Source organism: Alosa alosa, chromosome 12 (genome assembly GCF_017589495.1).
Source record: "Alosa alosa isolate M-15738 ecotype Scorff River chromosome 12, AALO_Geno_1.1, whole genome shotgun sequence".
Lineage (NCBI taxonomy): Eukaryota > Metazoa > Chordata > Actinopteri > Clupeiformes > Clupeidae > Alosa > Alosa alosa.
Genome location: NC_063200.1, coordinates 6,023,032 through 6,088,391, shown reverse-complemented (window position 1 = coordinate 6,088,391; position 65,360 = coordinate 6,023,032). Strand labels below are relative to the sequence as shown.

Genomic DNA, 65,360 nt, shown 5'->3' with positions numbered 1-65,360 from the left:
GAAGGAGGTAACTGATATGCAACAAGCTTATAATGCAATGTATACTTCATAATTTATAGAAATTATAGGTATGACCACCATTCTGTTGTCATCTGAGGCAACAGTAGCTAGGTAGTTCCAGTTTTGAAATGTTGGTCGTTCAATAACTCGAATACACTTGGAGCAACACTACTAAGAAAGAACTACAACAACGTACATTTTAAGCATTCAATTAAATAACTATAATATACAAACAATACAACTGTTGAATGACTGTATACAAACAATGAAATCCTCCGCTTCTTGGTGCCCGCAGTACTGGCCGTCTGGAGCTGGGTATTTCTGGCGGATAGCCAGCACGACACAAGCAGGTAACACGACATGACGACCTCTGCCCAATCTTTCTCCTTGTAGGACCCACTCAAGAAAGTGCTGGTAGGCTGTTAGAAGAAATTGTCTGGACAAAACATTGAGTATAAAGTGAGCGATGGTCTTATAGCCTGGCGTGCCACAGTAGCTAGCATAACTGCAAGCTATTTGTGCAATGAACATGCCCGATTAGCGTGTTAGCAAGTTAGACAAGTAACGCTGAAAATAAACTTCTTTACAGAACGACAGACTTTGTTCTGTGTCCATTGACCTTAGGTATTTAGAGTCTCCAGGCACCACTATCCATATGGGGTGCCCCAGCTCAAGCCATTCCGGTCTCCTCGATTCCAGCGGCAGGCAGAAGAAATTGGCGGCTGTTGTGGCAGCAGCTTCAGACGCCTTGTCCTGTTCCTCCATAGCCCTCAGCTGCAATTCCAGCTATATTGTGGCCCATAAAGATAGCAGCAGCTTCGAACATCCTTTCCTACCATATATATTCAAAATCCTAACATCCCTCCATATTTCATCCCCCTCATATTGCATCCGTCTATTGGTACCAGCCGGCCATGTTGTCTGCAGGTCTCTGCAGCTCTCTGCCAGTGAATTCAAAAGCACTGGCACTGATCTGTGATAGGTCTGTTAGCGATTAGGGTCCAACCCCTATGGGCGGGTTGAAAGGGTGGGAACTAGCTTGTAGTCTCAACAGAAATCCCCCCCTCTTACACTTCCTCCGACAATGACGCAAAATTACGATTTTTGCATCATTGTGGGAGGAAGTGTAAAGAGGTGAATACGGATTTCTCCCGTCTCAGGGGAAATGAGAGAGTGTTGCATGACCATTCAAAAGTGTGACTGGGTTTCTAACAATGCAAAGCCTAATGCAAATGGCTGGAGTGTTCCTTTAACAGGGCTCTCAAGTTTTGAGGACAGCAAGAGTGACATTCCCCGACGACCCCCCATCCCACCCGCCGCCACGCCAACACACACTGGCATGGGAGTCGAAGGCTCTAACCACTGAGCTAAAGCACAGGCTTCCAACTCAGCGGTTAGAAGCGTTTTTAAGGTTAGGGGTGTGAGGATTTTACAGCGCCAACTAGCATCACCAGCTAGCATACACCAGCCCCAGGTCAGTTACCAGTTGATCCAATATTAGTTGTGCAGAAATATAGCCTGTCTTATACACACCAATTGCATTGAAATAGAACTTGTAAAGATTTGTATTTTTTGTAATTATTCCATATTTAGTGTAGTCATATCAGAACCTGAAGTAGCCTACAATCCAAATGCAAGCATGAAACTTCAGAGTATTACCTTTCATTTGAGGCCAAGATTATGCTTATGTGGGGTTCATATGCAGTAAGCATTTGATTGCCAGTATGCATTTTGGATAACCCAAAGTCCTATGGGGAGTTTTCATAGGGCATTTTACCAATGCATGAGCATACCTTGGCAAATAATGGTCTAAAGTACTCATGTTGTCATTCTATATTGATCTACTTTTGCACACAGCATGACAAGACCTAATGCTAGGACTCAAGTCATATCAAGTCAAGACCTAGAGGGCTGAAATGTGGTCAGTTCAAAGATGCTTGTTATCCGGTAGAAAAATAAAAGAATAATCTAGCCTTTGTAACTTTGTGACAGTACATCACACAGTTATTCTAATTGTTTTCCAACAGTGTCTCAGCTTTCCAAAAGAGAGCAGACGTTTGATTATTGGCTAAAGTATGTGAGCAATGCCCTCCTAAGTCAAAATGGGGCAAAAGTATAATTTATAATTGCTCAGATTTGCAAAAGAAATTATTTGACACATGGCACTGACAATTCAATAATGGGCCTTTTCACCACCTCTGAGCATCCACTAACCTGGACCTTTTAGGGGGCTTTCCTTTCAGGGTGAATGAGAGGATGCTTAATTGCTTTTTACCCGACATTTTTGAATACAGATGCAATGATTAATGCATCCATGGCCAGGATATAATTACATAATATGAACTGATTTTAAAAGTGACCTATAACAATAGGCTATGTGTGGCGCACCCAAATAGGTGACCACAAGTGTTTATTAACTGCATTTGTATTTTTATATGATTCATCTAGAACGGCACTATGCCTAGTAGGACTTTTATTTGTCAATATTAGATTATTACTGTATTTTTATATTATTACTCTAGACGGCCTAGTGCCTAGTAGGAACATAAGCGTGACACAGGAGGTGCAGTTGCGTCTGGGTTGCTATGGGAGCGACCACCGCTCTGCCCACAGATGCACTTTGGATGAAAAACTGACAAGAAGCAGCCTGTGTCATCTCCTTGTTTTTCCACCTGTTTCACAGGATCTACTTATCTTTGTTACGTCAGTCCCACACTTGGGACCTGTAACAAATTTTGGGGGCTCGAGCCGGGATCGTCTTCCGTCACCACCATATGGGGAAGTTGATCCAGTGATAACAGAACCACGAGGCCACAGCAAAGGCGACGTGGCGTTACTACAGCCGAGACGACAGCTGGTGGGTATCCACAGAGGGCGTTTGTGTCTTCATTCTGCCAGAGGGAACCGCACTGCTGCCTCATCAGAGTGCGTCATGAGTACCACGCATAAAGAACTTCGTCTGGAGCATCAAAAGAACTTGTACAAACTCTCAGGTACTGAAGCCTACCATCATAAAAGACATCGCGAACGGCCAGTCAAGGTACCAACACACTGGAGCCTTCTGATGAAGAGGGATGTGTAGATTATATTCTTAGTTATATGAAGTCTGATAGCTTGTCAAGTTCTGAAGATGAGGGTATGAGTCAACTGCTAATGTTAAATGACCTTGTATGTTTTGCTATTGAAAATCATTATTCCAGCTGTCATCACAAAGGGTGTAGAAAGGTTAAAGACATACCCACTGCCCCATCACCAGCAGTAGGCTACACACACACTACACCTGACCTGCCATCTCCCAGCAGCACACACACACACACTACACAACTCTTCCATCGGCTACCACCACAGTGCATACTACACAACAGCACATTGGTCTCAACACAGACACTAACATTACGAGTCAGCATGTCAGTCAGCCTCATGTTAGTGTACGGACAGGACACAACACTTCAAATATGACTAGCACTGACTGTGGTATACTTTATAATACAGGGGGCACCAACACTACTCCCACCACCACATCATACTCAGGCACAGACTGCGTTAGGGGGCACAGTTTCTTTAAGGGACCTGTCTTATCTCCAGCGAGAATTTAAGGTACATGGGGACAGATTGGGGACCACAGCTCTGACATCACATTCAATAGTATTTGTAAACAGATTGATGAGGGAGTCAGGGGTTCACGGAGACAGAGGTGGTCAGAGGGGTGCTGAAGATAGTCAAGCCAGGTGTTTTCAAGGACATGCTCATCAACAAGGATGAGATCACCACCAATGAAATCAAGGGCTTCCTCAGGTCTCATCTGTGTGAGAAGGCTAGCACAGAACTGTTCCAGGAGTTAATGTGTGCAAAGCAGAACGACCAAGAGTCCCCTCAGCAGTTTCTTTACCGCATGATTGGGCTCAAACAGAAAATCCTCTTTCAGTCAAGGCAGGCAAGTGCGGACATTCGTTATGATCCCAAAACCATTCAGGAAGTTTTCCTTCACACCATCTATCAGGGCCTAGGATCAAACACACAGATATCAGGCAGCGACTCAGAGTATTCCTTTCAACTGGCCATGTCACTGATGAGGAAATTCTTAGCCAGGTTATGAAGATAATCAGTGATGAGAATGAACACCAGCGCAGACTCGGTCAGGTTCCGAGCCAGAAGACAGCTCATACACACAGTGTCCAGATGGATGGAGAACACCAGTCTATGGACAAAAGAGACAGTGAGTCCATACAACAGCTGAATGCAAAAAGTGGAGGCTCTAACTAACATGGTGGCAGCCTTGATGGATCAACAGATAGCTGTCATGCATGCCCCCACTCAAGGACTGTCACTGGTCAAACTCAGTTAGCCATCAGACACACCATGCCTCACGACACACCTCCCACTCAATTACCCCTTCTTCAACAAACCAGTCCGCCACAAATAGAGGTAGAACATCCAGCTGCACCCGACTGTACACAACAAGGTTTACAGAACTGTAATCACTGTTTTGTGTGCGGGGGATCAGGGGCATCGGGCCATCGGCTGTTTGAAGAGAAGCCAGCAGCAGGGAAATGGGAATCGGTCTCTGTTGAGGGACAATCAGAGGCCATTTCACAGTTCCAGTCCCAGCCACTAACATCAACGCGCCAGCAAAGAGAGTCCAAGGGGCGTGAAGGTGATCAAAGAGCTACACACGTTCACTCTCTGAGGACACAGACAGTTCCCAAATGTACAGTTCACACAGTGCCATTGATTGGTAGAAAGAGCCTGCTAAACTGCTTCATCAGTGGTTATGCTGTAACAGTTCTATTTGACTCTGGGTCACAAGTAAGCATCATTGACAGATCCTGGAAAGAGACATTCATTCCCAATCATCCAGTAAGACACTTACAAGAGCTCCTTGACCCAGGGGAAAGCTTGAATTTATGTGCTGCAAAGCGGACAGGCCATTCCCTATGACGGATGGGTGGAGCTAACAGTCAACCTCCCAGGAAATGACAACCCCAGCCTCACCATGCAGGTTCCTTTTCTGGTCAGCCAACTTCCCCTCCCCCAGCCCCTACTTGGAGCTAATGTTCTGCAGGAGATGGTCAACAGTCAGGCATGTATCGCAGATGCACAAGCCATTGTCATCAGCCTTCTGCGTAAAGCTCTTGGCGTGGGAGAAGAACAAGCCAGCGCCATGGTGAACTTCATACAAGCCAAAGAACGACCGAGCTGCAGTACTGCCACCATAAGAGTGTGTAGAGACAATGTTACCATCCCACCTGGGAGGACAACACATGTGCAATGCAGAGTTCCACCTACCTTTGACATGACTAACTGCCTTGTTCTGTATGAGCCAGCAGAGGAGAGTGCCATCCTAGAACAGCTCAGTGTTGGTGAGAGTCTGCTAGAGATCAGTCAGGGCAGATGGCCGTCTGTTAGTGTGCCCGTCGCAAACTACACTAAGCATGAGATCGTATTACCCAAGAGAACTCTGTTAGGCTCCATCCAACAGGTTGCAAAAGTCCTTGAAATAGGCAAGCAAGAGACACTGTCAGCTGAACCAACACCTACTAGAACAGTAAGGGCTGAAGTTAATAATGTCACCGCATTCCAACACTACTCCTTCCACTTTGTGGCACCCACCCTGTTGACCTCAGCCACCTCAGTCCAGAACAGCAAGGAGTGCTTGGGAAAATGTTGTATGAGGAGTCTGCTGCATTCGGCTCAAGACAACACTGACATTGGGTGTATCCCTCGCTCCAGATGTCCATCAGACTCAGAGATGATATCCCTGTTCAAAGGGCTTATGCATCAGTCCCAAAGCCGTTGTACCGGGAAGTCAAAGAGTATGTCCAAGACCTATTGGTGAAAGGATGGATTGTAAAGTCTCAGTCACCCTATGCCGCACCTATCGTGTGTGTGAGAAAAAAAGATGGATCACTACGGCTGTGTATCGACTACCGGCTCCTCAACAAAAAGACTGTGCCAGACCGACACCCACTCCCACGCATACAGGACCTGCTTGACTCGCTTGGAGGTTATAGTTGGTTTTCCATCTTAGACCAAGGCAAAGCCTACCACCAAGGTTTCATTGCTGAGGGATCCAGGCATCTGACTGCTTTCACAACTCCATGGGGGTTTTATGAGTGGGTCAGGATACCTTTTGGATTGTCAAATGCACCAGCAGCCTTCCAACGGAGCATGGAGAATATGCTTGACACCCTTAGAGATGACTGTTGCATACCTTACCTGGACGATGTCCTCTGTTTCTCCAAGTCTTTTGAAGAGCATGTTGAAGTGCTGCGCCATGTACTCCAAGCCCTGCAGCGCCACGGGGTTAAACTGAGGCCAGAAAAATGTGAGTTGTTTCGCAAAGAGGTCAGGTACGTGGGTCGGTTGGTGTCTGCAAACGGTGTGAGGGTGGATCCAAAAGACCTTGAAGCGGTGCGAGTGTTGAAGGAGAAAACACCACAAACAGTTGGGGATGTCCGGAGGTTACTTGGCTTTCTGAGCTACTACCGGGCATATGTACAGGACTTTTCTCGAATAGCAAGGCCGCTGTATGAGTTGCTCCAGGTGAAGCACGGGGTACAACCACCCGAGCCCACAAAAGGGAAGACAAAGGGGCCCCAACTTCCTTCCCGTATGCCTGTTGAGTGGAAGGGTGAGCACCAGCAGATCCTTGAACGCCTAATAGAGATTCTGACACACCCTCCAGTGCTGGCTTACCCAAACTTTGACCATCCCTTCATACTCCACACTGATGCTTCACAAGAGGGCCTGGGAGCGGTTCTTTACCAAAAGCAAGAAGGAAAAATGAGAGTGATTGGCTATGGGTCACGTACGCTAACATCAGCAGAACGGAATTATCACCTCCACAGTGGAAAACTTGAGTTTCTGGCCTTGAAGTGGGCAGTGTGTGACAAATTTCGGGACTACCTGTACTATGCCCCTCATTTCACTATCTACACTGATAACAACCCCCTGACCTATGTTATGAGTACTGCTAAACTGAATGCAGTGGGTTACCGTTGGGTAGGGGAGCTGTCAGACTTCCACTTTGAGATCAGATACCGGCCAGGCAAGTTAAATATTGATGCAGACACTCTTTCTCGTTGTCCCCTTGACATTGATGCTTTCATTAACCAGTGCTCAGAAAGACTGACAGAAGAGGCAGTGTGTGCTACCTGGGATGGGAGCAGAATGGCCAAACAGGGTGATGTAGCATGGGTGGCAGCCCTCAGTATAACATCAGAACAGCAGACTCAATCAGTGCCCTTTCCAGTGATCAGCCCCATTGAGCTGGCAAGTGAGCAGCGTAAAGATCCTGTCATTGGAAAAATCCTTGATTTAAAAGAAAGAACAGCAGAATTGACTGAGACAATACGCAGGACGCTCGACAGGCCCACCAGAAAACTGTCACGGGAATGGAGCAGGCTGCATGTGAAGGATGGCCTCCTCTACAGAACAGCACTGGGCCGCCAACAGTTGGTTCTGCCTGCCATCTATAGACAGACAGTTCTCACACACCTGCACGACAACATGGGACATGTGGGTGTAGAAAGAGTTCTGAGCCTTGCCAGAGAACGTTTCTATTGGCCTTTCATGAAAAGGGAGATTGAAGAGTACATCACCAGGAAGTGTCGCTGCATCAAACAGAAGAAACCCACTACAAATGACCGAGCACCCATGGGTTGTGTAACATCAAGCTCACCCCTTGAACTCGTCTGTATTGACTTCCTCCACCTTGAGTCAAGTCGTGGGGGTAAAGTACATCCTGGTGGTAGTCGCACCATTTCACCAGGTTTGCACAAGCCTATGCCAAAAAACAAGACTGGCAAGACAGCTGCTGACAAGATCTTCAATGATTTCATCCCTCGGTTTGGATATCCAAGTAAGCTGCACCATGACCAAGGGCGGGAGTTTGAAAATGAACTGTTCAGGACCCTCAGACAGCTGTCTGGTGTGAGCCATTCCAGAACTTCCCCCTACCATCCACAAGGCAATCCCGCAGAGAGGTTCAATCGGACCCTTCTACAAATGCTCCGAACACTTGGAGAGAAGGAGAAAGAAAGCTGGAAAGATCATCTGTCCCATGTCATCCATGCATACAACTGCACCAAGCATGAGGCGACTGGCTACTCTCCATATTACCTGTTATATGGCCACCATCCACGCCTTCCTGTCGACCTTCTCTTTGGGTTGGTAGCCGAGGAAGAAACAAACACGCCGAGAGGATATGCAGAGAAATGGAAAGAGAAAATGATTGAAGCATACAGAATAGCTGGCGACAACAGCCAACAGTCAAGTGCAAAAGGCAAACACTATTATGACAAGCGAAACAAAGGTGTGACCCTTCAACCTGGAGACAGAGTCCTTGTCCGTAACCTTGGTGTAAGAGGAGGACCCTGTAAACTGAAATCCTATTGGGAACAGACGGTCTACGTCGTCAAAGAGCAGCTTGGAGATAACCCAGTCTACAAAGTTAGCCCTGAGACTGGAGGTCGTCCCATCCGCACCCTTCATCGAAACTTGCTGTTCCAAGTAAACGACTTACCTGTTGAGCTTCCAGTCACGACTACACCTACTGAGTCACTAAAGGGAAAGAGAAAGTCGACACAACCACTAAGAACTGTTGCACAGCCACAGAGTGACACGAGTGATTCAGAGGCAGATGGAGAAGCGCCTTGTTACTGGCTGCGGATACCAAGGGAAGTGCAGCGAGTTGAGACTGTCACACCCCACCAGAGTGCTACCTGTGATACACAGATCAGCCATGAGCAGAGTGGAGCTCACCAGGGGCCTTTCGAGCATGACAGGCCTGAACCTGAAAGAGGATGTGGAGCGGAAGACGTGCAAGAAGGACCAGATGAGGTTGCACTACCATGGGAAGAACCCCTGTCTTGCGAGGAGCAGGAGCGACCTCAGGCTAGAGACTCAGGTGAAGGTGTGCAGGCGCCTCAGTCTGACGTCCAGCCAAAACTGAGGAGGTCTACCAGAGATAGGCACCCCCCCCAGATGCTGACCTACACCTCTCTTGGGCAACCTACATATCAGCCACACACTAGTGTCAGTGCTATAGATGCTCAGACAACATTTTACACACACCCACACTCACAGTCTGCTGTCTACTCTGCTCAACCTACACTTTGCTCTCTCCAGCCTACACCTCACTCTCTTCAGGCTACATTCCACCCTATCCCACCTATACCTCACTCTCTCCAGCGTCCACCTCACCTTATACCACCTACACCTCACTCTCTCCAGGCCACACCTTACTCTGTCCAGCCTACACCTTATGCTATGCAACCCACGCTTATGCTGTTCAGCCCACTTCTTATGCTGTTCAGCCCACACCTTATTCAGCCCATCCCCACACACAATTCCCTTTATTTTACCTGCCACCCCTTACCTCATCCACTGCTATTGAACACTACATCTCTTTACACTGATCTTGAGGTTTCATGTTTAAGAGCAAGTGTCGGGAGCCACTTTTGTAGTTAGAGAGCGGTGGCTAACCCAAATAGGTGACCACAAGTGTTTATTAACTGCATTTGTATTTTTATATGATTCATCTAGAACGGTACTATGCCTAGTAGGACTTTTTATTTGTCAATATTAGATTATTACTGTATTTTTTATATTATTACTCTAGAACGGCCTAGTGCCTAGTAGGAACATAAGCGCATTGACACAGGAGGTGCAGTTGCGCCTGGGTTGCTATGGGAGCGGACCACCGCTTCTGCCCACAGATGCACTTTTGATGAAAAACTGACAAGAAGCAGCCTGTGTCATCTCCTTGTTTTTCCACCTGTTTCACAGGATCTACTTATCTTTGTTACGTCAGTCCCACACTTGGGACCTGTAACATATGCAATACACTTTAATTTGTTTAGTGCTAATAAAATGATTAAGCCTATTTGGAGAGAGAGAGATGATTAGAATGTGACAATATGTCAGTCATCGTGTGAACGAAAGGCTACTTGTTCTGAGCAAGTGTTGTCAATGAACAGGCTGTGAAACTGTTGGCTAAGTTACAGACAGTCATGAACAACTGATGCTATTTATCTGGGAAACATTCTCTATAGCAGCAGTCACGTTGTCATTAGTCCTTTTCACACAGAGATCCCGCTAAATTTGCGGGAAGAGGGGACGTCTTTTTGTGTCTGAAAGCGAGGTGAAAATTTGCCGGCCTGCTGATCTGTTCACATGATGCGGCATTTTGAGGAGCAGGATCAGGAGGCAGGATCAGCTATAGTAAATTAAATTGTGTGAGCCTTTGCAACAGCAGGGGCGATTTCAAAAACATGATAGTCGACTGCAGGTCCTTATGCTGATGCTGTTACATTAAATTCTTGCAATAGATGTCTTCAGACAATAAAACGTAATTTGGAAGGGAAATTGAAGATAAGAGTTGCCCTTATGTTGGCATTACAATGTACTGTGCGTACAATTTATTCATGAAATAATTCAATATTACAACAATTAAAATAGCTTGTGTACTGTCTTAATTGAAACATGCTTCGCGCACAAATGATAGTCTAGGGCAAAGAGAATGGACATCTCAACATAAGGATGATTAGTGTAAACTTTGTCACATGACGTAATAGTTCTTTAAAAACGCAACGTTCCATTCAGTCATAAATCATTCAGGCGTAGGCCAGGCCTAGTGCTCGTCATGAAAAGAAAACAGCTGCTTAATTTTCCAGGTGTTTAACAGTAGGCCTAGGCGCACTGTTAGCAGTTATGCCGAAGGCAGTGAGATTATGAGGCATTGCATCCTGTCATTCAACATCGCAGTTCGGGTTGATAAGATTCAGTTAATGCGAGTATGGATCGTCTCAAAGTTTGGGACAACCAAACAGCAGTGTAGGCAAAGCAAATCCTAATTGTTAGATTACCATAGCTGTCTTTTCTCTAGGCCTGGGCCTATCGGAAATCGCGACATAAGCACATTGGTTTCTGTTTTATTTTCTTTCTTGTTCGCGTGTTGGGTAGTGAAGCGATAATGCATTTAAAGCAGTAGGCTACATCTTGTGAGCCAGAGCCGATATGGCCAGAACTGCTGCTCTGTAAAGGTATTTGTCCCACCCAAATTTGCTGAACTAAGTAGCCTATTCATCACAGACATCTCATGTATAACACGAAAGAGCTTTTTCTCAGCCTTTAACGATGGTAGTGGTTAGTTGTTGTGGTAAACGGTTCGCGAGAAAAGTAACTTTAATTGAATCATTTTTTGCGCCCGTCTCCCTACCCATTCATCTTGGTGGAATACTTCGCGAACTTTCCCTCAACACGACAAACCATATATCAGAATAAACAGCAGACCTTACCGAACATAAAGGTGTAGCCTAAAGCATTCCCCTGCACAGTTAGCCATTCCAGAGTAATCCGGTTTTAAATTTGCAGCAATGTCTTTATGCATATCTCCAACTTTGCGGTTCCTAATGTGTTTAAATTGTTCAATAAGTCTACATGATTTTATAACAGGCCAAATACAAAATAAATGTTACAAATATCGCCTAGATATCTGTAAGCATTACAATCAGAGGATATACATATAGGGCAGACAGACGCTCACGAGTTCATGCAATTGTTTTATCGCTGGATTTTAGATAGCCTATTATGGATTGCATTCCAAGCTACAGTCAACTCTAGCAGGCATTGAATGACTGGAGACTTTGTGAATTTATAGATTGACATAATGTGCTGTCTCTGCTATTGCTGCTTTTGATCAATTAGATTTATTAGCAATCTCCTGTGGTGGGCTGGACATAGCATTGAAATGCCCGCCCAGATTCCCCTTTCCGCCTTGACCCATTCACACTGGTGGCGGAACTAAAAAAACTCAGCAAAATGTCTAGGGGGGGCTTGGTAGTAAATTTGGCGAGACACTTTGTCCCGCCGTTCCGCCTCGGTCTATGTGAAAGGGACAGTCGTTCCACGATTCTGGTACATAAACTCGCGGCAATTTTGCCAGTGTGAAATGGCCTATTGTGTCAAACAAGTTGTGGATTTGTTGTAACATTAAAAGATGACTTACTCTGTGCTAAAACCATGAACTGATGCTCAAAGCTCCAAGGTGAACGAAACTTGGAAGTAGGTAACAGGTTCACGTTCAATAATTCACGTTCAACAATTCCAGGATACGCGTTTTTCATTGGTTGTTGCGTTAAATCTAACCCAGATACAATACAGTTATTTTCTGATTGGCTATTCTGTAGCCCTCTCGTTATTTTTGATTGGTTGATAAGTGGCAGGGTCAACTCCAGGGGAGACGCGCTTGATTCCTGCTGGTTCCATAGTGAGGCGGCGTGCCAGAGACATTTTGCGCTGCCAGCATATTAAATATATCAATAGTTTTTCTGCGTGAGAAATACAATGTGTGGCGGGAGAGCGTGACAAAAGACTGAAATGAGTGACTCACGCTCAATGCATGACACTTGAGAGCCCTGCTTTAAGCAACGTCACTCGCGTCAAGAACATGGAAATAACACTTAACACAAAGACTATTTATTATGCGTAACATTTATTTCGTACAGGTTGGTGCACAAACTTCTGTGTAAATGTTTGCATGTTATGTTACCAGCTGTGGTGGCATCCTCTGTTGTTTTCTGACTGTCCGGCAGCAAAGGGGTGCCGTCGGGAAACGATGGACTTTTAATTGGGTTCCGGAGGGAACTGGCCATGTTCAAGTGGGAAGCGCCAAGGGGGGGAGCAGGGCAATCCTGATCAAGTTGCTCTGTATTTTCGTCCCTATATGTACCACTTTGAATGTGTTTATTTTGTGAAGTTTATTTGAGTATGTTATTAGTTTATAGAGGAATATTATCATTTTGTCTCAGAGTCTGTCTTGTGAATGATGTGTTAATTGTTTGTTGTGTGTTCACCTGTAATTAAGAATGGTGCTGGCCACCTGTATATATGTTCACCTCTGTCAGTCTTAGTCTGTGCTAGTCTAGTCCTGTCCTGTGTGTTTGACGTGTAGGCCTAGTGACGCTGAGATAGTTAAACAGAACTATTTATGTCATATTTACTTTTTCTTGCCTAGCCATTTAGAACTATTTTCATTTTTGCTTAGTATATTCCCCTTAATCACCTGTACTTGCTTGCTTTGATTTGGTAAGCCTTAAAATTAAACTAACGTTTTTCACTACATCGCTGCTGTTCCTCTGACTCTGTGGCCGACACTCAAAAACAGTTCCGTCACAGTGCCCTACGCGCAGTGCGTGTGCGGAGCACCGGCACTGGGTGATGCTCAGGCCTATAGCTCATCCAGGGCTAACCTGAAAAGGGGCATCAAAAAGGCCAAGCACAACCACAAGTTAAGGATCGAGGATCACTTCAAGAACAACTCTGACCCCTGGAGCATGTGGCAATGCATCCAGGCCACTACAAAACTACTAACCCCCCCCCCCTACCACCAACACTGCCTTGCCTGATGAGTTGAACCACTTCTATGGTCGCTTTGACAGGGACAAGGAGGTGACCATCAAGGCTGTGTTGTCTGCAGAACACCAGCCCCTCACACTCCCCCCACTGATGTGATAGATAGATAGATATACTTTAATTATCCCACAGGGAAATTCAGTTGTTTCAGCAGCCTTAAGAACATACAGCAAGCACACATATAGTCCACATGCATAAACAAAAAATTACTTTCACCCACAAGACATAGCATGTGGTAGCTGTCAAGGTACCATACACATCCAAGTACCAAAGTGTAACTGCCTAATAAGACATAAATCAGACAATTGCCTCCATGTTAGATATAAAAGATTAAAAGGTAAGTCGTCTCTCTGTGGGTGATGTGTGTGTGTGTGTGGCACTGAGCAGGACTAATGCACATCCTGACGCTGGTCCCGATGGCATCCCCGGACACGTCCTCAGGGTGCTGTGCAGCTGACTGAGGTTTGAGCCCTCTCCTTTACTCCGTCTTCACCTATGACTGCACACCTGTACATGGCTCTAACACCACTGTCAAATTTGCAGACAACACTATGGTGATTGGTCTCATCAACAACAATGAGGTCCAGCACCTTACATTGTAGTGCACCGACTACAACCTGGCTCTCAACACCAAGAAGACCAAAGAGCTCATTGTGGACTTCAGGGAGTCAAAAGCCAGCTCACACACCCCCCATCCTCATCAACGTGACTACGGTGAAGTGTGTCACCAGCTTCAAGTTTCTGGGTGCCTAGTCTGCCCACATCTCTGAGGACCTCTCTTGGACCCTCAACACCTCTACCCTGATCAAGAAGTCTCACCAGCGTCTCTTCTTCCTGAGGAGACTAAAGAAAGTCCATCCAGACCAAATGATGCTCACAGTATGGCAACTACTCTGCCTTCAACTGGAAAGCACTGCATCAATCAAACTGTTCGAGGCCATCACCCCAAACCCAGACTGTTCCCCCCACTCCTCTCCGGGAGGCGTTACAGATCTCTCCACACCCGAACCAGCAGGTTCAGAGGAAGCTTACCAAACTCTCGCTCTGCGCTCCTGTGACAACCAACCAACCAAGACCCCCACCCACCCACCCATGCTCGTTGCCTGTGCCTGTTGAGGTGTCCATGACCATGGCAACCTTGTCAGGAACAGCAAGGAGGCCATAGTATTTTATATACCTGTATAAGAGAGCCTGGTAACACTTTACTTGACAGTATTGACATAAGAGTGACATGACACTGTCGTGAACACATGACACCTCTAACCCTAATCCTAAACCTAACCCTAACCCTAATCCTAACCTTAACTTGTTATGACAAAAAATGAATGTCACTTAATAACATAAGCGTTATGTCATAAACGTTTATGACTTTATGGCATTTTGTTGACTCTGTACTCTGTACTGCAGAAATGCAGTATTTGGGACATAAAAATACGATTGTACTGCACTATCCTACTGTAGTAACTGCACCGTATTTTGAAAAAACTGCAGTAGCCTATAACTGCAGATATATTGTCATCAACACATTTACCATAATGTTAGCCTTTTAAAATGTTCTTTCATCATCAAAAGTGACAAAAATGATGATGAGAATTGATTGAACAGTTGGTAAATACTGATGGTAGGATTAAATATTGTGTTGATGTCGTTAATTTCTTTACTTTACACATTTTGTCATTTCAGAGTAGGGGAGGTGCAACATTTTGCACTCTGCAACCAAAGGCAAAATAGAAGAATCACTGAGTGTAGAAATAACAAACTGTGTTGAATTAAAGTGATAATTGTGCATGTCCAGTGTTGGCATAATATATTTTATGCACTTGCAGTTCTGTAGTAGGCTATATCATGGTACATACACACTATGACAGATTTACTAACAGTTCTGGGAACGTGTTGCCAACTCATAAACCACTCTAGCCTATGCTGACCCAATAGTGGGGCTGTTAAGCTCTTAAAATAGAGACGATCTTGCTTTTTATTAAAGAAGCATGACACTTTCAGGGTTTGTCCTTGATGACCTAAGCTTTAATTTAAGACCTGGAGGCATTCTCAGTTTGACCTCTGAGGTCAGATAGAGGTCACTGACCTCTGTAATATGTTGTGACACTACAGGTGAATGGGGTAAAAAAATTAAATAATAGATATCAACATGAAACTTAGTTGATTACTCATGGTAAGCTAAGGAAAACATTTATTGAAAGTTTTTTTTTATATGTTAATGTTTAAATATGCAAATTAGGCCATATCTTATAAAAAATGTGCTAATTTGCATACATTTTAAAAAACAAAATCAGATTGTCTGATAAAGCAGGCTCAAAGTATTTTTTTCATTTTGTTGTCATATGAGATGGGAAAAGAATTACTGAGGTTTATGGACATCTACTTCTATAAGGGGACAATTTCCCCTTCCTTCGTTTGTGAAAATAATTCTGTTCACAACAATGATAAAAACAGCAGGGGAAGGGTGACATGAACACTTCGAGCAAACAGGTGGCCAATCAGAGATTCGAAACAAACGAGAGACCAACATGTCACAATGCAAAAACGCCGGTTTCCCTATTATATTTACATGCAACTGCGAAACGAGTTTTCCAAATCGTTTTTGTGTTTTTTTGTGTAAATGAGGCCAAACCACGCTGAAATATCTGCGTTTTCCCTTCGTGTAAACGGGGTCTTATTTTCCCACAGTTCTGGGGTACAGGGTGGGGCAATGGGTGTGGCCTGGGTGTGGTTTCAGAAGTTCCGGCACTTGGGAACCTAAAAGGGTGTGTGCTGCTCTCTCTCTCACTTTCTCCTTTGACTGTCCAACAGTACAGAGTGATAAACAGCAGACTCAGTTCTTCAATTGCCATTGAATCTTTTCTTGAAGTCCATTTAAAAATAATTTGCTAACCTCAGCTAAAATTCATTTGCTAACCTTTCTTTCTTGGAGTGCTAGCTGTGTGTTAGGTGTGTGTGTGTGTGTGTGTGTGTATGTTAATTGTGTGTTAGGTGTGTGTGTTAGGTGGAGGGTAGAGGTCAATGAGGCAAGGAAACAACTTTTTTTATCCAGAAGTCAAGATCCCTGGAAAACATCCCCCCTACACAAGCTGCTTTGAGGCAACACATCAAAAGAGCAATACACCAGGCTAACATATGGAACCTTGCCTTGGTTCCTAGCCCACAGTTACCAAGTCCTTCAGACTGGGGATGGATTGATACAGATGCAGGCTGGCAGCCATGTTGGACAACACTCCCTGAGGCATCACAGGCATGCTATGAGCTTGTGCACTGTGGTTGTAAAAAGGGTTGTACTGGGCACTGCAAATGCAAAAGGGCAGCATTAATGTGCACAGCACTCTGCACATGTGCTGGTGACTGCAATGACTAAAGCTGTTTTGTAGGCCTTTTTCTTACCCCCAAAAGCTAAGGCCTCGACAACAACTTTCACTGTAGGCCTACTATTTTATAACGCTGATATGTTACCTGTTCAATGTTACTTTGGGGATTTGTGATAGGAGTTCAAGTTGTGAGTTTTTTTTATAGGAGCTCAAGTTCAAGTACTGTAGGGCTACATACAAGGATACAAGGATACAAGGAAGTTTATTGTCACATGCATATAGTTACTGGAAGTAAGAAATGCAGTGAAATTATGTCTGGTGTCAGCCTATTTGTGCAAAGTGGGGTAAAAAGTGCAGTAGAAGAGGGGTTTAGTAGATTAAGTGGCAAGGCCTGCATAAGAAAGGTGAGGGAGGATAGGAATTGGGGAGGAAGGGGGCACCAACAAGGAGCACCCAAGAGCAACAGGGGCAAGGAAAAACTCCCTTACCAAGGAAGAAACCTTTGGGCAGATCCATCGGCTCAAAGGGGCTAACCCAACTGCCAGGGGGTCTTGGTGTGTGTGTGTGTTGGGGGGATGACAGGAGATGTGATAGTGTGCTGTGTATGTGGGGAGAGGGCAGTGTGCAATATGTGTGTTGGAGAAGCCTCATGAGACAATGTGCTGTGTATTGGGGGCAACAGTGTGCTGTAACATGTTGGGGATGTGTGTTGGAGAAGCTTCCTGATGAAATAATGTGCTGTGTATGGGGGGGGGGGGCAAGTATGGTGGGGGACTTACTATTGCAAGCAGAGTACTGTATGTATGATTGAGTGATGAAGATGTGTGTGTGTTGGGGGCAACAGTGTGATAAAAGTATGTTGGGGATGTGTGTTGGAGAAGCCCCTGATGAAAAAATGTGGTGTATGTAGGGGGGGGGGCAATGTACTGCAAGTATGATGAAGGGACTTACTATTGCAAGCAGAGTACTGTATGTATGATGATGAGTGATGAAGATGTGTGTGTGGGCGGGAGGGGAGTGAAGTGGACTGTGTGTGTGTGTGTGTGTGTGGGTGGCAGGGTAGGTGGGGGTGCTGTAGAGGATGTGTGTTGGAGAAGATCCCTGAAGACAATGTGCTGTGTCATGTAGGGAGGGGGGGCAGTGTGCAGCAAGTAGAGGAGGCTTACTGTGCAAGCACCAGTGTGCTGTATGTATGTGAGGTGATGACAGTGATGAATAATTTTTTTTGTGGGGGTGTTGGGGATGGGGGGTGGGGTGGGGGTGGGCAGAAAGGCTAGGCAATCAAGGACATGGGTAGATGGAGGAGAAATCAAATGTCCTTGATTAGTTTACAGCCTATCACATTTAGATCCCCCCCATCCCCACAAATTTTCCTATCACAAAATTGAATCACAGGATAATAGCCTAGCCTAAACCCCTCAGTAATTCATTGGCTCTCTGATTGGCCACCTGTTTGCTCGAAGTGTTCATGTCACCCTTCCCCTGCTGTTTTTATCATTGTATCAATATCAGAATTATTTTCACAAACGAAGGAAGGGGAAATCGGAAAATTAAAGCTTAGGTCATCAAGAACAAACCCTGAAAGTTTCATGCTTCTTTCATAAAAAGCAAGATCAGCCCCACTACAAAAGTTCAAGGAGAAACAACGTCCCCCCGTGGCCTAATGCTAAGGCATTTTGCACCAATACACCAGATGGCAGTATCGTACTTTGTCTTCAGCTGTTAAGAGCAAAATTGGAGAGGACGGAAAGAGAGTCAGTAAAAATGTAGACGCTAAAATAGCTCTGACCATATGGCTCTGACAGATCCACGTGCATACCCGTGGAGTCGTGCGATTTAATACGGTATGAATTAGCTACCAGTGGTCTATTTGACTTTCAGCTTTTTAGTTCAGTCTTGGAATATCGTAGGAAACCTAGCGGGATCCTCGCATTTCTTCGCAGTGACAACAACATAAGTTGTATTGGTTTCTTGCTATTTGGGACATTTCTGAATGAGGAATGCCTGTCAGTCCATGCTCATGCTCATTATCTATCCAGACCATATAGTCTTTATGTTTCCCTTTACTTCATGTAATTGTTTGTAAATAAAAAACGAAATTCGAGAGGGAGGCGTGGTATGATATTTGGAACGTAACGGCGTCCCTAAAAGGAATACTCTCCTAATTTGGCTGCAGCTTCCTGCGCTGTCACTTTCACCATGGTACGCTTCTCCCGCGTGTTTAGACCGTATTCTTTATTCACCGCCTTACAACTTCAGCGAAACTGGCTGAACTTCATTCAAGGATCTTTTAGGCACTCCAGCACGAAAGCTGCTCCTCGTTTTACAAGAATGGAGTATCAGGTAAGATAATCTAATTGTCATCTCAGTTGCGTTAACATGAATAGCTATTTTTAAAATACTCTTCGACAACAAAGTTTGAAAATACTCATCCCGCTGTTGGAATAACAGGGAGATGGCTAGTTAGCTGGTTAACCTAACGTCTGGTGTTCGGGAGCCATTTCGTTCTTGATAGCTTAATATTGGATGGGGTTGCATCAGCCAACTGTTTGGATTTGTGCTGCAGCAATGTAGTAATGTTAGCTAACGTAAATAAAGTTGATTTCTTTGGTTAACTTGCAGGCGCTCACGGTAACATTGGTTCTCTTGTTAGCAATCGTAACTTGGATGTTTTTTCTGGTGCTCCAAAAGTCGACATTTAATTCTGATTAACGTTACTGTATTTTGGTCGACAGAAAGTTAGACAATATTCAAGTTATCATGGGGTGTGTAAAATGGCATAGAAGATGATTGGTTGCGCTGCGGCCAACGTTAGCTCATGAGGGATCACCACATATGAGTGAGCCATGTGGGGAAACATGATCTGCGTGTTCTGACATAATTCGTATACGTCGTGGTAGTATAAAAACATGCCTGGTCCTCTCTCTTAAATGGCAAATGTTTATGGTTTCACTGACATCACTACGGAGTAGCAGCTAAGGTTTCATGCAGCTGCTCTGACGAGAGTGGTCCACTCCTATCGAACTATCTTGTCCATGTCCAAAGCTTATTAAACATTAACTAAATATTATGAAAGGACAGAGACGTTATTGAGTCTTGCAGAAACTAGTTTAGTTCTGTTGTAGGCATGCAAATAGACACGGTCAGCGATTAGAGATTTTGTGTTTGATTTAATTATACTGCTACTTGCTGAGACTGTTTGCACTGGTGAATCACAACATTAACTGTTTGACGTCCTTGTGGCATAATGAGTTGAACGTTGTTCCATAGAGACAATGCTCTATGGGTCTGTTATTGTCCGGGCCCTGAACTCTAGGGCATACAAGTGGTTTGTCAGACGGGTTCAGTGGAATGACAGTGCGACTGTGGATCTACTCTTCCAGGATGCGGTATGCACACTCAACACCCTGCAGACCAACGCCAGTGTTCTGGAGCAGGTGCGCCGGGAGCGAGGACCCCCACAGCACCAGCTCCACGCCATGAAGGGCTTTCTGCAGCGAGCAGGCCTCACGGTCAGTCCACCACTTCTGTGTCCCCTCTGTCCTTTCTGACTCAACCCCGCAGGTGCATGTTAGTATTGTTTCTGTGGTGGGATGGAACTCAATTGTATTTCACTGACGCTCACTGAATTTACCCTGGTTAATTAATTGTTAATTAATTGTTAATTTAAACTTCAGCCCAGTGCCTCACACATAATCCCTGTCCTGTGAGTTTGTTACGTTAATTGCACAACACATGTAAACACCTGCACGCACACTGATGATCACATGTACAGCCCAATCAAGTGTATTGTGTTTTGCACAGTAGTTGCTAAGAAGTGCTTTATCATTTGTTTTGTATGCAATTCAGGTTGAAGAATTGGACGATTTAAATATTATTCACGTCACTGGAACAAAGGGCAAAGTGAGTTGTGTTTGCTGATCCACACTTCTCTCTGTGAGGTCTGTGTAAGGCTATTGTCTATTGAAGCAGTCCTATTCAAACTGTGTTTCTCCTTAACAGGGATCAACATGTGCTTTCACCGAGCAGATTCTTAGAAGTTACGGGTTTCGTACTGGATTTTACAGGTATTATTTGTTTGTATTTTTTGACCTTCTTTGGAGTAAACATGGCTTGTAGGTGTGTGCTCTATGTTAATCACTGTTCTGAGCTAAGTACGGTACTCAACTTCTACAGGCTCGTATAGGGGGTGGGGGGTGTGCAGATGTGGGATTGTTTGTGGTCAGAGTATGGAAAATGTTTAGTCAGGGTTGCGTAATCACGTGTTTGAGTGAGACTGTCGGAGGCGCTTCACTGGACCTTGCTCCTGCATTCCTGCACTTGGCTAATGGCCAACTCTTGAACAGTTCTCTGGAAATAAATAAAGCTAGGTTCAAAAGATAATATCAAAAGGCATCAAAAGATACCAGCAATATACTAATTTCCAGTATTTAAGATCAGCTCATTGTCATGTTACCTCTATATTTCCTTGAAAGGGGGATTGGTGATTGAAAAGGATAGAGGGATTTACTGTTTGCTAAGGTTGCAATTTTTGTTGGTTGTATATCAGGAAGGACTTTACAAACTCTTCAGGTTGTACACATTTTTCATTTCCTTGTGGATTTCAGTTCACCTCATTTGGTACAAGTCAGGGAGAGAATCCGGATAAACGGCCAACCTATCAGCAAGGAGCTCTTCACAAAATACTTCTGGCAGGTCTATGGCCGACTGGACGAAACAAAGGTGGGTGAACTCTGCTTCTTCAGCTACAGCTGTCGTCGCCGCAATCTGTCTTCAACTGATATGAAACAAAGTAAAAAAAAAAAAAAAAAAGACACCCACACAGTTTAGGAGAGTGCCTCAGACAAGTAGCTGGGAAAGTATAGATCACTGAGAATGGCTTTGTTTGAAGGGGAGACAAAAGTAGCAAAACACGCACCAAAAAAAAAAAAACAAGTAGCAAAACAAGTGAAGCAAAGCAATGGTCTGCTTGCACACCCTCCCCAGAGGCCTTGGAGTAGAGCCCCAGTCGTGGGGGCACTCTGAGGCTAACACAGGGACTCTTCTCCCACTGCTCTTCATGCCACCAAACTCATGGCTGTAACTAATCAGGTTTTGCGGCTAAATGTGAGACGGTGCGTTTAGGGTGCGTTTAGTAATAACGAGTATGCGCTTTCTCATGTGACATCTGCACACTTTCTTCATTAAGTTCAGTGGCCTCAATGGCCCCTTTCCTCACTTGCACACAAAGTATCATTTTGATGTCAGTGGAATGTTGGAGAGACGTGTCCTCACAGTGACCTTTCTTTGTGACTTCCGCTGATCCCAACAGGACTGCCATGGGGGAACGATGCCGGCTTACTTCCGTTTTCTAACAATCTTGGCCTTCCACATCTTTCTTCAAGAGAAGGTAGGTTATTCAGCTCACTTGTCCACATGTTTTTTTTACAATGAGCAGACAAAGATCATATGGCAGGTGAGAAGAATGTAGAGCAATTCTAGTTTTCCCCTCTGTGGTAGTGTTTGATTTTGATATGTGATTTTGACAGGTGGATTTGGCAGTTATTGAAGTTGGGATAGGTGGAGCGTATGACTGCACAAACGTCATTAGGTGAGAGAGGAGTTAATAATGGAGCAGCATTAAACAGTAATGTCTTACTGCCCAAAACTTGTTTTGCTAGATTTCTCCCCCCCCTCTCTCTTTCTCTCTCTCTCTCTCTCTCTCTCCTTATCGATTGGTTACATTCTTTCTCTTCCATTCCTCCTATGTGTAAGTCTCTGCCTGTCATATGCGGTCCTGCCTGATCCCTCCCCTCCCCCTCAGTGGGTCCTTTGGCTCTGCCCCAGAACACTCATCCCAGCGTGCCTAATGCTGGCTTTGTGTGCACTCACGCTCTCTTGAGCAAACGGCCATTTTGGCCTATAGCATGGCTCTCTACCCTCAACAACTGTACACATGCATCACCTTGTTAGAAGCCATTTCAGGAGAGAGGCCAAGGTGGCCTTAAAGAGACCAAAAGATCTTTTGCCCATGTAGTAGTGAACACTTAAACAAACACAGATGCTCTAGAGCCACATGTACTTGACATGTACCTGTCGGCATATGAAATCAGACTACAGAGGAACTGTATTGAATTAGTAGTAGTAGTGAACACTACAAGGTACATGTTTTATCTTGTGAAGTATAAGCAGTGATGGCAATATAATCTGTATTTTATAATTACATGTATTTGTCATTTTGTCAGACAACCATGGGTGTGTGGAATATCTTCCCTCGGAATAGACCACACAAGTATCCTCGGAGACACTATAGAGAAGATAGCCTGGCAGAAAGGAGGCATTTTTAAGGTGTCTTTTTTTCTGATTTTAACCTTTGACCTCAATGTGGTATTGTCTGAAATCTAATGTGTGTTTGTTTGTGACCCCCAGCCAGGAGTTCCAGCGTTCACAGTGAAGCAACAGGAGGGGCCCCTGACTGTTCTCCAGCAGCGAGCAGAAGAAATAGGCGTGAGCAGCACTTTTGTGTACTTAACACGAGTAACTCCAGACCAACACTGTTGTGTTGGCCATAGTCCAAGGCATTATTATTGTAACAGGCTGTGAGGTTACTAAATGTTTGTTTGACCTTTGAAGTCACATGGGCTAAGGTTAGGGGTTTGGGTTAAAGTTAGGGATTAGGGTGAAAGTTAGGGGTTAGGGTTAGAGTTCTTAAACTTCTGTTCCCTCTCTCTCCTATCTCCTTTCATATGATTCATAATCATACAACCAAAAAACATCACCTTGCCATCAGAAGTGATAATGTGATGTATTCTCTCTCTCTCTCTCTCTCTCTCTCTTCAATTCAAGGTTGCTTTATTAGCATGACTGTAGTTACAGTGTTGCCAAAGCACAATTAAAACAGCATAACAATTAGAACATTGACAGCTTTAAGGGAAACAGTAACATGTAACATGGAAAAATTCTCTCTCTCTCTCTCTCTCTCTCTCTATAGTGTTCTCTATAGTGTTCTCTGTCTGTTTGTCCTGACCTGACTGAGTATCCTGTAGATGAGGGCGTCCTGCATCTTGGTTTGGCCGGACAGCACCAGCTCATCAACGCCAGCCTGGCCCTGCAGCTCAGCCACAGCTGGCTACAACATCGTTGCCTATCTGGTGTGTGCACACACACACACATACTGGAGAAAATGCATGCATTTATTTCACATTCTTTTTTTGTGTTTTTTTTTTTTCTAAATATATGAAACTGTTTTTGTGAATCATTCATGAACTAAGTGAAGTGAACTCTTGTCAGCAATATGATAGTGTTCAAATTGCTGCATTATTGGTGAAAATGGCATCAATATTCATTGTACTCCGTATAGAGTGGAAAGCAACCAGACGTTATCAGGTCAGCTTTGAGTAATGGTAGTCTATCTTCCAGATAAGCACCTCCCGTTTGCGTCCGTGTTCGGTGGTGTGACCCAGGCCAAAGGGTTCAAGCCCAGCCCAGTCATGCTGAAAGGTGCGTTTCGCTTTTGTAACACTCATCAAGGCTATCATCCACTTTGATGACATGATGTAGTAATTGTTAATTGTAATAACATTTATTATCTTGTATTATGTGGGAGATTATGAACTGTTCTCTTCATAGTTAAGCATAGAGTGTGTGCTGATGTTTTAACTAGGTCTGGCAGACACAGAATGGCCTGGCCGAACGCAGACCCTGAGGCATGGGCCCATCACCTACTTCCTGGACGGAGCACACACCACGGGTAGCATGCTGGCCTGTGCCCGCTGGTTCAACGAGGCTGCTGCCCAGCGCGAAGCGGATGGCTGGGTGAGTTCTTATACCTCCTCTGTTCTTCTCTACTGTCCTTCACCTTTCATATGCCATCATAGATTTCTCATTGTTTGCAGCAGCCGTGGCCTACTGGTTAGCGCTTCGAACTTGTAACCAGAGGGTTGCCGGTTCGAACCCCGCCAGTAGGCACGGCTGAAGTGCCCTGCAAGGCACCCAACCCCTCACTGCTCCCCGAGCGTCGCTGTTGTAGCAGGCAGCTCACTGCGCTGGGATTAGTATGTGCTTCACATCACTGTGTGTTCACTGTGTGTTTCACTAATTCACGGATTGGGATAAATGCAGAGACCAAATTTCCCTCACGGGATTAAAGCAACACCAAAGCACTTTTCCTGTCGCAAAGCACACACGCTATTTGTTTATCCTGGCTTTGGAAATAACGAGGTCTACAGACAAGGTAGAGTAGGTTGCATGATTTTATGAAAGTATGATGTATTGCGACATCAGAAGCAAGTCAAATTTGTAGTTTCTTGTCTCATTCCATCGAACTACAGATCCGCTACCTGATCTGGCAAACTTGCATAGTGCAGTTATAGCCGATAGAGGGTCGCGAAGAGAATGCCGAAGTGCCGTTCACCCTGTTACGAGTTGATGAACCACTGAAATGATTTTGGAAACAATATTTTAAGGTACAAAAAACTCTTTGGTGTTGCTTTAAAAGGCTCGATGCTGTTTTATGTCCCCCAACGTCGTCTTCCAGGCAGGAGCTGCCACCGTCGAAGGCACCTTATCCTAAACCTAACCCTAACCTTAACCCATGCCTAACCATAGCGCCTTCCAGGCACCGCTGCCTTGAAGACAACGTTGGGGGCATAAAACACCAAAAAACGATCAAAAGAGTATACTTATACTTATACTTATACTTATACTTAGAGATAAAAGCCACAGGTGCCCAAACTTTCTTGTGGAGATCTATGCGTGTGTTTGAATGCACACCGGTGTCCCAGTTATGAGGCTTATCCCGATTTCTATGTTATTCGGGATATGGTGTTTACATAAACACAGAGAAACCTAGTTAATAGCATGACAAATGCTAGTAGTATCAAAGTTCAGAGTTCTATTACAGTGTCCTCGCTAAAGACTCTTGAGAGTGGTGTTCCATTATCGTTGGTTCTAATCAGCAATCAATCAGGCAGGGATCACATTGGAAATGACAAAGCAGCAGTGGCAAAGCGTAACACAGTGCTCAGCCCATAGTAATTCAAAAGAAGTTCTAAGTTCCACGAATGGTCTACGTTCTGTTGCCTAAACTGACAATTGATGAGTCTTGCGTTACACACACGTAAAGTTGAGGCAAGTTCAACACTCTAATTGTTTGACATTAACGCAACGCTGCTGCTCCAGCGGTTCCGCTGCAGAACCATAGCTAACAGTAGGAAATCCCAGAGGCTGTGGTCCCAGCCTCATGCAAGTAGCGCTCTGCAATCTTTGTTGGCAACTGTCAGATTTCTGGGATCAAATTTAAACATGTGTCTTTTGGAGTCCTCAGGATATGCTATTGCAGAAAAACAAAATTGGAAAACTGCGTCATGAGTGCTTAGAGTTCTCAGGCACTGTGTAATGCTCCATCTTAAACTTCAGCTCACCTTTAGCCAAACAACTGAATTGGACCTGGTGTATCAGGTTAAAATAGCTGGTAAAATAACGATCAGCAAGATTTGACACCTCTTTGTGTCCTTGAAGAGAGAATCTTGCAGTCTACCCAGCTCTAAGCCATAGGGGTGTTTATTGTGTTTGTGTCCCTCTGTCCAGAGGTCCAGTGGTGAGAGTGCTGCTGTTTAACGCCACAGGAGAGAGGGACTCTGCTGCCATGCTCAAGCTGCTTGTGGTGAGTTTCCAAAGAACAAAGGCAAAACCTCTATTGAGGAAATGGCAATAATGGTTACATGTGTGGCAAACTAAATAACATGTGCTTCTGTTTCTTGATTTGTTTTGTAGCCATACCACTTTGACTTTGCTGTGTTCTGCCCCAATATCACAGAGACCATTGCTACGTGTAATGCAGGTAAAGAACTTGGACTGGTGTTGACTACTATTTGCTATGTTACTCCTTCTTGTTTTCACTTGGGGGTAGCCTGATCTGTATGTGGTTTGTTTTTCTCTCTTGGCACAGACCAACAAAACTTCAACGTCTCCGTGGAGAACATGCTGACCCGTTGCCTGGACAACCAGCAGAGCTGGAGGCTGCTGACCGGCCAGCGGCAGAAGCAGCCGGGGGATGAGCTCCTGATCTCGGCGTGCAGCCTCCCCCTGGTCGCGGAGCGCCAGAGCGACTCGCTGGTTTTCCCCTGCATCCTCAGCGCCCTCCAGTGGATCACACAGGGCAGAGACTCCATACTGGCTGATCCGGGCAAGCGGGTCATCCCAGTCAAGCCAAGTATCGCCGCAAAGGCCTCATCGCTCCGCGATGCCACCGAGATCCACGTCCTCATCGCCGGAAGCCTGCATTTAGTCGGCGGAGCCCTCAAACACTTGGACCCTGTGTCTGCCTCTTAAAAAAGGAGCCACAGTATCAGTGGGCCTATTGTTTTTTTGTTTGTGTAAGCAGTGCACTGGGTGTGTTGAAGCACCATCAGACTCTGTCTATTGATAGAGAGATGAGTTACCCTGTCGAAACACCCGTTGGAAAGTAAGAAATGTATAGCACTTAGCATTAACGGAAATGTCTTTCCTATTCCGGTACCCCCTTTATTTCAAGCAAAGCCAAATGGTTTAGTTGGTGCCTTACAGTGCCAACATAATATATCAAAACCTAACTTTTTCATACTTGAAGCCAGCTGTTTACAGGGACTTTTTTGGGGAAAAGGTTTTGTACTCTTAAGTTAAGTTAAGTTTGTGCTTTACTGGACCTCAGTAGTTGTATGTGAAGGTGTGACCCTCCTTGTGGAGGTCCTTTTCTCTAAAAAAAAAAAAAAAAAAAATCTCATCATCGGTCTAAGGACAAACTGGTTCATTGCAATTTTGTGTCTGTGCCAAAAGGCAATGAGTTGTATGAATGTGGATTTTTGTAATTGTATTTTGTTCAGTACAGCCTTCATGGGTGATTTGTATTGTGGAAACCCACTGTCCTTGAAAAACCGCTAAAAGTATTGTTGCAGTGATATTCCTAGCTGTTTGTACTGAATGACAATTTTAATATAATTGTCAAGGTGGATCATATTGTATATGTTATTGGTATATAGAGAGACTAGTCTGACTGACTAGTGATGTCTTATGCTCCCTTTAGTGTACTACGCAGGTAGTACGGTATCTGCTGAGTACACTTTCTGTTGTACAATTAGTTTACACACATTTTGCCCTACCACCAAATTGTGCTTGTTACCCACATAGAAATCAACTTAGCTTTTAAACAAACCTCAAACAGGTTGTTTTGGGAAATATATTTGTTCGGAGGGCTGTCCAGATTTTGTTCCGACATTGTTGAGAATGAACCTGCTCTGAGATGTACTTGACCACACTTCCACACTGGTGTCATGTACACGTGTTCCCTAAGTAAGCCACCAGTCAAACATAGTAACATTGCGCACAACAACGTTTTAATTGTCTTGAATTTGGGATCTAGAGTAGGTCAACTCTACACTTGTATTAGACGAGCCCAGTGAGTGTGAGGTAATATGGGAATACTTTGAGGATGGGATATGTTGTAACTCACTATGCTACTGAGCATTGTCTGAAAGGTCCTCACTTAACTTTTTAAAAAGATGTATTTAATGGTATAAATATATGGGTGTAGCTCTCATTAAATATTTAAACACTAACTATTTTGGTCTCTTTCTATGTCCATGTTTGAATATCACGAGTTGTAATAACCTAAATAGGTAAAATATAAACTATTATAATGAAACTTGCAATAATTTATGATTGTGTAAAACATGCTGAAAAATACATGTCCTTATATTTGCTTAACTTTACGAAAATCGTCAGATCCATGGCACGGTCGATTTACAGATATACCTCCTTTCCAGAGGATGCGAGCCTTGTCTGAACTGGCGTGTTTGCAAATAACGACCAGTAGGGGTCGGCAATTTGTTTTAGTGTCGACATATCGGAAGTGAACAGTGCTGGACGAAGAAACCAACAAGGATGCAGCGAGAGAAAACCGGAAACTCCGGCGCCGGCGATAAGTATGAAAAAACTACATATTTAAAACGTTTTAACGTGTGTTGCCGTTATGTGTAGAAATTATATCCTTCCATGTACAAAACAATGTAGGAAAAATGAAAATCTGTCAGTTAATAATGACACAATGCGTTGTTTTGCCCAACTCCACTGTCCTACAGGCCCGAGCGGGATGTCGCCATCATGTCCAAATACTACGATGGGGTCGAATTTCCCTTCTGTGACGAGTTTTCAAAATATGAAAAGCTCGCAAAGATCGGTCAGGGCACGTTTGGGTACGTCTAAACGCATGTTTGTTTGTTCGTCATGAACACAACATTTGGCTTTTCCTTAAGTTCCTTCGTTTAGTGGTTCTGATCTGGCCTGCGCAGTAGTACAAAGCCTTGACGTAGTCTGTACGCTAACGTTAGCATGTCACTGAAGCCAGTCAGTGATAAAAGGATTAACGTTAGGATTAGCCTGTCCGATCCAGTATGATGCATTAAACCAAATGCTTGATGTCCCTATTCCATTAACTCCGCTTAGAATGGAGTAATCAAGTAATGTTATGTTGTCAACAGTCCATAAAGCACTACCAGGTTACAATGTAACGTGACATGAGAAGTGGCATGCGAAATTAAAGAGGCTGTAGCTAACGACAGAAATATTTGATAAAGTCGATTTAAGCCATTTATCACAGCAACGCAACTGTTTTTCTCATGTTAGACATTGAAAAGCTAACCATGTCTAATGACACCTCGCTGTTTGACTGTTTCCATATTGCGATCTAGGGAGGTGTTCAAAGCCAAACACAGACAGACTGGAAAAAAGGTGGCCTTGAAAAAAGTGCTCATGGAGAATGAAAAAGAAGGGGTAAGACTATGCTGAACAGTAATGCACATTGAGGTTCACACACACACACACAAACAGGAGTAGCATCAGTCAGTCTGAATGTGACCTTGACAACAAAGTCATGAGGTGAAGTCATGCCTTATTCTGCTTTTTCCGCAGTTCCCCATCACTGCTCTTCGAGAAATCAAGATCCTACAGCTTCTTAAACACGAGAATGTGGTGAACTTGATTGAAATCTGCCGAACAAAAGGTGAAAGACTTAACATGTTCACCAGCTCTCAGTTTTTGAGGGTGTAGTCATCATTTCCAATAATATGAAAATATTGCTCACTGAGGAGGTTTTTGACTGCTCTCCCTTACCATAGCCACTCAGTTCAACCGATACAAGGGCAGCATCTACTTGGTGTTTGACTTCTGTGAGCATGACCTGGCCGGCTTGCTCAGCAACGCTAACGTGAAGTTTACCCTCGCTGAGATCAAGAAAGTCATGCAGATGTTGCTGAATGGACTTTACTACATCCACAGAAACAAGGTAAGATATCCTTTGGCATTGCTGCTATTAATTTGTGTTCAGAACACAAATTGCTCAACCTTGTGTCAGTTTACAGAGCTGTGCAGGAAGATGTTTTTTTATGGTGTTCTCATGGAATGGAGATATTTGTTGAATGTGACAAAAAGTGTTACAGCTTAGACATAACTTAGACTTGTTGATGGTACCTGAGAATTGCGTCAACATGACCTAGATCCGAAAAAGCCACTTCATTTTCACCCTAGTTGGTATCATAATTTCCAGTGCATGCAAACCATCTAATGGGATATGTTCCCTCTACTGATTAGAGAACTTGATTAAAGCAATGGAAGGTATTAACATGAGAGAGTGTTCTGGAAGATGGCCATGAAGCTGCCGGTCGGATGGGCTTTGATTGAGGCTGTATGTGGCTTAATTTGATTGGCCTCTTTCTTAGATCCTGCACCGGGACATGAAGGCGGCCAATGTGCTCATCACACGAGACGGTGTCCTTAAGCTGGCAGATTTTGGCCTGGCCAGAGCCTTCAGCTTAGCCAAGAACAGTCAGGGCAACCGCTATACCAACCGAGTGGTCACCCTGTGGTACCGGCCGCCTGAGCTACTTTTGGGTAAGCAGGATTTCAGCTGTCTGCTCATTAAAGATGGGTTGACAGAGACTTGGTGCTGAGTTGTCTGAGTTGTTTTGGTCCAGTATAGATCTAAATGGCTTCTATTTAGCCATTCATTATTTGTATTAGTTGAAGAGCAGAAGTTAATTGCTGCTGCTTCTATTATCCCGTATGTAATTGAATTTCCATACCCCAATGTGCTTTCAACAAGTTTACACTCAATAAGGATACACACAAGAATGTGTCCCTCAACAATCATTTTTAAATGTTATGTTTGGTGTGTGTACTCTTGCTGAAAGCCATGTGTAATGTGTGCAGGGGAGCGAGACTACGGCCCCCCCATTGACCTGTGGGGTGCTGGGTGCATCATGGCGGAGATGTGGACCAGGAGCCCCATAATGCAGGGCAACACGGAGCAGCACCAGCTCACGCTCATAAGCCAGCTGTGCGGATCCATCACGCCAGAGGTACCACCACTTTCACTTTTCACGCTGCTTCATCTCTGTGGGCTATTGAATTGATTTAGAGCTTTCAAATTGATTTAGAGCTTTCAAATTGATTTTAGAGCTTTCAAATGGATTTTTCCTTCCCGTATTTGGACCACACACTCCATGATTGTCCGTAGTTGGAATATACCTCTAGCACTGCACGTCTTGTAAAGATCAGAATTAATTTAATGTGTGATTGCATAGATCCTGATACTGTTATCCTCATTCTGTTTTTATCCATCCCAAAGGTCTGGCCAGGTGTGGATAAGAAATATGAACTGTATCAGAAGATGGAACTGCCCAAGGGACAGAAGAGGAAGGTGAAGGACCGACTGAAGTTCTATGTCAAAGACCCCTATGCCCTGGATCTCATAGACAAACTCCTCGTCCTCGACCCCAATCAGCGAGTAGACAGTGATGACGCCCTCAATCACGACTTCTTCTGGTCTGACCCCATGCCTTCTGACCTCAAGAACATGCTCTCTACGCACAACACGTCCATGTTTGAGTACCTGGCCCCGCCCCGGAGAAGAAGCCATATGCCCCAGCAGCCGGCCAATCAAAACAGGAACCCCACGACTACAAGTCAGACAGAGTTTGATCGGGTCTTCTGATTGGTCGTCTGGCACTTACGTACTGCTATTCCTGATGAAAAACTCGACACTGTTGTGTTCCAGTTGGTTCTCCAGCTGGGTGCATCCTAGACCAAACCTCAAAGACAAAAAAAAAAAAATGTGAGCCCTTTATGTTTTTCCTCGCATTTCACCCGACCCATGTTGGTTCAGTGGGTGTAAGATATGAATTTTTCTGTGGGCAGCTGGGACCCTTACTGACCCAGATAGAGGTCTGTCGTAAATGTCTCTGAAGATCTCTCGACATGGTGACTCTTGGAACAGACAAGCTCAATAAGAGGCTTGCAGTCTACTTGGGAGGAGAGACCACAGGTGCAAAGTGTACAGTGGCCTACAGGGTGCTACGGAAACATTATGTGACTAACCTAGCAGTGCTAAAGTCACAGGCCATTGTGGTCAAGTCAAAACTTACATTGCTTGTTGTTTTTTTTATTTTGTGTATGTTTCTTTTGTGTTTATTTTTATATTGCTTTTAAAATGAAGATCAGAGTTGTTCTGGGTTTGTTTCTTGGTGTATGTGGTACTTCTGAGTATAGTACACAACAATAAACCTCCAGATACAAATCTAAGGCTCTTGGATCTTTTTTTTTTTCTGAAGCATTACAACCAGTTAGAGCTGTATAGTACCACCTTAGTCACAAGACAATGTTTTGAGCAGTTTTGTAGATGTTGATGACTGTAAAAAGTATGGGTAGTGTACACTTAGTCAAATGAAAAGCCTATTAAAATTCGAAATAGGTGTTAACATTTACCCAAATGTGGTAGTTTCTTAGTGGACCTGGATGATCATCAGTTAACCCTTAAAGGAGTACCGTCACACTGGTGTGACGGGAATGTTGAGAAATGAACGTTCTAAAGAATATCTGGGTTCATTGAATTCAACATAGAATTTTAGAACCTTCAATTGTTGCGGAACTTAGAATGTTCAAAAACCTACACCTTTAAGGGTTTTTAAGAGAGCGGTTACTACACAGCCTCTGGCCCAAACCTGACTGAGCCACTTTGGTTTAACCCTTAAAGGTGTAGGTTTTTGAATGTTCTAAGTTCCGCAACAATTGAAGGTTCTAAAATTCTATGTTGAATTCAATGAACCCAGATATTCTTTAGAACGTTCATTTCTCAACATTCCCGTACTCCTTTAAGGGTTAATTGCTTCAGAATGTGAGTGCATTATGCCATACAAAAATATACATTGTTTACATTTATTGTTGGATGTCCACTGATGAGCAGGTCTTGTATTCTCACTCTCCTTAATTCATCACACTGTGCAGAACCTGCTGCCTGTCCTGCAGCTCTCTCTGTGCTGTATGTTTTATGTTGCTTGCTCCCTTCCTAGTCTGTGCTCTTTCTAGTCATAGTGTCTTGCTGCCTGCATTGTCCCGTGGACTTCCTGTGAAGCTATTTGCATGACATTTTCACCAAATTTTAACTCGGATAATCAATCCACCCAAAACAATCCAAACATTAAAGTCCATAAGTAAAGTTATGTGTAATAAAGTGACACAGGAAAAAAGTATTGAACGCACCTACTGAAACTTAAATACTTTGTGGAGAGCCTTTATTTGTAATGATAGCTTCAATACATTTCCTGTATGACGAAACCAATCAGTCACAGTATTCAGCTGTGATTTTGGCCCATTCTTTTAAACAGATAGTCTTTTAATCTTGAAGATTCCAGGGTTCCCTCTTGTGAATCCTGATATTTAGTTAACTTCCAGAACTGTTTGATTGATTTCCTTTCTCTGAAATCAATTGAGAGTTTTCTTTGCTGTATGATTTGGATCATTGTCCTGCTGGAAGGTCTAGCCATGTCTCATCCTCATCATCCTGGTGGATGACAAGATTCTCCTAAAAAAAATGACTCCATTCATCATTCCTTCAACTGTATGAAGTCTGCCACTGCCATGAGATGAAAAACACCCCACACCATGATGCCTCCACCTCCAATCCTCACTGTTGGTATGGTATTTATAGGGTGATGTACAGTGCCATTCTCCTTCAAACATGATGTGTAGTATGACATCCAAATAGTAACATTTTGCTCTCACCTGACCAGACTACATTCACCCAGTATTTCATAGGCTTGTCCAAATGTTGTGTAAACTTTAAACAAGCTTTGACATGTTTTTTCTTCAGCAATGGAGTCATGCGGGGTGAGCGTGCATAGGTGCCATGGTGGTGGAGTGACCTATGATTTTCTCTGTAACAATCGGACCTGCTGCCTCCAAGTCTTTCCAGAGCTTTCTCCGAGTGGTCCTTGGCTCATGGGCCACTCTTCTGACTATCTTTCTGACTTCCTAGTCACAATCTTGCGATTAGATCCTGTGCATGGCTGGTTGATGATGCATTGATGTTCCTTCCACTTGCAGATAATGGCCCCAATGCTGCTTACTGGAAGATTCTGAAGTTTTGAAATGCATTTGTAATCGGTTCCATTGATATGTTTGGCAACAATAAGGTTGCGAAGTTCTTGGGTAAGCTCTTTCCTTTTACCCATCATGAAATGCTTCTAGAGTGGCATCTTGATAACGAAAAACCTTTTTTTTTTTATAGCCCATCAATATGTACTTACCCAGCTCATATTAATTTGCACTGATAGGAGGGATAATTACTCTCTAACTACTTATAGATTCCAGCTTGTTCCTTGTCTTGGTGTACTGACTGGTTTTACTTTGGATCATTGGAAGCTTGCATACTCCAATGATCCAATTTTGACACCTGACATAATGGAAGAGTTGCTGGTTTAAGCCGCTGAGACGATCCATCTATTTATATGATTTGAGGATGACCTGGAACCTCATGCAGTTAGTCCTGATTGCTCAGAGGTCATAATCTGTGCGTACGTCAAATATATCCCATCCGTTGACTCCAGCACGCTGTTCAGGTGGGCACCCAAAGTCGGAGTTGATTGGTTTTGGTGTACACACTCGTCCTTAGCTTGCACTGTCATCTCATCCCATGGAACTTAATCTCCTTATGGTTCTAAATGAGACTACACTTCCTGCAGTCCAGCCTTAATTTGGACTGACAGGGCTGCAGCAATGCTACAGTGTTTACACGCCTTTGTTATCCTGTAAACGTAAGGGGACCACAGAGTCATATCCGCATCATTTTTTTCCACGTGTAAAGGGTATGTGGAAAAAAGACCTTAAATAGAGAGGATCCAATAATCTTTTTCAGAACAGTATTGCATAATACTTTCAAGGAAAATGCATGAAGCTTCAAAATGTTCAGTTCTTGCACATAATAAAGTGACTGAATAATTATATGGACCCAAAAGTTAACGGTTTAATGTTGTAAAATCTTGACCCTGTTAACAGCTGTTACCTGTTGGTTTCTTAATCGTTTAATTAATTTAGTCACACTTACTCCTTTTAAAGAAGCTTTACATCCAGGTCTTGGTGGTGTTTGGGGTGCCAACTGCTTCAAATGTACCTGATGTCTCCATGAGGCATACCATTGATTCTTAATTTAATCAAGGTTACTTAGAGATAAAAGTTGTTAATAAATATTGTTGAAAGTTGAAAAAAGTCATCATTGGTCTTCGTTTACCAATTTATTAGTTAAGCACCTATTAATAATAATACATTTTCATATAATGAAAGTAAAACCAAATTAATTGAATACAAACACACACACTACTTAATTTTCCAACTCCAAACATTACCATTGTGCAACAAATTTGTTAATAAGATACTTTTGGTGTGTTTATTTTGAAACAGTTGTTTATAATAGCTTTAACACACACATAATTCACATATAATCTCATTCTCCATAGCTGGCTCAGAGCTCTAATCCAGTTTGAGGCACTTATACTCATAGACCGTGTTTAAGACATTCCCACCATCAGAGGAGTCATTGCAGTTATTTGTAAGGTTTCACCTAACATCTAATTAATATTATATCATATTATTTTATACTGTTTAAATATGTATTATACTGTATGGGCTAGATTTACCTCTGATATAAAATGTCTAGAGGCCCAAAGTCCACACAGATGTCATTCAATGTGCTTTACATAAACAAAAGTAAACAGTAATAGCAAATAAAGGTATAGAAGGGCAATATTCAAAGGAAGTTAAAGATTATAATAAAAAAGAAAACATAAAGTGCACAAGGTGAAATCATTAAAAAAAAAAAAAGAATAATTAAAAAGGCAAAATAAAAGACACAAGGTAGAATAATTTTCAAAGCATATTCAGAATTTGTAACTCAGTGCAGTTAGCAGAAAGCATCTGAGAACAGTTTGGTCTTAAGTCTAGATTTAAAACTGGCTACAGTTGGGGCCTTGAAGTATATTGTTACCAAAATTCTAATGCTAAATTTAAAGACCTTAAGATCCCACATATTAATCAGATGGACACTACAACTGGACATGAGTGGACAATCCTTTCTGTCTACCCTCACGTTCTAACCTCCATGCTTTTACTGACCGTTGTAAACTGGAATAGACGCTGTCCGGTGGGTTTATTGCACCACAACAATAATCAGCATTAGCTGCTCATTACCCCGTAAAGTCCCGGTGGTCCTGTCTCCGGACTAGGACAAAAGATGGACTCTGGCCAATACTATGGACCGGACACTTTTTTTTGTATAGGATTACTGCATGACCATTTCATCCGATATTTTGGTTCCGTAGTTGGGAATTCCCCAGTTGGATAAAAACTCAGCTTACTGAAATTATTTGTTTTCGCTTTGATTATTGTTCCTAATGATAACCTTTAATGAGGAGAAGTTAGGGTGAAAATATATATAGGGAGGACATCATCTTGCTGACTTAAAATAGAGGATTGCTGTAACTGCTATTTTTATTGAGATTCATTAAATTATCACAACATAGGTAAAAGATAATGCTGTATAAATATAGTTTAATGATACATTAATGGCTTCCAGGGGTTCAGGCACTGGGCTCCATTTTCCTATTTCACTACATAAAATAAAATCAATTGATACTAATGGGAGGGGATTTCATGCTATTGTTAATACACTGTTTTTCAAAGAAACAAATCAATGTGACCCAACAATAAGCTTCCCATTTTCTGATATACTGATGGTCTTGTTTATATCCATCAGTTAAAAGCCAGAACGTGCGGCTCCTGCTGTGACAAACCCACATGTTGCTGCACGCAGGACTTGTGTGTCAGAGGGAAGTCTCTGTATCTACTTCTGATGCCTACGCAATTTTTCAAGGACAGTTCTCACAGCGTTCTCCTGTACTGTCCTCCCTACTAAGCAGCGACGCGTGTCATTATCTTATTTTGCACACTTTGCCCTCCCATGTACAGAGAAGAAGGGAAAAAAACATGACTCAAAACCTGATTCAGCAAGGGACACTCCATACTATTCTTGCATGTGATCTTCACCGTTGTACAAAACATCTTAAAACAATAGATAACCCACATGAGTAAGACCATGCCTTACTGAAACATGCCATGCTCACAAAGCATTACCTAAGCACAGCAAAGCAAAACACCCCCAACATCCACACACCTACCCACCCATCTAGAGTCAAGTAATTATATTTTCCTTGGTTTATCCGTTGTCGTCTTCTGGGATGGAAGTCAAGACAAGCAGGTCTATAGATCTGATGAGCATCTATTGTTTGTCTGGCTTGACCAGTGGGGAGGGGCCTTCTCTGGGCTCTTGAGTGATGGGCTGCTCGTGGTGCCGGAGAGGCCCCGGTCTGAGGAGCGAGCTGTGCTCCTGTCCCTGGTGGCACTAAGAGCTTCAACTCAACCACTGCGCAGGAGTCCCATTGAGTAAGAGACTGGGATTTAGAGGGAGTGTGGCTGTAACAAGGTTGTACTAAGTGTGTTGATCTGCGGGGAGTTAAGTCCCCCCTCACACTCCCTCACACCCATCTCACTGGTGCTGCTGGCCATTTCCATGAATGGGGCATGAAAACCCGGAGTGGACTCGTCTCCCCATGACATGGATCCAGACTTCAGGACAATCCCGTTAGTATAGAAGGGCACAAGTGCATGTAACACACTCAAGATTCTGTGTGTGAACTCAACTGCTAAGTGTTGTATTGCACTCTTAATACACACTGTGGGAACTTGGGAGTTTTTGTTTGGTGATGGTTTGAATCGGATGCCTCCACGAGAGTCACAATTGGTCAGGGTTGCCATTTCAGCGTGAGGTCAGCCAAAGCCAGTCAGTGAGTGGACCCACTCTGGCAGAGAGCGCGCCTGGGTGGGAGTCGTCCCCCTCCACCCCCTCCGCACCGCTCCACTCCGAGTTTTCCCCACCTCTCTTCCTGGGTGATTACACAGCCAAGCTCTGCCTGTCCAGGCGGACACTGCCGTGGTGCTCATTAGTGACCGAGCATGGGTGCCTGTAGCACGCAGAACACTCGCCACTGAGAAAAGGACTATCCAACTCCAGGATGCCAGAATTGGAACCGCTGAAGTGAATTTATTTTTTATTTTAATTTTTTTGGCTCCAAGAAGGTTTGGGTCCATCACTTTTGCCATGGAGTTAAGCAGAATACATTCAAATTTCCACAAAGTCCTCTTCATCACTATGATGATGTTCAAATGGGGTGAGTCCAATCTACTATTTTTGCATCAGAAAATGTACAGCACCTGTGTAGTCTAACACAGGTTCCAATTAACGTTTTCATGAAATTTCTGGAGGCTGGAGGCTGTATTAGTGTCGTTCTCTATGCTGTAAAAACAACCTGTTGAGCAGTCAGATTTACTCATTAACTCACATTTCTCTCAAAAATCTTTGAATACAGCAAATAAGTGTAAGTAACCCTAAACCCAGATTATATGATGTTTAAATACAATATAATCAAAACAGATTTTTATGGTAAGTATGGTGAAGTAGGTTTCTAATTATCTAATGTTTATAATATCGAAACACTCTTTACTTCTTAATGTAAAAAATATTCTTAGTTTAAAGATTATGCATGCAGCCACAATATTACCCCCCTCCCCTAAAAAAATGGTTTATAATAGAAAATCTAAATTGCGGAAACTTCAACTTTTAAAATTGATCAATGATCTTTCTTTGCTGTCCACATCTCTCTCTCTTTCTGTAGTAATTGGACCACTTGTTGCTAAGCTTTAAAACTAGTGCCCCCCCCCCCTCCTTCTCTCCCACTCGTGTTTGGAGTGGTGCAGATGGGTATGCGGTGCAGCCGAGGGGCTTGGGAGGCTCTTTTCTTCTTTTGGCCTATTTCCCCCCCTGCACCCCCATAAGAGAGTCTGGAATAGACAGCTAAGGGGGTTGGCCGCTGCCATTGTTGGCCATTGCCATGGCAACAGGTTCAGAGTAATTTCGAGGGCATTATGGGGTGCCTATGAAGGACTGGAATTTTGGGCTAATCACTTTTAACGAATGCTGTTTGCTTTGGCCACCAACACCCCTTGTTTGGAGGAAAACTGTTGTTGTCAGATTGAAATCACAAACTTCACCAAACATGTAGAAGTTTCAACAGCAGAGCCTAAAGCATGCATGAATAAACTTAAAAAAAAAATAAAAAAAAACAATCACTAAAAAAGGAAATATCCTAGACCAAATGTTCTTTTATGGCAGACAAACATTGCAGAGGATCAAACGTATGTAGTTTATCTCATGTGCAATTATCAGTTTCATTAGTTTCTATTAGTTTAGATCTGTGAACTTTCCTCAATATTCTGAGTTAATGTTTGCAACATCTTTTGCAATCACACATAATAAGCAAGAATGTAGAGAGAATGTAACATACATCTTTACGTAACTCAGTTTGCATGCTAAAGTGTTTGTTTTGGAGTATACAAGTTCACTCCTAGGCCAACGCTCCCCAAAGGGACCTTTTGAATTATCGCTGGTTGGATCCTCTAGTTAGATCCCACTGTGTTCAGTAAAACAAACAATCTGTTGTCTAACAAACAAGTACGGATATTACCTTTTTATCCCAGTAATGAGTTTTGTGTGTGTGTTAGTGTTTAGTCAATGGCGGGCAAAGGTTATGGTGAAAGTTTATTTACATCTCTCACCCCCTGCAGTATGTGAAAATAGACAGAGCGCAGGACTTGGAGTCCTCAGTCATGTGTCAATGGCAGTCTCCCTTTTCTCTGCCTCTCTCTCTCTCTCTCTCTCTCTCTCCTCTCTCCCATTCTAGCAGGCCACAGGTCATCAGATAGCCCAGGGCCACCCTTCACTGTCTTAAGGTCCCCAGGCCTCCCTTCACCTCTTAAAGTAGACACACTGATTAAGGAGAGATGCATTCCTCAGGCAAGATCAGAGAGAGGGAGAGATAGATAGAGAGAGAGGGAGGGAGAGAGAGATAGATAGAGAGAGAGAGAGAGATGGAGGGTGAACAGGTTCATGGGTTCATCCGTGTGATGACCACCAAGGGGCTCCCAGACACAGAGCCTCTCTCTGGATGGTTTACTTAGGCACCACAATAGAGCATCTGGCCCGTTTGGCCACAGTCGGCTGCGCCATCCAGCACGCATGACTTCAGCTCCAGTATCCCCTCTGTGAAGGCTGTCACGACACCAGGCTCTCCCAGAGATGCTCGCGCGGTCAATCAGAACCTAGATCCACAAGAAAACCTCACCACAGGTGGACCACATGCTGTTAGATATAATGTGCAATGCTGATACCTGCTTGATATCCACACAGCTTGTCTCTGTTTCCCCATGTTATTCCAGGCTTGTTTTCCAGAGGTGGCTGTGGTTTGGATAAGGTTATTTCATGGTTTGGATAAGGTTATTTCATGGTTGGCTTCACTCTGCGGCATTAGCTTCCTCTTTCTCTGGTAGTGAGTCTGGAGTGATCTCGAAAAGCTGATCTAATTGAGAACAGGGTTTTCTTTTCCTATAGGAAATGAGGATGGAAGCAGTGTTTGTGTTGTGTTTGTTAAATCTATATAGTATGGTGTAATGCCGTAAAAAAACAGAAACACTTTCATATTATATAGGTGTTCAAATATAAAAGTTTAATGGACATTCCAAAAAACACCTCACAAGGAGATAATTCAACCAAGACAAATAACATGCAGAACATCCTTCAGGTTGTGCATTTTCAAAACGTGACATGTTGCATGGTGATATATTTTGCCACAGTGTGCAGTCAACCTGAGTGACAGGCTCAATCTTAGCGCCGCAGTCTCTCAACAGATCTGGCATCTCAGAGATACCCGCGACCCAAACATGAGTATATCCACATACACCGTGTAGACAAGGCCCAGACAACCCTGCACACACATTTAAGAGGTGTGTGTGTGTGTGTGTGTGTGTGTGTGTGTGTGTGTGTGTGTGAGTGAGTGGTGAGAGTGTCACAGCCACGGCTGGGGTGGCTAGGCACGCTGTTCACAGATAAGTGGCATACCAGCGCAGATACCGCCGATACCGCCAGGGTGGGGGCGCTGACACCACAATGGGGGGAATGTCTTAGCTATGACAGGGCCCCTGCTGTCCGTCAGAGTGGCCGAGAAGAGAGATAAGGCAGGTGAGAGAGATGGCTGCTGCCAAGCAACAGACGGGCCCCTGACACACACACGCACACACACACCACAACCCCCAGATTCTTACCCCTCCACCCTCCCTACCCCCGACAGGGCCTCCGCCACCCCCACTCACGTAACCTCTGCTTAGGGATCAGTCTGTGCCATTCTGTGCTAGGCATGTGGGTGATTCATTGGAGGCCTGTATATGTGGGTGTGAGTGCTTGTGTCTGTGTGTGAGTGCTTGCGTCTGAGTGTGTGTGTGTGTGTGTGTGTGTGTGTGTGTGTGTGTGTGTGTGTGTTCAGTGAGAGGTCTAAATGGCTGAAGTCTTTTGATACATCATGATTCATTTCCTCAAGTGAATTTGGAATGACATGCTTACAGATTTGAGGCTTGAACATGTGAAATAAATCCCCACCTCCAGTCCAAAGTCTGCCAAGACGCCGTCCGAATTTCCACACTAATCCAATGCTTTTGAACTGTGGTCGTAGTTTGTCACCACATATATATGCAACAGCAAGAGGAGCCGTGCACTTGTGTGCTTGTGTGTCCATGTGTGTATCTGTGTGTTTGTGTGTCCATGTGTGTGCGCACATAGATGTGTGAGGCTACTTAGTCATAATCCTTGAAGGTATCCTGCTATCAGGAGCTTAGGGCAGCTGGACAGGGGGGATGGACCGGCGATCCTTGCTGATTACTGCAGAGAAAGCCTGCGGAGGTCAGCGGGGCCAGTGGTGTCTCGGCCCTGACCTGGACGGCATCCATCCAAGTGGCACCTGGACAAGCCCTGATCTGACAGCTCTGCAGCAGGCACACGGAGGCACACCCACCAGGCAGCACATTTCCTACTGATAAGGAAAGAGGATATCGCTATTTGTTATGAGATACTAAGGGGAGGACATGTCTTTGAGATGAACAAAATCACTTTAGAGTGTCTTTATGTGAGAGAGGAGTGCAAGAGTTCAGTCACTCCTGTGGAATGCATTTATGTGGAAATGCCAGATTACTCTCGATTCCATTGCATCATTTATTTTACCAGGGGCAATGAACTTTAATCTGCATTACATAAACTCAGTAGAATCCTCTCCTAAATTATCTTAAATACTATCCTCACTGAATAATAATAAAAAATACTTCAGATGGGTGCTTCTACTCCTCTGTTAAAGGTGATGATAAAGCCTGCAGTCTCCTATACAACTGAAGTCCATTTTGTGCACCAGATGTACCAGATAGTACATCAGCAGTATATTGAAATCTGATGCTGGGGAACATAATAGTGACCGTTTCAAATGAGTTTTTGAATTGACTTATTAGTCAGTCCATCCACCTACTGGACTAATCACCTCCCACTAAGATGCACACAGCAGGACACTTGCAATTGCTTTATGGACTCATCAGCCGATTAGGGCGGCGTTGGGATTTTTGATTGTTTTTTTTATTTGTTAGTTTTGATTTATTCACTTCGTTTTGTTATGGATGTGTGTTTGAGAGGCAACGGAAGCAGACTAAGCGGACTCGACCAATCTTACGCCTCGATGTCGTGCCAACCGGCAGATTTGCGGGCCGCTGGCAGCCGAAGTGTGAACCTGCCGTGAAGACGGCCAGCTAGGCCAGGCTGGCGCCCTCGGAGGCTTTCCACCAGGGGGTTAGCACGAGGTGAAGCCGCTTGGCACCATCTCCAACTGTGTCCCTCACCCCTCACCCCCTCCTCCTCCTCCTCCTCCTCCTCCTCCTTCACCACCTCCATCACCTACTCCTCCTTCATCCACCCACACCACACCACCCCACCCCCGCATCAAGTCACGTCTCCCAGGCCACAGCTGAGTGAGATGGAGGCAGGTCCCAGGGGTCAGCGGGGGTCAGCAGCCCTGACTGAGCCAGCCGCATAACTTCACAGGCTGCCACGGCAACTGCTGCTCTTTTCTTCTTTTTTTTTTTTTCCCTGGACAATTCCGGCTGGAGTCATGTGTTCACTGGTCCCTTTCCCGGACTCCGGGGGATGGGGAACCAAGTGACCAGAATTGAGAAGAGGTTTTGTTTTTTCTCTTCAGCAGGTGGAAATGTCTCAGCGCAGCTCCTAGAAAGAGACAAAGATACTCGGGCTGGGAAACGCTCGGGCACTCCTTCTTCCTTTCAGCCATGTGACAGAACTTTGTTTGGTTGGGAGGGGGGGGGCACTTTGGGAGCGGGCTTAGCGTTTCTGAGTTTCTCTGTGGCATCTGCTTTTGTTGCTCTGAGAATCACATCACTCCATAAGCTCTGTGTGTTGTGACGGAGCGTTCAGCTTGCAGGCTAGCAAGCTGATAAAGAGATTTCTGGAGCCCTGGTGCTAACTCTTTGATGTTGATTAAATGTTTTGTTTCACACTTTTCTTCACCACAGAAACAAAATTATTCATTAAAAATGGATTAGGTTAAAACCTTAAATTCCATGTCTGATAAATGCTCCCCATTTACAATGGACAACTTGTGTCTGTATTTCTTACTTGGTCAAGGCCATTTATGTGATAGTTCTCTTTTGTTAGGGAAATAAGTCTTTAACAAAGAGTGGCATGATTGAAGTCACTTTCCCAGCAGTCACATGTCTGCCTGGTGCATTCAGAGTGTAATTGGTTTATATAGGAAGGACGGCTCCTGGATCGGGCCGCAGTCGGGAGCTAATAAGGCTCCTTTATTCCACTCTTAATGGAGCATGTGGCTCGGCCCTCTCCCCGCCTCACGCCGGGCTCTGCTCTGCCCCCTCCTTAATCACGAGAGGTGCCCCTACGGCACCGGGTGTGCCCACGCCCAGTGGGCAGCTCAGGCCAGATCAGTGTCACAGGACGGGCAGTTTGAACGGAGGCCCAGCCGCTACCTTACACGACCCACGTCCACAACCCTGGTCTCACTTAACACCCAGTCAGATGCCAGCACTGGTTCCAGGGGCAGATTAAGACCAAAGCCATCTGTTGCTTGGAGCCCGCAAGGTGAACCTGCTCTTGTGCCCACAAGGTTAATCGAAAGGAGTGCTGGGACTATGTCCACATTGGGTCCTCTAGAACCCCCAACCCCCCCCCTCCCTTCCCACACACACACACACGCTGTGTACAGCTGAGGCATACATGATGCTGTTCTCCACCACACCAGCATGTTTCTACATTCCTGACTCCAAAGCCCTCCCTCTGTCTCTTTTCTGGTCGTTAATATCTTCCACTCGAATGAAAATTTGGGCGCAGAACACTGATCAAAGTGCGGGGGATGGGGCCCCGGGTCGGGGGCGCGGGGGGGTTGGGGAACGGGGTTGGCCCGTTCTGTGGAATTCGCAGTGACTCAACAAAGCTTTCACACCATTGGCTGGTTGTTATAGACAACGGATTGCCAGAAATCCCCCCTCTTGCCTCTTCTAAATGCATTCAGCCTCGTTCACATAGAAAGGCCAGCTGAGGAGGCCCAGACAGCAGTCCAGCACCTATCAGCATTGTAACACACACACACACACACACACACACACACACACACACACACACACACACACACACTCTCACTAGTAAGTCATTTATGTAGGGCAACTATGCCAAGTCTGTTCCCTGGGTGTGAAACTTTCGCTGGGTACCAAATTAAAACACAATAGGATGAACAGCTTTGATAAAAAAAAAAATCTAAAGGAATTGGAAAGCGCCACACAAAGCACATGCTGATGACCTAATCCCTTATACTGTGAGAGTGTTGAAAAACTCCTTGCATTGTTGCCGTCTATGGATCATTAGAAATGTAATGGGCCATGTAACTGGCCCAGATTCATTAGGTTGAGTTTTCCAGTTTGGGATTCCCAGCAGGAAGGGAGGAAACATGAGCAGCAGGGTGTTAAATTGGAGATATGGGATGGATCCGCCCTGCGCACATCAGACTTGGGGAAAAAAAAAAAGCAGGGCAGTTAAACTTTACCTTCTAGCCAGAGACACAGTCCAGCACGCTGTCAAGGGTTACCCTGTGGACCGCTCGTGAGTGTCTACAACAAAACACAAACAACTAACGACTGCAAACGGTGTTAATCAAACGAATTAAGCAAACACTCGTAACGAGAAGCTTTGAGATTCATTAGCTGGCTTTCTCTCCGCGGTGCTGATTAGCCTTCTTTCTCACGCCTTTATTTACTGTTGTTTTTGTTGTTGTGCTGTTTGGTTGATTTATCGCCCAGAGGGTGGTCCAGGTCTTGCCCCCCCAGAGTGACAGGCAAAGATTAGGCTTTGAGTCACACCAGATGCCTATTGTTAAGAGGCCGTCAATGAGCATGACTCCAGCCGCTGAAGACAAAGCGAGTGGAAAGTGGGTTTGTGCCGTGGGACATTCTAGGTGAGGCTCTCACGCTGAGGGGCCCTTTGCCGTGACAGAGGCCGTTAAATCTCCAGACACTCGGGGAGTCTTCACGGCACAGTTGGAGCGTTAGAATTACTGTAGGACAGGGGAGGATTTAGAGGTCTTGGTAAACACACACACACACACACACACACACACACACACACACACACACACACACACACACACACACACAGGCTACTCCGTGGAGTCCATTCAGCCAATTTGAGACAGTGTTTCAAATCCTTGTGACCTGTGAACTTTGTGAAAGTTTACAATCAGAGAGAGTTTCTTGTCTCCTTTTAAAGGTCCACCCACTGGTGTTTATCAGAAGAATTATTCTTATCAAAGTCAGTTTTAGGCAACAATTTGCCTGAATTGAGATAATCTGGCTTAACCTGTCACCAACTGTTGCACAGCAGGTTCCACGTCGGCCTTCACCCTGTTTTTGGTTTACAACATTTGTCCATCAGTGAAATCCTATTGTTCCCCAAGACAAATGATCCATGTGTACAAATTTGCACCTACTGTACCTTTTCTTACAGGGACATTCTGCACAGCCACATCAGACATGTGCACGTCCTCTCCTTGCCAAAATGGAGGCACCTGTGTGGACACCATGGACGACTACGTGTGCCTGTGCGACACGCAAGAGGAGGTGCGGTACATGGGGAAGGACTGCGACGAGCTGTACGACGCCTGCCTATACGCACCCTGCCCTGAATGTGAGAGCACCCCTGGCACCGCGGACTACACCTGCATCTGCCCCGACGGCTTCGCCGGAACCAACTGCACTGAGGACGTGGACGAGTGCGAGAGCAACCCCTGCGACAGCGTGCGGACGGAGTGCGTGGACGGGGTCAACGGCTACTCCTGCTACTGCCCGACGGGCTTCGGGGGCGAGGACTGCAGCTTACGCGTGGTGGACTGTACCGACGAGCCCTGTAAAAACAACGGGACTTGCTCGCGGCTGCCCGATGGCTACGAGTGCCACTGCGCCACGGGGTTCGACGGGGACAACTGCGAGGAGGATGTCGACGAGTGCCTCTCGCACCCGTGCCAGAACGGGGCCATCTGTATGGACGGCGTGGCGGAGTTTCACTGTTTCTGCGTGCCTGGTTTCCAGGGTTACAACTGCGAGATTGACATCAATGAGTGCGCGTCGCATCCCTGCGAGAACAATGGCACTTGTGTCAACCTGAAGGATCGCTACATCTGCGAGTGTCTGCTGGGGTACACAGGTGCGAATACCTTTCCTCAAATTCAAACGTCCAACCAACACCCACTTATGAATTCAGCACGACTTCACTGAAGCGCAGAAATGATATGGGCAATATCATTCCTCAAAACTGTCACGTCCATTACATTGTTGGCGTTATGGATGTGACAGTTTTGCGCGGAATTGCCCATATTCTCTTTGCCTTATGTTCGATCATACAATCAATCATAATAAGCATTTGAGATAGTGGAGTCTGTTTGCTTGCAAGCAACTCCTTTTCTGGAAAGATTTGACTTGGCTTTTTCGAAAGTATGTGCTGATCTGAAGTGAGACAGTGATGCATTCTGGAAGATGTAGTTTGACTCAGGCCCCCTTATCAGCACTCTGAAGCTTTCATAGCCGTTTCCCACAGAGTGAAGGAAAACACACCACCTCTTTTCTCTCCTCATAAGTGAGAAGGCCTGTAAAACATCAGGAGGCCTGGCTGGTATCTGTGGCACACGGGGAAAGTACAGCAGGAATGCATTCCTCAGGTCATGCATCAGCCAGAACAACCCCACTGGCTGTAGACTCTCAGACAAGTAAAGAGGACACGCCATGTTTGCCAGTGTCTCATAATGAAAGCCAGTTATTGATGAGAAATAGAGGTTTTTGGTGTTAGAAACGGAAAATGGCCCGTATTTTAATAAAATAATACATTGAACGTCCAAAAAGGCTAGTTGGCAGGGCACTGTGATTTAATGATTTGAAAGGGACCACACTAACAGATACTCTGTGGTTTCCATTTTGTGGTTGTAATTTTTTTTCTCCTGAATACCTTTGGCCAGGGATGAACTGTGAGGTGGAGATTGATGAGTGTGCCTCAAGCCCGTGTCACAATGGAGCTACCTGTCACGACCTGATTGGTCTGTACACCTGTGAGTGTGTGCCTGGCTTCGAAGGGCTGGACTGCGAGATTGATATTGATGAGTGTGAAAGTGACCCCTGCCTCAATGGAGCTGCGTGCATTGACATGGTGAACAGGTAACAGCTCACCCTACAACAGTCCACATTCTCCTGATCAGTGGGAAAATAAACATGTGTAAACCAATAAGTGATAAGTGAAGAAGTATAGTTCTACTTACAATATGGTCAAGCATCATATGTGGAATGAAAATGATCTGTAAACTGATATTTAATGGCACATTACAATGTAGAAAAATGGATGTGCTCACACATAACCATCCCTTTGGCGTGTTTCAGTTATGAGTGTGACTGCTCAGGCACTGGCTTCATGGGAGACCACTGTGAGGAGGACATCCCCGAGTGTGCTTCACTCCCATGCCAGCATGGGGGCACCTGTGAGGAGGGCACCAACGAGTACCACTGCACCTGCTGGGAAGGTGCTACACCCAAGTTCATACACTCCGATTTATGGCGCCGGAAGCTTAAAATTACATTTCTTTTCAATTTAAGAGGGCAATTCCATGCAAAACTGTCACATCCATAACAGCAACTAAATACTATGGCATTGTGTTGGCATTATGGATGTGACAGTTTTGCGTGGAATTGCCCAACATTAGCTTTTTAAACATCTGTTCTCTTTACCATGATATTGACAACATGAAATGTGCACTCAAGAAAGTTAAAAGACCATGTACTGAGATGAGCTTGTTTAGTAGAAGACTATAGGTGAAACATCTTGAAAGGGTCAAGTGTCACGATTGAAATGACTGGTGGAACTTGCTGTTAGATTGGCGTGCATCACTGTCGGTCTGTGTGAGCTGGCTAACATAATGGTCGTTCCAGGTTATGAGGGAGACAACTGTGAGGTGGACATTGACGAGTGTGCGGCTGGCCCCTGTCTGAATGATGGCGAATGCTTCCAGAGGTCTGACCCTGCCAGCTGGGAGGAAGGCTGGGAGTTCAGCTACGCACATGCAGCTGGATATGTCTGTCAGTGCCAGCCTGGCTTCACAGGTTGGTCATTAGTCTGAGAGCACACTAGAGTTGGAGGGCCTTCTCTTCTCGTTTGATAGGAATTTACTATACTACTATACATGTTAGTATGTGCAACTTTATAATTTGGACTAGAAGGATTAGAAAATAGAGAAATCTTTTGCTGTTAGCTAATTGAATTTGGACTTTTAAAGCCACTAAATGTAATGGTCAGGGGTCAGGTCAGAATCTGTAAATGTGTTACTCAGCCAAGCTTATACATAACGTTTGTGAAGCTAAACCTCCTGCTTATCCATAGGAGAGAACTGCTCAGTCGACATTGATGAATGTGAGTCTGAGCCGTGTCAAAATGGAGGGACCTGTGAGGACCTAGTCAATGCATATATGTGTGTCTGCCCTGATGGGTTTACAGGTATGTACATTTATTTCCACATTCTCTATAGTAAACAATGACAACATTAACAGTTGTAAATATTTCAGTGACTGGTTCATGTCTCAGTTAAACACTTCATACTATATACTATATATGTAAGTTCCAAGATACAGTATTTAGATTTGTACTGTATTCAAGGTTGGATCCCTTTGGAACAGAAAGGTCTAGAAGACAAAAATAGAACAGGTTGATGCCTTTTCTGAACCTGACGGTTTTCCTCCTTGTGGAAAAGGTGACTCCTGTGAGGTGAACATTGATGAGTGTGAGAGCCAGCCGTGTCAGAACGGAGGCTCGTGTGAAGACGGGGTGGCCTCCTACACCTGCCACTGCCCTGCGGCCGAGGCGGGCGAGCTGCCCTGGGGCAGCCACGACTGCGACGTCCAGCTCCTGGGCTGTGTAGAGCACGAGTGCCTGAACGCCGCCGCCTGCGTGCCGTGGCTGGAAGGGGACGAGCACCAGCACACGTGCCACTGCCAGCCCGGCTTCTACGACGAAGTCTGCTCCACCCCGACCACCTTCTCCTTCTCCGTGCCCGGCTTCGTCCTCGTGGAGGTGCTGCTCCCCGAGCGGGAGCGCAGGGACGTCGGCGGCGATGGCGGAGGAGGAGGACCCAGCGTCCGCCTGCGCTTCCGCACCACTCTGCCCGACATGACGCTCTTCTACCGGGGCGACGCCGAGAGCTACCTGTCCCTGGAGATCGTGGACGGAGGGCTCAAAGCCAAGGCGGCGTCCGAGGAGATCGCTCTGGAGGCGGCCTTCCCCGGACGCGTGTCCGACGGAGCGTGGAGGGACGCCAGCGTGGTCGTGGGCCGGGGGCTGGCCCTGGTGCTGAAGGGGCCTGGCTGCGACGAGGATGGCTGCTCGACCACGGACGATGGCGGCGGGTCACCCGACGGCCCGTTCTTCCACCACCCGGACTCCTTCACGCACGTCTACATCGGCGGCGCGCCGGACGAGTACCACAAGCACCTGGAGAAGGGCGGAGCCTTCGTGGGATGCATGGAGGACCTGCTCATCGACTCCAACCCCATCCTGCCCCAGAGCCTGCCAGAGGACGCCATGCAGGACATGGAGCTCGGCTGCACCAAGACGGAGTGGTGTGAGGAGGACCCCTGCTCTCAGCGTGGGGCCTGTGTCGACCTGTGGACCAGCTACCACTGTGACTGCCATCGACCTTTCTACGGCAACAGCTGCTTGGACGGTGAGTGGACTGTTCTGCTTTGTATGTCTGAATCTGTGATGACCACATTTTAGGGAGAGGCTGACATATCTTACATTGAAGGTAGAACATGGGAAGGGACACATATTTGAAAGTGTATTTTGGGGGGGCTTTTCCCGCCTCATGCAGATACGGTTGAGTGACAGTAAAGGAGTGGCGGTCAGGATGCTGCTGCTTGCTCCATACCTCCCCCCTGTTGATTTGTCTCAAATGTTCATGCTCTTCCTCTCTGCAGAGTTTCCTTCCTGGACGTTTAGTCACGAGGACACACTGAGCTACGTGTCGTACGACGTGACCGACAGCCATGGCACGGACTTCAAGGTGTCCTTCTTCCTGCGCTCTCTGAAACAAGACGGACTGATCCTTCAGCTCGCCCACCCGGACCAGGAGGATCCCTACCTTAGCCTCTTCCTGAGGCTGGGTCGGGTGATGGTCCTCTCCCATCTGGACGCTTCGCCGCTAATCGCTCCCGTGTTCCTGACGGACGGTGAGAAGCACCTGGTAGAGGTGGATCTAAAAGACGGGATGGTGTACTTTGAGTTCGGAGGCCTGCGCTACAGCTTGGGTGCGTTCCCTGGAGTGGAGGTGGAGGCTGGTGATTTGGCTCATGTTGGTGGACTACCTGAAGGGGAGTTGGAGGAGTGGGGGGGATACTTCAAGGGTTGCCTTCAGGATGTCCGTTTGGACGATGTGCACCTGGATCTGGACGCTTGGAACAGCTCAGTGTATACCACTGTGTACTATCCCAGTGACTCTGGAAACGTGGAGCGGGACTGTCTGAGTGATGACACCTGCAAGGTATGACATCGTACACTAACAGTATCTGCTGGAGCTGAAACTGTGATGGGAAGAGGTGGTGAAATCCTAGCAAACACTAATCCAGTAGCTTTAACATTTCTAACTTTTGTTCCTCAAAATGTATATCTGTTTAGTTCTTGACAAAAAAAAAAACACTTATTGGAAGGTTCAACATCTACTTTAAGTTCTGAACTTGGGATTTCCATGTAATGTGATGGTGTCTGGTTTGGTTTTGAAGGAGGAGCCATGTCTAAATGGAGGAGAGTGCACCATCACCTGGAACGACTTTGTCTGCTCGTGTCCACTGAACTTCACCGGGAAACACTGTGAGACGCGTGTGTGGTGCATGAGTGACCCATGCGTCAATGGGGGACACTGTGTGGACCTACCAGATGGATATGAATGTAAGCTCCAGCATATTGCTCCCCTTTAGGATCCAAAAATAATTACTCCCTAATGACCTTGCGTAGGCTCATTGGCAAAACTTGATTTTTAAAGCATTACTGCCTGTTGAGGCACATGGTTTACTCCTGATGGTCAGTTCTTCTCTGTTTCCACTTGGGTACTTATTGACACAGGCGACTGGATGTTTGCAATTAATCTTCTTAGCATAAGTGTACATTAATGTATATCATAGCACTATGTAATAAAGAGTTTTGTTAGATGGCTGAGTTTAATTAACACCGTGGACTGATACGACCTTTTCTTTCACAGGCATCTCTAATGCGACCTTCGACAACAGTCCACTTCAGTACACTTCCCAGGGTTCGTTGACCGACCCGGTGACCAGCGTCACCATGGAGGTCCGGACGCGAACGGAGAACGGGCTCCTCCTGCATGCCTCCAACGGGGCCGAGCTCCTACTGGTGGGGCTTCTGGACGCAGCGCTGAAGGTGGAGATCCACAGCGAGAACAGCGTGGAGGCGTTGGAGTTTGCCGGGCAGCGGAGGGTGTCGGACGGCCGCTGGCACAGGGTCCAGATCTTCATGACCGACCCCGAGCAGGACGCCTCGCCCTGGGAGATCCTCGTGGACGGCATCACGGACGGGAGCAGCGCCCCGCTACTGGCCGGCGGCCTCCACTTCCTCAACGAGGCGGGTAGGCTGGTGACCCTGGCGGAGAGTTTTAAAGGGTGTCTGGGAGCGGTGAGGGTCGGGGGGGTGTACCTGCCCTTCGTGGATGACCTCCACCCGCCACAGGCCGGCCGCTTCCACCGGGTGGGAGACGAGGCCGTCCACGCTGGGTGCTCCAGCGCTCCCGTCTGCGACTCTGACCCCTGCCGGAACGGGGGCGCGTGCGAGGACCTGTTTGACCTGTTCGGCTGCGCGTGTGCGCCCGGCTGGGAGGGGCTACAGTGTGAGCTGGACACAGACGAGTGCGCCTCGGAGCCTTGTGTCCACGGCCACTGCACGGACTTCCAGGGCAGGTTTGAGTGCACGTGCCACGCGGGTTATGCGGGCACCACCTGCGAACAGGACGTGGACGAGTGTGAGGAGGGCGGCTGTGAGAACGGAGGCACCTGTGTGGACGGAGTCAACCAGTACACCTGCACCTGCCCACCGGACTACAGTGGCCACCACTGCCAGTGAGTTCACCCTGGGATATAGAAATGGAGATATCTTTGTCCATGTTCCAGAATAGTTTTGCCTCACAAAAAACATACATCACTGAACATACAGTATTCTATATGGTTGAACAGACTCATTATAGGTGCCTCTCATTAAGCACACCATAAATACATCTTTCCCTCAAAACATAGTGGTAATACGACTTTTGACATCTTCTTGCAGATGGAACTACCCTCCTCTTCCATGTGAGGAGTTGGAATGTGCCAACGGTGGCACGTGCCATGATGAGGTTTGGGGGGGCACCTGCACTTGCACTGCAGCCTTCACAGGTTATAGGTGAGGTCCCTCATAGAACTCGATATGAACAGATTGTGTACATAACCTTTACCAATAACACAGCCTTTTATGAGTCTTAGCCTGGAATTGAATTTATGGATATACTCTAAGGGCTTATGGCTACTAACATGTCTAGATATACTGTAGTAAACTAATTACTTAAGAAAACTACACTAAACATCGACTTTTCATATTGTCCATTATTTTCATATACGTTGCGGCACCTAAATGGACACTGTGCTGAAGTCTTTGTTCCTCAATTAAAAATGAACTGTGTGTACTGTGTGTACTGTGTGTAAAATGAACACTAATTGGGCCTCACCACAAAGCAAATGTTCTACCTGTTCTATCAAATCACTTCAGCATCTTATTATCTTATCAGTCAGCAAGCTCTCCCAGTCTCTTAAAAACAAACAGTGAGTTGCTTTTGACCTCAGCAGTCAGCACACAAACATATCACTGCACTTTGCACACTGAAGACCCAGTCCTGTCCATCTCCAGTGACACTGCTCTTGCTCCTTGACCGCAGGTGTGAGACAGAGGTGGACGAGTGTGCCTCCAACCCCTGTCTGAATGGAGGGTCCTGCGTTGACCGGCTCAACAGGTTCCAGTGCCTGTGTCCAGCAGGGTTCAGTGGCTCACACTGCGAGACCAGTGTATGCATCACTCTTTTCATCCTAAAGGAGATATGTAGAATACTGTGCATTATATACAGTACAATGAGTACATATGTATAAGCAGTATATATACACTGTCCTAATGTTATAGTGCATGGTGACATTTACTTGTGCTGTGGCTTAACTTGTTTACTCCCTGTGATTGTCTCTTCTTTGTGTGTGTGTGTGTGTGCAGAAGCAGCCCCAGCGCGAGCGCTTCCCTTGGCTGGTGTTGATCATCCCCCTAGTGTGCTTTTGTGTGCTGATCCTGGTCATCGGCTTGATCTTCATTCTGCTCACTGCCCGCCGCAAACGCCAGTCCGAGGGGGCCTACAACCCCAGCCAGCAGGAGGTGGCCGGTGCACGCCTGGAGATGGACAGCATGCTCAAACTACCCCCCGAGGAACGACTCATATGACCCCTCCTCTCCTTCCTTATTCCCTAAAAACACTTCTGTCCCTGCTGAACTGGACATGGACTATGTTTTGAAAGGAGAGGAAACAGATCGCACTAGATCCCTAGAGGGATGGTAGATCCTATGGATTTGAGTTTCAGGACGCCCACTATGGAACTTCCTCCGTGGAAAGTGGTGATGAAGACCACTTGTTTGAGCAGAGTCCCGAGGCTTTGTCCCTGCACAGTTAGTTTGGGGAAGGGGGAGGACAGGAGAAAGGCCTGTATGAAGTCATGATTAGAGAAAGTTCTGTTGGCACATCTGCCCTTGAGCTTTTGGGTTGAAGGTCAGCTCTACTTCATGACAACAGAGACAAAAATGAGCTTTACCCAAAAACTACCCCAGAATGCACTGCGGTGAGCACCCATCCATGTAGAACCCCCAAAGCTAACCACCTCAACTTGATCCCTGGTACGCTGTCCAGATCTAACGCTTGGATCATCTCGTCGGGGGGTTCTTACTTATGGATGTGGATGTTGTATAGTTTGTATATTTTGTGTATATTTTTATCAGACTCTGGACGGAGATGATGGAGACTCACAGACACAAAAGGGAGATTCTACTGGACATTCTTAGACAAGGACGAGTTGCTTTCTTATGTTTACACGCAGTGGAGAGAAAACCCTGTTTCTAAGCAACAAGTTTCTCCACACAAAACTATGGCTTTAGTTGCTGAGCGACCCCCGAGGTATTCAAATGAGCCACTGATCCGACAATCAATAAGAAGTTGTTCGACAAAGTAAATTCCTACTGCAGATTCATCAAACAGTGATATTTGAGTGTGTTAGACTGCATTGGTCCCAAAATAAGAGACAATAATCCTTTGAATTGTTTTGGAGTTCTGGATCACACTAGAACTGCCATGTTTAGTGCCACACTAGTAATCCAGTTTCCTCCTACAAATGATGTCAGCAAAAACAAAATGGTGCTATAAACATTTGAGGCATTTGTATATGATGAAATGAAATGTCGTGGTGTATGTATAGTTCATGGGAACAGACACTTAGAGGAAGTTTCTAGTGGGAATAGGACAGACAGTCCACTCACCCCAGATGCTGTTGCTCTTCCAGTGGTCTCTGAAAGCAATCAGTTAAAAAAACGTCAAACAGTGACAAACAGTTCACATGACCATAACACAGCACAGCCCTATCACTGTAACACTGCACAGAACATTCGGTATACGTATGGCTACATGCTGACCATGGCATTGGCTAACACCAAGAAAAAACATTCTTGCTTGTCTGTCAGTATGTCACAGACACAGTTATGGCATGTGGTTCTTATATGATCATGTCAGCAACTACATGGGTAGGCCTCCTTGACGTCAGTGTTGTCTGAGTGATGATTTCAGAAGTGCATCAAGAGGACCACTTCAGTAGGGCAACCAAACAGGTCAGCCACTGTACCAGCTGGGCTACACACACTATACCAGCTGGGCTACACTGGGCAGAGAGCATGTTGCAACAGTTAGCTTCCATTGTAATCAATGGAACTAGCTACACCAGATGCAGAAGCGGTGCGCACAATCAAAAAAATGAGATGGGTCGTCTAAAACTATGTTTTATGATTCGCAAACAGAATGCGTCAGTTGCATGCCTGATGTAGCCCGGCTGTAAGACTGCAACTCAGGTCAGTAAATGTTTCTCACTGCAATATTCCCACAGCAGTAATATTTGTATATTTGTGTACGGTATGTATAATTTCTTGTGAATACCCCCATACACAAACAAAAATTAAGTGTACAGTGCTACTGGATATGCACTACAACACTACATGAATGTCTCTCTTCACACACACACACACACACACACACACACACACACACACACACACACGTTATGTTAAACACAAATACACAAAAGCAACTTGTGTTTATGAGCACCTTTAATTGAAAACACATTCAGATCAATTTGTGCATAAATATAGTTCTAAAGTAGAAATTAAGAGTTTGGTTCCAAAATGCTATATCTCCATTTTTAAAAACATGAATAAATCATTATGTCAGGTAATATCAATGCAAATGGCAAATTGCAGTTTTGCTGTTTTGATTAAGTGAAGATAAATCAAACAACAATAACCCAATTACAGTTGCACTGAAATTACCTGGAAAACAAATGCAAAAGAAAATTCATTGAAATGGAGGATGTAGCGTTTTGAATTCAAACTCTTCAAATGTCAGCAAACACAAGGTTTTGAACACAACAAAACAGTATGTTCCTGTCTCATCACACCTATTCACTGGGTTTTATGTCTTTCTGTTGAATACATACACAGACAACACCTTTATAAGATTTAACAGATATACTGTAGAACAATCTCTCACCAAGTATTATACAGTTTGATATGTTTTGCCAAACTGCAATGGTACACAATGGTTTTACACAGATTGCTTCAGATACTTATTTAAAATAGAAAGCAAATGTTAAAAGGTTATTATAACAGCAGGTCAGTCTTAGCCTATGAAATTCTTTATAAAGCATTGTTCTCTTTGTTTCAAACTGCTTCAGTGCTTGTTTACTTGGTTTAATACATGTCTTTCACCTAACCTCAGAAAAATGTCTTGTTGGCCTACTGTTTATGGACTTTGCCACCACATTTGTAATGTTTTAATGGCATCACAGGCATTCTGCACTGCACTGAAATATTTCACAGCAATGTTGTACAGCTAGACTGTTATAGACATTTTGTAATGTGAAGTGTGTGTGAAATATTCCAATCAAGAGATTCTCCTAATAAAGAGAAATACTTTGGTATGTCTGGAATGGACAGTGTGGTTCATTAAGGTAGGCTGCTGCTGCTATATGCAGAATTTTGGCAAGCAAAAAAAAAAAAAAAAAAATGCATTGCACTGCACTTTACAGCAGAAATGCAGTAATTTGGACATGAAGCGGCATTGTTGCCTATATGTAGCCTATAGCCTATATAACTGCAAGGGAATTTTAGTTTGTTTTATATCCACATTGCTTATCTTCTTTGAATATATTTTTCTCAATTTATTCCAACTGTTGTTGTCATTATTAATGTTAAGGGCTAATGTCCCTTTCAGAAAATAACCGCATTAAAACTACAGTTATAGTCTGCTGTCATTTTTTTTTCTTTTCAGAACAAAGCATTATGCAGTAATGGTACTACAGTACACAATCCAGCAATGCAGTAATTTCCAAGCCTACTGTGCAATTACAATGTCATTTTTTAATGTCCAAAATACTGCATTACTGTTATAAAATGCAAGGAAAGGCAAAATTTGCATTTGCAAATTTTTTTTTTTAAAAAATATCAAATTTGATTTGGATTCTTACATCTGGCTATATAGGCTTACATTTGCTCACATTCATGATCATGTGGTAGGAATGGATCAACAGCTGATGTGACCACAACATAATTCCTAATGAATGCTCCTGTGCTTCACATACTCTAAGTCAACGTTTTTCCCGAAAGTCTTAAAATAGACCCAGTCTGTATTTTATACACAAGCATTAGCCTATCTGTTTAAGTCAGTGAGCCCATACCATTGCATCGTCAGTTGCTCTGCTGCCTTTAGGACGATCTTATTGAAAGATTGACATGGACAGGTGTCAGGCTACAGCTGAACAACTTCCGGAGGACGGGAGAGGATTTCCACAGTTCCACCGACTGGACTGTTTCAGAGTACATTTTTGGAAGAAATGCTGACATGTCTTTTAACATGATCCTTTCAGTAACATATGATGAAATCAACGAGAGCAACACGTTCACTAACGGGGATTGCATTTCTGGCCACGTCACTTTAGATGTTACGAAGAAAACGAAAATAAAGTCCTTTCGGATTAAACTCAAAGGGAAAATAAAGGTTCAATGGAGGGTAGCATGTAGTCGTGGAATAAGGCCATCATCTAAGGGCTACGACGACGAAGAGACACTTATCAAGTCAGTCCAATACTTTGTTGGAGGTAAGTGACGCGTGTTTTCGTCCCTTTAAAAGAACAAAGCAACAGACATTTACCCTCATATTCATAAGTGTTGCTGTCTAGAATATTAGGCCTATAGGTTGGCATATAACCCAGATAGCGAAATCAGATTGGCAGACAGCGGACCGCTGGTGTATAGGCTGCCGGTGGAGTGCCACTTGTGGTCCGCCACTGGACCACCATCTCCTCAAATTTAATTTGTCATAAATACTAATAAAATGTATTAAAATGATATATGGAGTATAACTGAACAAATGAAAAAGACTTTAGACCAATAGTGGCAAAATATTGGGCAATTTGTCTGCAACCCGCCAGCTGACCGCCAGATCTGCCCCCAGTGCCCCCTTGCTATCTGGGTTATAGTCTATATCCATTCATAGCCTACTATTGACGAAGTGAATGTTTTGTCAGACTAGGCATATTAGGCTTACTCAATTGTAACATCCCCAGGCTTTTTATTATGACATAGCACACAATTAAGGGAGATTTTGCAAATATTTGACCTAAGAACAATCATTTGGCTAAGCAGTAGTCACTGTCACTTTACTTAGAGCTGACAAATAACACTTATGATATTCCAGCTGTTTATAATTGTGTGCTGTACGGAGATGTATAAATTATTATAACTTTATTACATATTATAGCTATAGATATATATAGGACTACAGTAGAAGTCAAAACTCTATGCATCACTATACGCATTCAGCAAAGCAAAGTAGTTATAATGCATCATAAAACTGACAAGTGAGTGACAAGTGAGTAGGCAGGTCTTGACATATTTATAATGCATTATTCAGATTAAAATTATAATCATTCAAAATTGGCTGTCATAATGCATCATGAAGTTGGTTGACTTGTGAATACATATAGATGGTAATAAAGAGCATTACAATGCTTTATAGACACCTTATAAAACATTATGAATGCATTCATATGGCGTTATAAATACAACCTTTATAGAAAGTGTTATCGATTTCTGATAGATGAAAATAATGGTGCATATGATATATTGAGGAATGAACTCGAGAGATGAGACAGTGTGACTAATAGAGGCATTCACTGATGATGTCCCAGGAGAATGAGAGAGGAAAGAGAGGAATTAGCCAAATTGAAATAGATTCCCTACACTGAGCTGAGATCTAAGACGACCAGTAATGGTGTTGAAGGGAAAACTAAGCTAAACTAAACCTTAAATGAAATCTGTTGGATTTCTGAAAACGGTCTTAACACTGGAAGGTACCAAATCAGCAAAGTTGTTGTAAGTGTTTAAGTTAGGCCTAGTTCGGTATTGAGACCCCATGATATGTTTTCATTTTGTTTTATCCATAAAAAGACTCTCACAGAGTCTGGACATTTATGTATTTTAATTATAAATCATGTTTCATCAATAATTTGTGTAGATGCTGTGGATGTTCTTTTGGCCTACAGGAAAATTGTTTTACAACTTGCTCTACCTTAGCAGTACTAATCATACTTTTTCCCTTTATACTGGTGCTTGTTGTAAAAATAGGCTACTAGGAATAATATCTACAGATCTATCTGGCACAATGTGAAACAATGTCATTTTTTACATGAACTCTTTGCAGGTGACCTTGGCACTCCACTATTGACAGATCACAATGGGCAGCCTTGTAAGTATGGTAAAGTAGCATATCAAACTGTATGCGTATGTTTTTCTAATAAACCTGTTTACATTTTCAAAAACACCCAAATTTGTATATTTCAGATTCCAATACAATTGCACCAGGACGTCACCTATTCCCCTTTACCTTTGATCTACCTCAAGAGTGTGTAAATTCTTAAATTCAAATAAATAAATAAATAAATATAAAATCCTTGGTATGTCCATTTACATGTTACCATGTTTTATATTTTCTCTTTTAGAAAAATGCCTCCTTCTTTCAAAGGAGTGCATGGCAAGATTGTTTATTTCCTGGAGGCTAAATTGACAAGATTGATGCGGATATCAAGCAAAGACAGAATAGAGTTCACCTTTGTCCCAAAACCCAACCCTAGCAACAGAGTAGCGCAGGTAACATTTCTATGCACATTAATCTTGATCACTTGGCTGACATTTTCTGAAGGTTTTGAAGGTAAGATTATTTCTTGAGTAGCAAAACAATACACATAATCTTAGCAACATCTCCATTTTGCAACTTAATCTCTAAGGCCAGTTTGCAGTTGCCTTTTGCATGTTATTATTAGCATTTTACACTCATATGTAAACATATATGTGTATGTAAACAGAATTCAGACATTTCTTGTAAAGTACATGTCACAGAGATACATTTGACTTAGAAATAAAATTGGTGTTCATTATTCATCCGAAAAATAAACTATTTAGAAATAAGCTGGTTATTGTTTTTCATCAGGATGATTTCACAGACAAGAGCTGGACCTTCCAGGATGGGATTGTGTCTAATATAAAAGCAGGCAGGAAGTGTCATTTAGGTAGGCACCATTTGTCAAGGTCTTCTGTAAAGCCTTTAGGAGCTGTGTGAAGAAGGTTTAAAGACATGTTCCTTCTAGGACGTCAGATGTAACCATACAACACACCATAGTCAGAGAATTTCTGAAAATGTTTTCTAATGGAAGTGTCCAAACAGATCTACCAGAGCAAATTCAACAAGCTCTCAGAATTGCCTGTTTCGTAGGCTACCTAAACCCAATTTACCCCTAAAAATACCCCTTTTTGTCATTAGCCCATATTTTCTTGTCCGTTTGATTTAGGTGTACTGTAAATGGTTTCAATTCATGACATGCCTTCTGCGTAGGGAGCTAGGGATCTAGGGATTGTATTTATATAAATATTAAAAAAAAAAAAAAATTAAATTCCAATTAATTTATCAATACATTTTGCTATGCATGCACACACATTTTTTCTCTGCTGATGCTTGTGTTCAGTTGACACACATACATACTGTTATGTTTCCTGTAATAATGTATAAACATATTTCCAGCATTAATAAATATTTTTTGGGGAACTTTGATGTATGTGATGTGCAGCCTATGGACAATAACATGCAGTACATTGTTACTTCAGTGCCTCAGCATTTGCTCTGACTTTTCCTTCTCGTTTCCTCCTCAGGAGAGGGGCTAACAGTCACAGGAACAACTCAGAACACCTCAAGCAGTCCAGTCAGGCTTAACTTTCGCCTGTGCCAGGTCCAGGAATGTTGTGCACAAAACCAACATTGGAGCCATGACTCCCAAGATGTCCTGATTGAAAGAAGTGACATTATTGGTCCATTTAGGACTGCAAATGTGACAGAAGTGCTGAAAATCCCATGCAACATCCCTGCTTCTCTTCTCAACTGTAGGCTCATGAAAGTAGAGTACAAACTATGGGTAGGCATCCATGAGGGAATAATACTACATAGTTTTATTTTTGCTTTATTTTACATGTTTGCATAATCGGAGTGTTTTGGTAACATATTTGACATGGAATTAGGAGCTTTACAGTACAGACGGTATTATTAATTGCGACTGTATGAAATGCATGCTCTTTACTGCATTTGTCATGCAGGGGAAACTATGGGCCCTGTCTTACCATCGGTGCAAATCAGCACCACCAACACAAATGTCTTTGCTATCTTCAAACTGACACAGTGGTCATTTTTCTATTGTTGGGGATTTTTTAGTTATGCAGGCTGAAAGTAGTTGCACCTACTCATCCTAGTTTGGCCTTCATCAATAGTGCTAAGCTATGGCCAGCCAACGCTAGGCCAAGCATCAAGCAATAGCCCTCAGGTCTGAAGTCAATGGCACAGTATTTCACAGTAAGCCTCCTTGAGAAGCCCAGTAAATTGCTTTTGAAGACTGCTCTGTCAGTGACCTTTACCCACAAAGGTTGCATTGTTAGCGATTTTGTTTTTGATGGTGAATAGGCTTGGTTGTTGATAGGCCGCTGTAGGTAAATCCCCTACCTATAGCACCTCTCATGTATATATCTAAAAACAAGTTATTTTATGCATTATGAACAGGACAGGAATGGGATATGCCCAGTATAGTGAATCCCTAAGCAAAGACTGTGCTGTGTGTTTATTACCCAGTGTTCTTCTGTTTTGTTATTCACTCATTTAAATCGGGGTGAGTGTTGCTGTGGTGTTCATTTCCTCTGCCAATATAATGGTGTTAACATGTGTGAATGTAGAAAGGAAATTGGCAAAATAGTATTGAGAGTATTTAGAGTTTACAGTTTTACCAAAAGTTTATTAGAACAGAGCGTAAAGCATGAATGTGCCATGTGGAACACTTGGTAAGCGCATTGGGTACACATAACACACTGCATATAGTATGTAGCACTCTTTAAGGTACCTGAAGTGCTTTATTGTGAAGGTGAGCCTTCACAATAAGGGTACAAATCAATTGTTTAACTCGAGGGGAGGTGGAAAATGAGAGTATTTCCCAAATGGTGGAGTATCCCTTTAAGACCAAATCTATACTGCTGCTCAGCTTTAATGAGTCCTTTTGGTGCCGTCTGTGAAGCTTACATAAGTGTGCACATCACAGCCACAAAGTTTTCCTCATAAGGTTTCCTTAAAGGATCATATGGATGGTACTTCATTTCTTTTGCAGGTATATCTTGAGGGAAAACATTCGTTCGACTCGATTGTATTTGGCGTGGAACTCCTTCCTCCACGACAACAGGGCGGTCAAAGCAGTTTCTCGGAGCAATCGAGGAGCACCAGCCAAGCGTCTCAGGTTCTCCACTCTTCCTTACTCTGTGGTAGCCCCCTTCCTGCTGACATACACCATCTCTTCACAAAGTAAAATAATGTGTTCTTTTCAAGATACATTTCAAGAGCCAATGGCATATGAATCTTCACTGAGGTTGCAATAAGGTCTGTGCCAGAATATACACAGAAACAAGGCTCAGTTCAAAACAAGAATTGGCAGCTCAACAGTATTTGAACAGCAAATGTTTTACATTTGAAAGTTTTTTTCCACCAGCAGTAGAGGTCTTTATTTTACAATTTTGTAAAGTTTATTTATGAGCAATGAGCCTTTAAGTGAGAGAGATTGGCAGGCAATGAGTGGGAGAAAGAGCTGGAGTATGATGGGGGAAAGACGGGGAAGTGGGCCATACTTTTACCTTGCGCTCCGGTAAAAATGCTGCTGCTCCTTGGGCTACGGCTCCTTCACTTTTCCCACTTCTAAAGTTCATGCCTACTCTTTTACTTTGGGTTAGTGTCAGAGAGCTATTGAAAAGTCCATCATTGTTCCATAAGACATTTTTTGGAAATATGCATAATGAAAGTTTTTCCAGTGTTCATTCCTATTAGATGGTGCAAGGCAGTCTGTTTTTTTGCCAATGATAGTCTATTAAATATCCAGTTTCGAGCACACTGGAAAGATAGATGGGATCCTTACTCAAATAGCTTACTACTATTTAATAATTAAAATAATTAAAATAATTTAATAATTAATAATTAAAAGTCTTAGCCAGTATTGCTCCACTGCGATGTTAGTTGGCCATGTGCAACAACACAGTTCAGGAGGTATATTCAATAACAAAAGGTCTCATGACATTTCAGTATATTAAAGGGTAATAAGATAGTTGGGTTGTTGGGTTATTTTTTACTTTTGCCTCTGATTGCAATAGGACAGCAGAGATAGACAGGAAATGAGTGGGTGAGTGGTGGAAGTCGGATCTGGGAATGACCGTGGGTTGGAATCAAACCTGGGTCCCCATAAACGCCTACTGTAGACCTGCCACTTGGAAGTAAACCAAGTGAACCAAACTAGGGAAGTAATCACTTTATCTTCTCAGAATGCAGACCATCAGAGGATTTTAAGATGGCACATAGGATGCTATGAACCCCACTGAAATGAGTTCAAGCACATCCTTCATCTCTTCTAGTCTCTGAACTCTAGTTGGTGTTCTCCCTGCCCAGTCCTTCACTCAGTTTCTTATCGTACCTTATCTTATTTTTCTCAGTCATATCATTTCATTTGGGGATGTATCTATTCATGTATTTGAATGTTTATTTTACATGTGTAAAATGTGGTGCTTTGGATGCTTGTATAGAATTCAAGAAAATAAACAATTGATTCATTTTATGGGAACTACAAAATAAACTGCAAAATATAACTTAAAAGGCTTGTTTCAGAGAATTATCTGTATTTTAACAAATTGTATTGCCAATGTTAGGATGTCTCCCATTTCCATGGATGTAGACATAAGGCCAAACTTCAACTCAAATTATTCTACCCAAACTTATTGAGTAGAATGTTATTTTATGTTATTTCACTGATTTGAATTATGTTGTCTAAAAATGAAATTGTGTCTTCCTTTTGCACTAACTGTATTGTAGGCTGTTACTGTACAACTATTTTTCTTGGAATTCATACTACAGGGGCATTTTTTTACCACTGTGTTGCTTCACCTCTGCATTTAATAACATTCTGTAAATGTTTAGGAACTCAGGAGATCAGTTGTTAGTTTTGAGAATGAAATGTGGTCCCATTCCTGCCCGATAAAGGATTTCAGCTGTCTGTCAACAGTCTGGGGTCTTCTTAATCATGTTTTTCATTCCATGATGCACCCAATTAGACAAGTCTGGACTGCAGACAGACCATTTTAGCATCTGGACTCTTCCTCTATGTAGAAATACTGTTTAAATATGTGCAGAATTCATTTTCAATTTTTTTTTTAAATATTCAAGGCATTCCTTGAAAAGACATTGTCTGGATGACAGTATATGTTGCTCAAACTCTGTGTACATCATTCAGAATTGATTCCTACCTGCACAATGCCCATGCCATAGGCACTAATGCACCTCCACATAGTCATGGATGCTGGATTTTGAACTGAGCACTATAACAAATTGGACAGTTAAATAGTCTCTCTCCTCTTTAGCCCAGAGGAGTCCATGATTTCCAAAAAGAATGGCAAATTTTGAGACTTTTCAATTTGTGTGTTTTATAGCATTTGCTGCTAATATCAGTTTCACTGTTACGATATGATATGCTAATGATGTTAAAAATGCTAATAATCACCAGCCACACTTTGAGATGGTCGCAAAAAGTCTTCATAAATAATAAAATTACCAATTCAGATAGTTATGTTTTGCTTTGAAATTTTCTCAAGATTTCCCTCAATGACATGGCTCAGTGAGGCTTTGAGGTCAGTCATGAATGAGACCATGATGGCAGACCTGGACCTGGTGCTCACTGACCTGGGGAAAAGGTCCAGCAGAGCGAGCAGGCCATGAGGGGGACCATGGGGAGGCTGCAGCAGGACATCAGCTGGAG

General features: G+C 44.1%; 4 protein-coding genes across 4 annotated transcripts; all 4 read left to right on the top strand.

Annotated features, from left to right (window-relative positions):
• Positions 1–18,473: 18,473 nt before the first annotated feature.
• On the top strand, positions 18,474–28,309 carry fpgs (folylpolyglutamate synthase). Its single transcript, XM_048259712.1, has 15 exons — positions 18,474–19,079; positions 20,120–20,248; positions 20,586–20,639; positions 20,739–20,803; positions 21,344–21,458; positions 22,048–22,125; positions 22,265–22,326; positions 22,961–23,063; positions 23,145–23,222; positions 23,719–23,866; positions 24,135–24,215; positions 24,379–24,525; positions 26,306–26,379; positions 26,490–26,556; positions 26,665–28,309. The coding sequence occupies exons 1-15, from the start codon at positions 18,936–18,938 to the stop codon at positions 27,045–27,047; spliced, it is 1,728 nt and encodes a 575-aa protein (XP_048115669.1). The 5' UTR covers positions 18,474–18,935; the 3' UTR covers positions 27,048–28,309.
• A 269-nt stretch (positions 28,310–28,578) lies between these two features.
• On the top strand, positions 28,579–32,322 carry cdk9 (cyclin-dependent kinase 9 (CDC2-related kinase)). Its single transcript, XM_048259009.1, has 8 exons — positions 28,579–28,675; positions 28,832–28,945; positions 29,441–29,522; positions 29,661–29,751; positions 29,867–30,033; positions 30,467–30,638; positions 30,957–31,105; positions 31,375–32,322. The coding sequence occupies exons 1-8, from the start codon at positions 28,635–28,637 to the stop codon at positions 31,738–31,740; spliced, it is 1,182 nt and encodes a 393-aa protein (XP_048114966.1). The 5' UTR covers positions 28,579–28,634; the 3' UTR covers positions 31,741–32,322.
• A 5,767-nt stretch (positions 32,323–38,089) lies between these two features.
• crb2a (crumbs cell polarity complex component 2a) lies at positions 38,090–56,911 on the top strand. Its single transcript, XM_048259724.1, has 13 exons — positions 38,090–38,302; positions 46,081–46,776; positions 47,582–47,777; positions 47,997–48,136; positions 48,543–48,713; positions 48,991–49,104; positions 49,358–50,326; positions 50,580–51,142; positions 51,381–51,546; positions 51,857–52,727; positions 52,933–53,046; positions 53,576–53,702; positions 53,899–56,911. Exons 1-13 carry the CDS (start codon positions 38,233–38,235, stop codon positions 54,118–54,120), a joined length of 4,419 nt encoding a protein of 1,472 aa, XP_048115681.1. The 5' UTR covers positions 38,090–38,232; the 3' UTR covers positions 54,121–56,911.
• An 824-nt stretch (positions 56,912–57,735) lies between these two features.
• LOC125304697 (arrestin domain-containing protein 3-like) lies at positions 57,736–63,041 on the top strand. The gene is made up of 7 exons (XM_048259166.1): positions 57,736–58,085; positions 59,690–59,734; positions 59,830–59,890; positions 59,988–60,135; positions 60,476–60,554; positions 61,192–61,451; positions 62,682–63,041. The coding sequence occupies exons 1-7, from the start codon at positions 57,830–57,832 to the stop codon at positions 62,874–62,876; spliced, it is 1,044 nt and encodes a 347-aa protein (XP_048115123.1). The 5' UTR covers positions 57,736–57,829; the 3' UTR covers positions 62,877–63,041.
• Positions 63,042–65,360: the final 2,319 nt, after the last annotated feature.

Coding starts and splice junctions, on each gene's coding strand:
- fpgs (XM_048259712.1), top strand. CDS start 18,936: ATGGTACGCTTCTCCCGCGTGTTTAGACCGTATTCTTTATTCACCGCC. Junction 20,249..20,585: donor TGCAGCGAGCAGGCCTCACG/GTCAGTCCACCA, acceptor TATGCAATTCAG/GTTGAAGAATTGGACGATTT. Junction 21,459..22,047: donor GCCGACTGGACGAAACAAAG/GTGGGTGAACTC, acceptor TGATCCCAACAG/GACTGCCATGGGGGAACGAT.
- cdk9 (XM_048259009.1), top strand. CDS start 28,635: ATGCAGCGAGAGAAAACCGGAAACTCCGGCGCCGGCGATAA. Junction 28,676..28,831: donor AACTCCGGCGCCGGCGATAA/GTATGAAAAAAC, acceptor ACTGTCCTACAG/GCCCGAGCGGGATGTCGCCA. Junction 29,752..29,866: donor TGAAATCTGCCGAACAAAAG/GTGAAAGACTTA, acceptor CCCTTACCATAG/CCACTCAGTTCAACCGATAC.
- LOC125304697 (XM_048259166.1), top strand. CDS start 57,830: ATGTCTTTTAACATGATCCTTTCAGTAACATATGATGAAATCAACGAG. Junction 58,086..59,689: donor AGTCCAATACTTTGTTGGAG/GTAAGTGACGCG, acceptor AACTCTTTGCAG/GTGACCTTGGCACTCCACTA. Junction 60,136..60,475: donor CTAGCAACAGAGTAGCGCAG/GTAACATTTCTA, acceptor GTTTTTCATCAG/GATGATTTCACAGACAAGAG.
- crb2a (XM_048259724.1), top strand. CDS start 38,233: ATGGAGTTAAGCAGAATACATTCAAATTTCCACAAAGTCCTCTTCATC. Junction 48,137..48,542: donor CCACTGCACCTGCTGGGAAG/GTGCTACACCCA, acceptor TGGTCGTTCCAG/GTTATGAGGGAGACAACTGT. Junction 53,703..53,898: donor GCTCACACTGCGAGACCAGT/GTATGCATCACT, acceptor GTGTGTGTGCAG/AAGCAGCCCCAGCGCGAGCG.